Here is a 71,629-nt window from a genome sequence, read left to right as displayed (position 1 = left end):
CTGCTGATAGCTGCTTTAATTAGTTTACTAATTGTGCTTAGACATCCTTTTCCCCTATTCCTACAATAATGAAGTTGTTTCTGTGCCTAGGATGTGCTATTTGGACACATGTTCTGCTCCTCACTTACCCAAATCCTATTTGCTTTTCCTTCCCTGTCAAACAAGTCCATTCTCTAGGTGGTTGAATCCAAGCACAGCCTTTGCTCCTCTTGTGTCTGAAGCCAAAGCAGTGCTCAGGCAGTCCTGGTTTTCCTGTTGCAGTTACTCAGCTCACCTGCAAGCCTGATACAGTCTCCAGCACTGATCATTAACAATCTTCTCTCCTCACATCATCCACACTGTTTTCCTGGCTGTTCACCCAATCCATATTTATACTCAGTGGACATGAACTTTAGTTATAAAGTGATCTCAAAATCAGGCAGGTTATCATGAAAACTAAAGCTGTTTGTGTCTTTGTCTCTTTGCTTCCCAGCACTCACCTTAATCTGCAAGTAAAAAAATGTCCTGGAAAAAATAAAAAAGTATCCTGATCTTAAAGAAAAATATTTGTGAAAATTTGGAATTAGCCCAGGCAAAATGAGCTCGTTCTTCCTCCAGGGAGGTTCCCAGAAACAGCAGAAGTGTTGAGCTTGAAATGCTCACACCAAATATGTCCCTTTGAAATGCCATGACTGGGTGAGATTTGACAAGGTTTGCACTGCAGCTGATGCTCTGCAGTTCCAAGTGTGCCCATGGATGGCCTCTGCCCTGGCTGTGGCTGAAGGATTTTCCCCAAGATCTGTGTGTGCTCCCATCCCTCTCTGGCTCAGCAGGGCTGTGTTCATGTGTCAGCTCTGGCAGCTAGATGTGTTTCTGTTTCTGTGCCATCCTTCTGCAGTGTATTTAAATTCTGTGTACCAAGGAGCACAAAGGAAATCTGTTGATTTGTTAATAGTTGGTACATAATGGTATCTTTTGGAGAACAGCACCTGGCCAGGCTGGAATGTGCTGCCAGTTGGCACTTTGGGGATACCTTAAAGCCAGGACAAAAGCTCTCTGTGATGCAGCTGTGTCACACACTCTCACTGTGCAGGGCACAGAAGAGGCTCTCTGCAGCATCTGAAGGGCAAACAAAGGGGAAGGAGCCTTGATTGGTGAGCCTTGATTGTATTACACAGGGATCAGAGGAGATAAAACACAGGCTAGTGCACTGTTTGTGAAATAGAGATTCCAATTACACAAGGTGCTGCTGCATCTGTGCCTCCCTGACAGCTGTGAGGAGAATAAAAACCACAGCTCTTGTTACATTGTGATATTAATAATTAATTCTTCCTTGGAATTCTGCATGCTTAGGCACAGTACAGAAGACTGGTTTGGGTTGAGGCTCAAGATTTTAAAACTGCCACCTCCCCTCCTTCTAATTTTCAAAGGACACAAGTATTCAGAGCTCAAGGGTCTGTCTCTAGTGATGGGTGCAGAGAGATCAAACAGGCTCAGGGACAGAGAGTGACATGAGGTCCAGCTGGGGAATGGGTGTGGGACCCTCCTGAGCCAGTGTGGGCTGCTTTGCTCTTGGTGGGGACATCCAGGGGACAGGGAAAGCTGCTGATGTGGCAGCAGTTCCTGCCTGACAGCTGGGGCTGGAGGTCACCTGGACCCCCAGAAGCTCTGTAGCTTGGCTGTTCCCTTCTGCCATTCCCCCATGGAATTTCCTGAACAAAAAGGGAATCTGGAGCTGGGTTGTTGCTTTGTGGAAAAGCATCCGAGGCTGGGCGTTTCTGAGGATTGTTTTGGGAAATGAGCTGCACCTAAAAGAAAACATTTCTTCAGCTGAGATGGGGTTAACATGGGCCTCTGAGGTGCTCACTGGGATCAGTGGGATGCAGGGCCTGGCCCTGGGTGAGCTGAGTGTGGGCTGAGCCCCCTCCCAGCACTGCTCCTGCCCTCGGTGGGAGCTGGGACCTGAACTGGGACCTGCTGCTGGCCCTTCCCACACCAAGGTGGACACATCTAGCTGAGTGTTCTCATGGCTCTCATGGCTCCCCACCCCGGGCTCCTGTGTGCCCCAGCCTTGTGTTACCTGCAGTGCTGGAGGTGGAGCAGAGCCAGGGTGGCTGCAGGGAGAGCAGCTCTCATTCCCCTGCCAGCCCAGCCCAGCAGAGCATGCCTGGCTCTGAGGAATGCCTCCATTAGCTGGCTGTGATCTGTTGGCAAATTAGGCCACGCCAAATGTGCCTGCAGCCTCCTCTGTGAGAAGGATGCTCCTCAGATCCTCAGCACACCTTGGAGGTGTTTGCACATTACAGTGTTTGCAGTCTGTTTGTCCTGCCTTTGATCGTGTCCTTGCTGAGCGTATTCTGCTTGCATGTCCTCATCTCTCTCAGCACTTTTTATAGTCCTCTATAACAACTTGGGTTTCAATTCTCCCACAGCTCTCTAATTAGTGCTCTTCTCTTCCATTGCTAAGGAAAGCCTGAGTCTGTTGTGATATTGTGGCTCAACACACCCTACCTAATACATGGATGTGAGCATTATGTCATGTATTACATGTACTGCTTGTTAAATTTGGCATCTTATGCATGGTTATGGGGAGTGTAGTAATACAATAAAAGGGATATCTGGAAGGCATAGTTTTGATGCCTCAGTTTTCAATCACACAAACTGAATTTGCTTATTTGTCATATCAGGAGATAGAATTACACTTGATGCTGAACTTTAAATGAAGTTTAAATGAAGTTTAATCCTGAATTTTAGGATAGGTGTATCACCCCATCTGGCAAAAATCTACTGGCCTGTGAGAGGTTTGCCCTGCTGGCTGTGCCACAGTGAGGTGTGATCTGCCCATGGCTCTGCCACAAGCCATGGCTCTGCATTTTTGGGCACACCTCCTGTCTGGGCTGGCTCCTGTGCCTGCTGCCAGCAACAGAGTGGCCGTGTGCTGTGCTTGCCAGAGATTTACAATGAATACACAAAATAGCTCTCCTCAAGCTGTGCTAGGAGACTGTGTGTTCAGACACATGCTGGATAACAGCACACCATCCCATGCACGCTTCCAAGTTCTGCAAAATACCCCCTCAGCTTCCATTTCTTTTCCTGGAGAAGTTACCAGATGCTTCGTTATTGTTTTGCAAAACAGGCTGCATATTACCCATATGTTTTCCCCCTTGTTTTTCAGGAGACAAACTAAACGTTGGTGCCTGTTTCCAGTTCTCATTAAATATTTTAGATAGGTTGGGAGTGAAGAGCAAGAGCTTTCCAGAGCATGGAGCAGGCAGCAAATCTGTGCAATGGGGCATCCTGGCCATGGCAGGCTGGAATGGGGCTCCTGGGCAGCACAGGCTTAATGGGAAAGGATTAATAACCTTCATAGACTTGCAAGAAAGGAAATAATTCAGGGCAGCCAAGCCTCCTAGTGAGAGACCTCCTGGTGCTCAGAGGATTTTGATCCTTTAATCTCCTTTTTGAAGAAAAGATGCGTTTCTTCCGCTGGGTCTAGGAGGGTTGTCAGCAGCCAGAGGTGGTGCAGGAGCAAGGGGGAGGTTGGGGCAGGCTGGAGGTCTTAAAGCCAGGCAAAAAAGGGAGAGGGGCTGTTCTCTGGGGTTGCTGGAGCACAGGGGGATTGAGGTGAATGACACTTAATTACAGGTCTTTGTTTTGTGTTTTGCCACTTGACAGAGCCCCCTTTAAGGGCATGAAGCCGTAGCTGCAGATCCTGTAAGAATGGGAATTCTGGGATGAAGGCACTGTTCAGACAGTGCAGCCACTCAGGTGAGTTTAGGTCTACCCAGAAAATGAAGACATGTCTGAAAGTGAATGTTTATAAATTAAGTACATACCCCAGAGCAAATATTGGTCAGAACCAGGGGATAGATTCCTGTGAATAGTGCCTCACTTCCCAACTATTCCCTTAGGTGCTGATGCAGCTGTGCTGATATTTAGGGATCTGAAGGAATTTGGATGGAAACTGGCAGATACCCATGTTTTGCTTTGTTGAATTTTCAGGAAGAAATTACTGTTTCAAAGTTTCTGATAAATATTTTGTTGTATAAAACTCAGCCAAATGGTGCATAACTCAAAATATTTTCCCCTTATCAAGGTCCCCGGTAACTTCTACACTGTTTCATCTTGATTTTGTAAATGGCTTTTTTGTTAAACTGCTCTGGGAAAGGGGGACGACTTTGCCATTTTTTAATATGTCTTTTTGCACCTCTTCATCTCATGTAATGCTGGAATAAAAGTTTGCCTAGCAACCAGTGGATCCATGAAGGATTATGGAAAAACTTATTAACATCACTTATTGACACAACCTTGGCAATTCAGCTGTCAAAAGGTTGACACTTCAATGGGTGACGAGTGCGAGAGATTATTAATAGTGTAATTTCTGATGTGTTTCATGTCAGAGTGGAAGTATCAAATGCTTAGGAGCTAAATCTTGGCTGCTCTGAGATCAGCTGAAATGATCAGAAGGAAGCAGAGACAGGTTGGCCACAGGTTCTTAATGTCCCTGATTTGCTGTCACTGGAGAGAAGGGCTCATCCAGAGTGGGGTTTCTTTGGAGAAAATAAGAGAAAGCTGGAGGTGTTCCTGATACCTTACAGGGGTCTATAATTGGGAGGGAAAGGATTTGTGATCTGATGGCTTCTCTGCCTTCAGAAGCTTCTGTTTGCAGCATGATTTAGAAAGGAAAGATCCTTCTCCAGAATATTTCTTTAGCGATGCTCCATGACTTTGGCTCCAGCTGTCTGTGATATTTTACTCTAAAGTGCCATAGATTTTTATTTCACTTGAACTCTGCCCTGACCACTACCTACTGCTTTGCAGATGGCAGCACAACCCTGTGTATGAAGTCACCCTGCTTTGGTTCCAGGCGCACACAGTGGGAGCTGAGCTCTGGTGTCGCTCCATGGCCACAGCTGGTTTTCCACTGGCAGGAACTGCTGTGCTTGGCACTGTGCACCTGTGGCCTCCCTCCTGTACCTGCTGGAAACATGCTCCTGCTCCAGCTGGGCACAAAGGAGACAGGAACATGAAAATGGGGAGCTGTGCTCTGACACTGAATTTCTGGGGGCAGGAGCTGTGAGCAGAATGCATCTCAGAGGAGATGTGTCCCCATCGCTGAGGCTGTGCTCCTGCTCTGTGAGGGAATAAAGCTGATGGAAATTCTGGCTGCTGGCTGCTCAGACTGGAGGGCTCTGCTCTGCCTCTCGTGCCTGGGGGAGGTTTGCAGTTTGAGCTGTGATAAATGCTCTGGATGTTTTATTGGGGTGTTCTGCTCAGCCGTGCCCATTTCCCGCTCTGGTTACCTTTGGCAGCCCAGCCCTGGGAGCAGCTGTGGGCTCACCACGGGCACCAGGAGCCAAAGGCAGCAATGCTGGGCTCTGTGTGTGTGTGTGAGAGTCAGGGTGCTCAGAGCTGGATGGCCTCAGCACACCTGTGCCAGTCACCCCCTGCTCCTGGCTCTGCTCCTCTTTGGGAGCCCAGGGCTGATCGGCCGTGACTTGGAGAATTAAGGGTAAAAACAGAGGTTTGTGGTGGCTGTGCTGTGCAGGTCTGCAAGTGAAGTTGCACACATGCCAGGACAGTGCACACACCGTAAATCTCTGCCCTGCATTGCATATAAAATAAGAAATTTAATTACAAGCTACTAAGACTTTACAAGCAAGTGAATCTGATTCACCCACATCATAACTCGCATGAAAATAATGCCTGTACTTCAACAGATGAGCATATAAATGAAAATGTTAAAAATAAAATACTTTATTTCATCCTTAATTTGTGGTGGTTCAAGGCAATAACTGTCATAGACAAATTAATATGCTTTATTAGGAAATCAACATGTTGGAGATGTAGCCTAATCTGTTCTGCAAGGGAATCATGCCAGCATGTAATGACAATACATAATGTATACAATTCCTATTGACTTTTTTCTGCTTAGCAGCTTGAATGAGTAATAGCTTCTAAACTGGTGAGTGCAGAAGTCCTGCAGAACTCCTTCAGTCTTTGAATCTTAGAGACAGCAGCTTGGAAAACAAAGAATTGCTGAGGCATAGTTAGTAACAACTTTTAGCTGAACAGGAAAATGCCACAGGGATGTTAATTATTAAATATGCTGAAAGTGTTATTTACATACCTTCTCATGAAGTTTTTCAGTGTGTATACAAGACACCTCTCAGTGTCTTACAAGTCAGGAGATTTTGTTTCTTCCCAATTATCCACAGCTTGTTAGACCTTCAAACATTGCACAATAAACACAGGAAGCTCCATTTCACAAATAACTAAATGTGCAGTAGTCAATTAATGCTGTGGCCCTGCTCTGCAGTCCATGGATGCTCTTCTCTGTAATGTTGTGGCACGATGCTTTAAGGTCTTGTTTTGCATGTGCATTTAAAAAAAATGCTACTCCTGATTGCTGCTCTGCACAGTTGAAATAGCTTTCTTAACTAAAGGTGGAGAAAATTGATTAGAATGGCTAGACTGTGGTTACAGAAATAGTCATAAGTTCCCTGTTAATCAATGAAGAATTCTGTATAGCAGTAATGAATTCCGATATTTTTCCCTGTATTTAAAGTGTCTGGCAGCAGGCCAGAGGTACTGAGGCTGTGGGTTAGAGTCTGTTTTGGAGACAGCAAACAGGATTTTAACTGCATGATACCAATTGACTTCCAGCATTTACAAAAAAAAAATGGATTTATGGCCTCAGCTCTGAGGGAATTGGTAATACTTACCTCTACTCTTTCAATGCTCTAACAGCAGGTTTGAAGTGTTGGCTGGGTTTGATCACTGGCATTCTGCAGGAGGGACAGGTGGGTGATAAGAGGCAAAGCATGCAATGGTTGTCTCCCCCAGAGGTGTTTATTAGCTCCTTCTGAAAGGGGGGAGTGTAATTCCCTGTGCTGAGGCTGACTGTACCGTGTCACTCTTTGATAAAGATGTGTCTGAACGCTTTGTCTGGCAGGGCCTGGAGTGTCTTCTGTGAAAAACCTCCTGGAAAGAAACACAAGAATCAAATATTTCCCTGCAGTTTGTGCTGGTGTGTACATAAGTAAGGGTAAAAAGGCAGCACCCTGTGCTGTTTGCACAGTAAATGTCCCATTTCCCACCTGCTCTGTGCTGGCACTGCCTGACACCTCACAGGCAGAGTCGTGGCCCTTCCCCACAGGAGCGCCTGGCTCACCTTCTACAGCAAATTGCAACTTTTCTGTGCTTTTCTAGGGTCATTCTTCCATTTCCTTGGAGCTGCTTGGTGAACCCACCTGTGCTTGGCAAACCCACCTGTGCCTGGCTGGGGTTTTGTGGTAGTCACGATGCCTCCCCTGTTAGCCACGGGTGATGCCGCAGTGGCTGCGTGGGGCCGCTGTGGCTCCTGGGCTGCCCCTCCAGGGCACTGCTCTGCTTTCACTGCAAACTAAAGGTGACAGCACTGGGGGTGCAAACACCCCAAATGTCCTCGTCCACCCCTTGTCCCTGCCTGGGAGTACGGAACAAAAACTGACCCAGGGAGAAGGGCCTCAAAATCGGCTTCACAAAACCCCTCCTCCTTTGGTCTGGTTTCAGTGGAAGGAAATATCTGCATTTCAGAAGGAAATGGAGGAGACTTGTGTCTTTCCGTGTGGCCAAGTGGAGCTGCAGAGTTTTGCAGAGCTTTTTGATGAAGAAAGGGTGCAAGACAGCCATCTGGTCCCTGCCCATCAGCATTCACAGGCCTCCCAGCAATCTGCATTCTTCGTTTGCTGCTGAATGAGCGCTGTTTCCAAGACACTGGGGAGTCTAGAGAGACTTGTGAAGAGACCATTTTATTCCTTGTGATACCATTTATTAGGGAGATAATTAAAAATTCACCACAAATGTGCTTTAATTAATACATCAAGATGAGAATGTAAAGCCCTTAGGGTGGGAGAAGAAACTTCACCTTTAAATACAAAATGTACCTTCCTTGCTTTAAAGTAGACCTTTGAGAATGGCAGTTTTACTTATCTAAGCTTTTTAGAAAGTTGAAATCTCTTTGTAACAGGTAGATAATGGTTTCAGCTTCTTTTTTTGTAGGCAGGGAAATAACAGCACATATTGAAGCAGAATACTGGTATTTTCATAGCTGGGAAATTATCTGTTTTACACTTTTGGTAGATAAATTATCTGAGTAATTGTAGGAGAAATGCAGGCCTTGTGTGTAATATAAAACACCAAAGAGAGCTTTTAAGGAGAAGAATGCTTTTCAAACTTTATTTTCTGGAGGTTGGAGAAAAGGGAAAATACTTAACTAGGTGCTTTATATATAGCAGGCCATATTATTCAGAAAAACACAATGGTGTTATGAATTCATTCCACAAATTATTTCTCTCAAGATCTCACTCACTACCTCGGCATTTAACATGTGCCTCCTCAGATTGGCTGCTGTGCTCTTTGGGTTTAATTGAAACTGTGTTGACATTAAACCCACCTAAATATTCAACACAAGCTGGGAATCACAAACAGGGCAGGATGCCTTTGCCACCCCAGCACAGACAGCAAAATGTTCTGTTGGGTTTTGTGGGCACCTGAGAGAAATGTCTGGGGATTAAACTGGGGCTGAGCCTGCCCTGGCCATACCCCAGCATTTGGGTGAGGATGCTCTGCTCTGGGCTCTGAGCTGACCCTGCTTCCTCAGGGAACACAGACAAGAAAGAGCCTCCCAGAAATGGCAGTGGAACAGTAAATTTGTGGCCTTGGTTCTATTCAATGCTAACTAGACAGTGCCCTTAAAAAGTGACACTTTTGTGGAATTCAGGTCTTTACTTTTAATTAAGAGCCAAAGTAATTTGAACCTGAAGGGAAAACTGCCCATTGTGTTTGGGCTTTTTTTCCCTTTTTTTCTTTTCTTTTTTTTTTTTTTTTTTTTTTTTTTTTTAATATTCTGGTTGGAGCTGATAGAGCATGAAGGAAAAATAAAACAACTCAGAACGAAAGCCAGTGTCAGATGCTATGAGAAGTGAGCTCACCCAGCTGAATATCTGGCTGCTGTGCACCCCAAACTCCTGAGACTCTGAGCACTGCTGAGGTGATGGGACTTTGGAAGTTAAAGCAGCTTGAAGAGTTATCAACTTCCCCTCAACTTCTCCATCTTCAAAGAGAAAGGAACTAGAGGAAATGTTAGCTTCATGGAAGAGCTGTTCTATAGAACTTCTGGGGAGACACAGAGAAAGACTTCTTTGAATATTGTAGAATCATAAAATAGGTGTTAGAAGCAGCCTCAAGGATCATCTGGTCCAGCTTTTTATGGCAAAAACCAACCATGGGGATCACATTATATTAGACATGGTTGTTTTAGGCAAAGGAAGATTAAGGCATTGAATATATTTTGCTTTTCTGTACTTGTGAAGCTCGGACAGGAGCACTCTTTGCTGGGTTCGGAACTGGCTGGGTGGCTGGGCCCAGAGAGTGGTGGTGAACGGTGCTGCATCCAGCTGGGGACCAGTGACCAGTGATGTCCCTCAGGAGTTTGTGCTGGGGCCAATTCTGTTCAATATTTTTATTGATGACATGGATGAGGGTACTGAGTCTTTCATCAATAAATCTGCAGGTGACACTAAGCTGGGAGCATGTGTCCATCTCTTGGAAGGGAGGAGGGCTCTGCAGAGGGATCTGGAACAGTTGGATGGGTGGGCAGAGTCCAATGGGATGAAGTTTAACAGGTCCAAATGCCAGGTCATGCACATTGGCCACAACCACCCCTGCAGCAGCACAGGCTGGGGACGGTGTGGCTGGACAGTGCCCAGGCAGAAAGGGACCTGGGGGTGCTGGTGACAGCAGCTGAACATGAGCCAGCAGTGCCCTGGTGGCCAAGAAGGCCAATGGCCCCTGGCCTGGATCAGGAATGGTGTGGCCAGCAGGAGCAGGGAGTTCATTCTTCCCCTGTGCTCAGCACTGCTGAGGCCACACCTCAAGGGCTGTGTCCAGTTCTGGTCCCTCAGTTTGGGAAGGACATTGAGACACTTGAACACATCCAGAGGAGACAACGAGGCTGGTGAGGGGCTGGGAACACAAACCCTGTGAGGAACAGCTGGGGGAGCTGGGGTTGTTTATCCTGGAGAAAAGGAGATTCAGAGGTGACCTCATCTCTCTACAACTCCCTGAGAGGTGGCTGCAGCCAGGTGGGGTTGGTCCCTTTCTCCAGGCAGCACTGACAGAACAAGAGGACACAGCCTCAGGCTGTGCCAAGGGAAATACAGGTTGGATGTCTGGAAAAAGATTTTACTGAAAGACTGATAATGTACTGGAATGATCTTCCCAGGTGGTGGAGTCACCATCCCTGGATGTGTTTAAAAAAAGACTGGATGTGGCACTGGATGTGCCATGGCTTAGCTGAGGTGTTAGGGCTGGGTTGGATCATCTTGAAGGTCTCTTTCACCCTTGTGATTCTGATTCTATGTTTGACTAGTAGATAGCCAAATTTTAAAGAGACTGAGAAAGTTATGGTTATAGAAGCAAAAAGAGAAGAGAGCAGAAAAACTGAAGGTGCTTTTGGGTTTTATGTGTGGCTTTGTCATACATCTGTAAAAACCAAAGGGCATTAACACCTACTGCAGATATAAACCTGTATTTTAGCACTGACTGGGTGTAACAAGCACAGGTTGGTGTGTGAACTTTTCTTTGGGCTTTTTCTGTGTTTAGCTTGGCATCCAACAATTGGGAATTGAACTATCAGCAAATAGGGCATCCTTCTGTTCTTTATAGCATAACCAGTTCAGGACTATATGGAATTGTTTGATTGCAACAACTTAATTACCTCCTCCTGCCCTCAGTGTTTCCAATAATTTATCTCTATTCTCTGAAATTTCACTCTGGTTTCAATGATCTCAAGTCTTAAAGAGTGAACTCCAGCTGGATATTTCAGGGTCGATATTAGAAAGCCAACACAAAGAGCACTGTAAAGCTGTTGTGCACACAGCCTTAGCAGTGAGTAAAGGGCTGTTCAGCTGGAGCACTGAAAATGTCCTTTATTCCTGCAGACTGATGTGGACTTGGCTGTGAGTTTGAACACAGGATTCTTGGTAGCCGAGGGTGAGATTTCATCTCAGGGTGAGATTTTTTCTCAGTTTTGTTTGGCTAGAACTGGACTGCAAGCATAAACTGGTGCATCCTTTCTTTAGATCTGTATTTGGCAACTACTGGGGAGGGCTGCTTTTAACCTGCATCTGTTATCAACTGATGCTGCTACCTCCAGGCTTTAGGTGTCTTTTATCTAAAAGTGTGTCTAAATGTTTAGCTGTCAATACTTATTTTTTTGTTCTCTATTATAGATTGTTCTGGTAATAAAAAAAAAAATTATATATGTCAGGAAAGTTTGATTTCTACCTCAGTTCTGATACAAAGTTTGTTCTTTTGTGACACCAGTAATTGGTCTGCAAATCACTGTTGTGATGTAATTCCCAACAGAAGGGGTGGAGCTCAGGGTGCTTTTATGAGCACCTTTGTTCCAGGGAGAATTATATGTGTAATTAAAGCTAATGATGCTTAGAGGATGCTCAGACTCCATCATCCTGTAATCCTCAGGTGGCTTCAAATACCTGTTCCTGCTTGGCAAGGGAGGCCAAAACGATGGTCATTCACTCTCTCACAGGCCTGGGAGAGTTCTGTAAGCAGAGCCAGCCAGTGTGCTCCTGCTTTAGCAGTGGTGAAATGAAAATAACTGATTGATTGATTTTACCTATCAAATAGCTTGCACTCCATGTCCAGTCCTCTTGGGCCATGCTGCAGAGAATACAATTTCTTAGCACTGAAATCCAGAAATCTTTAGAGTTACCAAAAGCCCCCATTCTTTACTTTTGTAATTTAAACGAAGAAAGGCTGATATCTGCAGCAAATGATAGATAAGGAAAGAAACTTCATGGGGCTCTTATGAATGCTTTTGACTCTCCTTTTCAAAGCTGAGGCTTTACAGCATATTCTTATTAGCTACCATGATAGAGCTGATGAATTGCTTTTTAGATCAGAGAAGAATGCTGATAAGTTGGATTTGGTATTGTAGCTGTCATTGTGGTAGAAAACATTATCTCTAGTAGAAATACATTTTGAAGAGCCTTGTTTGCCTTTGCCTTTGTGAATGTCACCCATGTGATGAAAATGTGCATTCAGACAATCAGGATAGATGTGCTTCACCCTGAGGCCTCAGGCTCCACGCTGTCTCTGGGTGGGGGTCTCAGGAGGGCCCTGTGCTGTTGTTGGACAGCCAAAGCACATGATTGAATTACACCAGTCCTTTGTGCTCCTCCTGACCCAGCTGCCAGTGCAGAGCTGCTCTCCTCTTCTCTCTGGTGTAGCTGAGGCTGTTCCTTGCCCCAGGAGGACAAACAGGCAGTGTAGGACAGGCTGTGCTGGGAGCTCTGCTCTGCCTCACCCACCCCAGCTCTGAGCATGCCATCAGCTGCTCCTGCCAGCACCTTCCCCCTCTCCTCAGTGGCCTCCTGCCAGTCATCCCAAAAGGTGTTTGCCCCAAATTTCCCCCACTAGAGGAGACTTCAGGCTGGACAGGGTCAGAATACAGACTTGTTTCTAATTTTCCTGTTGTACCTAAGGACAGACGTGCTGCACACAGGGTATGACAGTTCTATGATCATCAGTCCTGACCCATCCCTGGGGCAATGTGTACAGAGCAAAGGGGGCTGATTAAAGTATGGGTCTGTGCCTGTCAAAACCTTGTGGTGTAACCATGGGGTGTCACCTGGGATTTTTAAAACATGACATATGACACACCCTGATAAACACAGAAAAAGAAGGATTGTATTTAATGCTTTTAACTCTCTGCAGAGACAGGATGAGCTGTGCAGCAGGAGAATCTTTTGCAGCACAGAGGGCAAATGTCAGTGATTCCTTCAGACTACTCAGCTCAGCCTCCCAGAGTGCCACTCCTTTCACCGAGGGAGAAGCATTCCCTGCAGGAATGTTTCTGAAGGAGAGAGTGATGGCCATGGCTAACACAGGTTGTGGCAGAAGGAGGCCGTGTGACAGTGGACAGGGTTTGGTGAGCCTGCCTTCAGGGTGGGTTTGATGACTCAGATGCCAAAAAGGCTCAGTCTATTATGATTAGTTTTGGGGTAAGTCTTGAAAGCATTGTTCAGGTTCAGAATTTGCAGGTCCTCCTGCTGCCCCCCTGGATGTAAGGATTTCTTTCTGACAGCTCATTAAACTTAGTTCAGTAAGTATGTTGTAATCCCTGGGAAAAAAAATAATAATCTTCTCTAATGGCTGGGAAGAGCTGTCGGAGTTAAAAAATATCAAATAATTAACCTTTAGTCCTTAGAAATAAGAAGTTTCAAAATTACTTTAGTGCCTCAAATTTCAACAGAGGGCAGTGTGACATTGCTGTTTGCATCTCCAAAGCCTTTTCTCTTGTAATGATTTCTGTGAAGACTCTTCCACTCAGTGTCCTCGTTAAGCTTATTACAGGAGTAATAGCGTTGCTGAAAGCACGGGGAAGATGTGAACCAGAAGAGATTTTTACAGTGGCTCGATGTGATAAAGGCAGGATAAACAGGAGAACACTTTAAGGTAATGGATGGAGTCAATTACAGCAGCATCCCAGGGCCCAGGATAGCAAACATGGCTCTGCAGTGAGCACGAGGAGAGGTTATGGATCAGCTCCTGGCTGGGGAATATTTCACAGGGTTGCTTTGGTGTGCAGAGCTCAGGCTGCAGGCCATAGACTGGGGTTCCATCGAGCTGTCCCTGCTCTCCCAGCTGGGTGTCCTGAGGGGCTCTGCCCTCCAGAGCAGCAGCCAGCTCTGCCAGCAGCAGCTGATTTGGGTGGTCCCCCAAAGGATGCTGCGTGGCTCCTGCCAGCATCACCTGCCTAACAGGTCGCTCCAGACTCTTCTCATGCAGCTGGTGCTGATAAGCAGTGCCTGGGAAGAAGCATTTTAGCAAGAGAAGAGCAGAAAGGGGCTTTCTGGGTCGGTGAGTTCAATCTCTTGCTATCACAGAAAGCTGTATCATATAATCCCCTTCAGGAATTTATCATGCTTGACTTTAGAGCAGGCATTGCCTTTCTCCAGAGGTGACCTAACTCAGAGAAAATACAGAAACCAAATCCCCTTTTCTGTTCATCTTCTCCAGTGTTCTGCTGGTGGAGACCCTCCTGTAAAACACCCAACAGGAAGTGTAACTGTTTCATCTGTTAACTGAAACAAACTCAAACAATAAATCTTCCATTGGGATTTTTTGCATAAGGAAAATAATAAGTATTTGTGTACACCCTGTAGGAACGTCATGTTTTGTACTCTGCCTGCAAGCTCTACAGCAGCAGTTAATTAACAAACACAATTCCCAGAGCCCTGTTGACATTAATCATTGTTGCTGGTGCACAAACACAGATGTTTTGGCATGAAAAGGTGCTCTGGTAGTTGAAGTTCTTGCTGTTGCTAAACTTTATAGCAGTGCTCATTTAAGCTCAGTTTAACAGGTAAGGGAAGAACTGATGTTTATAAATGCATGAGAGGAAAGCATCATGGGGAAGGGTGGCTGCTGTGAGCACCAAGGCTGAAATATTTGGATGTAACTTTGGCAACAGCAAGTATTAAATTAAGCAAGGAGTTGTGGTTTGCTAACATGAGACATAAAAGTGCAAAAATCCTTTTAATTCTACACTGGCAGGGGCTGCCCAGGGAGGTTTGGAGTCCCCATCCCTGGAAGTGTCCAAGGAACACCTGGGCAGGGCACTCAGTGCTCTGGGCTGGCTGACAAGGTGGGAATCAGTCACTGCATGGCCTTGGAGGTCTTTTCCAACCTTGAATGATTGTGTGATTTGAAAGCTCTTGAACTCCTTGGTGTGAGAGCTGCAGCAAAGGCTGCCCAAAAGTTGGTTTATTGTCATTGTGTTCTACATTGCTCAGTTCTGTCTAAATAAAGTTACAGTGTGCATCACTCAATTATGGTGCATCAGCAGAGGAAAAATGCAGTGCTAAGCATGAGAATGATGAAATGAAACTGGGTTTTTAGATGTCCCTTAAACTCACTGTCCTCTGAAACTGAACTGCACGGTGCACCTGTGTCCTCATGAACCCCTGGAAGAAAGATGGGAAAGAATTTGTCACAATTTCAGTAGGAATCAGCTTGTAAAGCAGGGCTGGAGCTGAAATCAGGAACCCAAATGAGAGGGCTGGGAAAAGAGAATGTGTAAACAGAGAAAAGGAGAAAAAAATAATTCCAAGAGACTATTTTATGAGAGAGAAAGTGAAGAGAAGCAGTTTTTAACTGGCTTTATTGAAAATGAAGCCTATATTTAGCCTCCTAGATGGCTTTTAAGGGAGATAACCTGTGGTCAGTTTGGATCCAGGTTCCTGCCCTGTGCCTGGCTGGGTGCTGGGATGCTGTGTGTCTGCACTGGTGCTGTGCCTGGCTGGGATGCTGTGTGTCTGCACTGGTGCTGTGCCTGGCTGGGATGCTGTGTGTCTGCACTGGTGCTGTGCCTGGCTGGGATGCTGTGTGTCTGCACTGGTGCTGTGCCTGGCTGGGATGCTGTGTGGCTGCACTGGTGCTGTGCCTGGCTGGGATGCTGTGTGTCTGCACTGGTGCTGTGCCTGGCTGGGATGCTGTGTGGCTGCACTGGTGCCATGCCCAGCTTGGGAGAGCTCCAGGGCAGCTCTTGAGGCTCCAGAACAGCTCCAGGACAGCTCCTGTGGCTCCAGGACAGCTCCAGAACAGTTCCTGCAGCTCCAGAACAGTTCCTGCAGCTCCAGAACAGCTCCTGTGGCTCCAGAACAGCTCCAGGACAGCTCCTGTGGCTCCAGAACAGCTCCAGGACAGCTCCAGGTTCCTCCAGGACAGTTCCTGTGGCTCCAGGACAGCTTCTGTGGCTCCAGGGCAGCTCCAGGACAGCTCCAGGACAGTTCCTGTGGCTCCAGGACAGCTCCTCTGGCTCCAGGGCAACTCTGGTGGCTCCAGGACAGCTCCAGGACAGCTCCTGTGGCTCCAGAACAGCTCCTGTGGCTCCAGAACAGCTCCAGGACAGCTCCAGGTTCCTCCAGGACAGTTCCTGTGGCTCCAGGACAGCTCCTCTGGCTCCAGGGCAACTCTGGTGGCTCCAGGACAGCTCCAGGCTCCTCCAGGGCAGCTCTGGTGGCTCCGGGCTCCTCCTGCGGCCCCCGGCAGCCCCTGACGCTGCCAGACCCGAGCGCTCACAGGCGATAACAAAATACAATTTAACAATCTGACTTCACCCCATCGCCAAACCGCTGGCAGACGGCTTTTTCTTGCCAAAACGCCTGTTGAAGCAAAATTCACTTTGTGGTTTGAGTTTGGCGGTGTTTTGGGCTGGACAGGCGCTCTGGAGAGCCGCTCAGTCCCAGAGGAGCTGTGCCCACCCCGCAGGGCCGCACACCCGGCAGGGACCGTGCCCTGCTCCGGGCTCACTGCCAACAAAGAACCTGCTGAAAGCATCACAAAAGCAGTGTCTGCTTGCATGTTGAGCAGAAGGAGGACAAGCTATTATTAAATGATTGCACTGAGGAAGAACATTTCTTTCCACCCTTAGGCTAATATTAAATATTCTCAAGGTCAACTGTAAGAGAATATAGAGAAAGACAAGAAGCATAGGTGCTGTCAGTTGTATTTTCTGTTTTCATTTAACTGTAGCCTTAAAATGAGAATTATTTATAGCTGTCTTGCAGTCCCTGTGACCCTGCTTCCTCCAGCTCAGGAGCTCCTCTTGTTTGTGCTCAAAAAGAAGCTGCAAGTTCTTTGAGTCACTCCCTTTTGTGTACACTGGACAATGGGAAATGCCTGGAGTTTTCTTGGCTTCAAGTTTAATTACGGTTTTTCTTTTGCATATGTACTAAGAAAACATCTAGGTACAAACATGAGGAATTTGGACTTTGAAGGCAGATTTACAATGTTGACTTGCTTGTGTTGAAGGTGGGAATAGTGGGGGTAGGGCTTTCCTGGGCTGGGCAAGGTGCTGATGTTCTTTAGGGCCTCCTCCCTGAAAGGTGATGCTGTGAGCCTGAGCACCAGGGGCTGTTGGGACACGTGGAGGTTACAGGATAAAGCTTAGTCTTGATTTTGTTCTAAATTTAGGTCAACATCACTGGGAGCAGAATAACTTTTAAAGGTTTTAATGCTAAATATTGCATTCATGTGTGTGAATTTTGCTGCTGGTGGAGAAAGAGAAAACAATCACGAAATGCTGAAAAATTCCAACGAGCTATTTTAAAAGCAAAGAGCCTATTTTAATCAATTTCAATAAACATACTTCAGGCTTTAAACAACTCATCACTCACAACAGCATGACTTCTAACCTTTCAGGTGTTCTTGAGTGAGTCACTCAACCATCCCTTGCCTCAGCTTCCCATTTATGAAGGGCATAGAGATAATAATTCTTGTCTACTTCACATGAGTTACAGGACACAGAGTGCAGGACTCAATTTAAGCATAAATGCCAGCCCTGCTGAAGTCATACAATCATAAACCGTATGATTTTATACAAACTTTATACTAACCTGATTATATAATTAAAAGGTTGCATGGATGTTAGTTGAACAGTGGGATGAATGTGAATTAGGAGTGGCTGCAGAACTGGAGAGGTGTGTGCATACCCCCAGGCTGTTGGGGCTTTGGCAGCTGCCTGAATGGGTGTCATTACTTTCTAAAACAAACCTGGTTTGCTAATGTGTGTGTGTGATGGGTACCAATGTAACTGTAGGAGTTCAGGGGATGGGTTTGTAAGAAAAGCTGTGTGGGAAATCCAGCCTGTGAGATGTGGCTCCTCTGTACCCTGCTCTGCAACTCAAGAGTTCATTTTTGGCTATCTAAACATCTTCAGACTTTTTAATGAATGGGGGTGAATCTCAATCACATCTGAACCAATCAGGCATGGCCTTATTTTGAGCTTCCTAGGGCAATTCAATCTTCTTTTTGTTTGTGTTTTTTTCTGCTTTAGATTTTAGGTGTTTTGTAATCATTTTTGGATAGAAGTTTCTGGTCCAGCTTGCTGCCTGCCTATGTGCTTACCCTGTTTGTGATAAGCAGTTTCTGGAGGCTGAAGGCACAGGGGCTCTCTGTGTTTATCCCTGTCTGGGGTGTGCTGAGCTTGGGCTCTGTGCTGGGATTGTGTCCACTTTGAAGCTGTGTGTGCTTCCTGGAAAATAAATGGATTTTAGCAAAGCCATGAAGGCATACTTAATTGGGATTTAATGATGAACTTCCTCTTTATTTGTGTAACAGGCAACACCACAAGTGTCACGGTGATGCATTTCCCTGTCTCAGTTTCCCAATCCAGAGTAACTAATAAGGAGATGATGTTCTGCCACAGGTGCTTTCCCCGCGTTCTGTCTCTCAGAGCTCCATCCCTCCCCACATTTCCACGCCAAACAGCTCAGTGAGAACCAATCAGGGAATGTGACAAGCGTTGAGAACGAACATTTGAACATTTCTGTCTGCCTTTGCTGCCGGTGGAGCGCTGCTTGTGTTTGCAGGATGTCAAATGATGTGTGCAGCAATCAGCTCGGCTCACTGGCACTCGGTGGGGGGAGAGGAAAACAGCCCTGCCTCTCACCTGCCTTTAGAGGTGAAACAAGAGTAGATGTCTCAAAAGGTATTTAAAAAAATTCATTAGTATTTTCTAAAAAAATCTATTTTATTTATTATTTGGAAGCTTTTCCCCCTTTCACTTCAGAGCCCAATTTGACATGTTTTAATGCAAGCACGGATTAGCTGGTTATCAGCTGTGTACTCATCTCACCCCTGACTCAAGGGCAGGCTAGTGCAGAAGGCAGGCAGTACAGCAATATTATGAAATGAGCACTATCATGAAGTGCATTATTTGCTATTCAAGGCTTGATTTCACAGCTCATTGTTTATGTAGGTTCAGCTATACCAAGTTCCCTTGGGCCACTCAGGTTTTATGTTGATGCAAGTGCGAGCAAAGCCAGGCCTCTGATTTGTACATTCTCAGCCTCCACCTCCAGGTTTTCAGTCACCCAGTTTGTGTGTTTGTCTGGGCTGCTCTCCCCTGCACCCCCTTGGCTGGGGCTGTCCTTGCCAATGGAAGTTCAATGCCAAAACCAGAATCCAGCTGTGGCATTTCAGCCCTGCTGCAGCTCCTCTCAGGGGTGTCAGTGCCCCAGGGGACAAATGGCCTGGCCAGCACAGGTCAGGCTCCTGTGCCCAGGGACACGTGTGTGGGGAGAGCCCTCAGTGTGCTGCAGGCTCTGCAGAGGCTGCTTTGCCTGCAGGTTTAATCAGGAGTACAGTGCTCATGCCTGTGCTCTGTCTGGAGCTCTGTGATTAGGGTCTGATCAGGAATTTGTGTTGACTATTCATCATATGCTTTAATAAGTTCATACCAAAGTGTAAATGGGACAAATTGTGCACACTCACAGGTGGCCTCTGTGTGAAAGTCCAAAACTGGACTTCTGACCTCTGGCAGAAACCTGCTATAGGATGGCTGTAAAGTCTTATAATGCCTGAATTAGACAAGGGGCACATCCCAAATCCTCCAGGGAGACCTAAACCAGACCTGCTGGTTGGGAGGCACTTGTTGGGCCTTTGTACACAGACTGCAGAGGGAGAACTGAGGCCTTGGGATTCTGGAAAGCAGAGCAGGGCTTGAAAAAGTAATGTTCCCAAAGTGAGGAGTGGTCTTGGAAAGAAGAGACCAGAAGGGAGGTCCTGGAGGGAAGATCCTGGGTGCTGGGTATGAGTAGGGGGGTGAAGGCCAGGGATGCCCAGGCACCTGGGCCAGGAAGAGCTGAAAGGAACAGCTGTGCACAGCTGGAGCAAAAGCACCTCCTGCTTCAGCTGCCACTCCACAATGAGGTTGAGACCTGATGAGCAAAGACAGCACTGAAGGGGGCAAGGGGAAAATCTCTGATCCCTTTTTAAAGAACCCCCAGAACCCAGATCTGCTGCTCTGACTGGCCATTGCCAGTAAAGGGGTAAAACCTCTTTTGTGCAGCTTCAGAAATGTCCCCTAGTGCATGGTGTGGCTTTGGGGACCTTTGTCACAGCTGTCCCTTGCAATGCACACAGGCAAAGCTCACTGGGACAACGCTCAGAGGCAAAACTCTCTCTTGGGAGCTTCTGGGAAACACTCAGCTCTGTTCCACTGCTCTCCTGTGTGCTGGGAAATATCAGCAGTGTCAAGAGGAAAGTCACCATATTGCACTGGGGGTGTCAAGGACACAATCACTCCAGCAAGGTGTTTGCAATAAGCCAGGAGTCAGAGATTCAAAGAAACGCTATGATGAGGAACAGCGAGGTTATTAGTCAAAAATATTGGTTTTGAAAGTGCACAACTTTGGAGGGACTACCAAAAGTAAATGTCAGTTGTTTGGCTGTTATACAAGTCTATACTATATTTCTTTTGCTTGGCAATAGAGAGTTGGGAGAGATGAAATTGTCATTCGTGAGGGAGCTGGGAAATACAAGTTTTCTCTCAGCAGCATGAGTGATGTTCAGGTCTCCTTCATGCAAGCACAACTCGTTTTACAGAGTAAAACTCTTCTGTGCTGTTTTATTATCAATGTTCTTCCAAGAAACAATCCTATCTATGTTATTAAATTAATATATTATTTTCCTGTTTCTTTTTCTCAATGCACAGGGAGCATTTCTATACGTTGTGAGGTTCCCTTGTGCTTCATTCCAATTTTTAAAGGTAAGGTTTCTGTTGTATAATTCTAGTTGGAGATATTTTATATGAAGAATAGTGAGGAGGATTAAGGTACCAAATTAGTTCTTCCCATTTCTGGGCTTGGATTATGGACTCAGAGGAAAGAAGAGAGATTCTGTCTCTGCATGGCAAAGGGGAGTGGGTTTGTGGGGACAACCAAGACTCTCCATCCTGCTTGGCAGCTGCTGTGTTTTCTCCCAAGAAACAATATCAATTTTATCTCCTCTAAGAGGTGAGACAGCTGAATCCTGTGTTTCTGGTTTGGTTTGGTTTGGTTTGGTTTGGTTTGGTTTGGTTTGGTTTGGTTTGGAAGGCACCTCCCTCTGAAGGACCCTTCCTGGGACACGGTACTGGCAGGTTGTTCCTGTAATTAGATTGAGTGAAGCACTTCTGCCTTACAAAATTAATGTCAGGATTATAAAACCTGAATTATAAAACAATCTAAAATTGCTTCTGAACAAAGAATTCATTCATATTCTCTCTCATGCAGTAATTCTGTTGTGGAGCTTTCCCATCCAGCTGTTTTGGCCAGCTACTGGAAGAAACCCGGGTGTAGTATTGATGGAGAAGTGATATAGTAAGTTGCATAAAGTTTCCCTATGGCATCTTAGGAAGAAAATAAATATTCCAAAGAGGAAAGGTTATGAGTCCCAGTGAAAAACAACACTTTAGCCTAACTGCACATACAGGCTGGTAAATATGCTGCCTTCTGTCAGGGCAGGAGAGCTGGAAATGCATATTAGCTGAATCCATGCCAAGCAGTATGACTGCACTTGGATCCTCTCAGCAGCAGGGAAAGTATTGCTTCATGTCAACATAGATTTGTACATTTCTTTCATGGTGGGGAGAAAAACCCATAACTCGTATCAGACCTACTGCTCTGTTTTATATCAAAAAATATATCAAGAAATACAAAATGCTGATTGTATAAATTTCAAACCCAGAATTACTGAGAGAGGGTAAATTGTCTAGACACTTTGTGGTATTTGTGGCAATTATTTCATCTCATTTTCAAAGAGGGGAAAGGAAAAGGAAAAGGAAAAGGAAAAGGAAAAGGAAAAGGAAAAGGAAAAGGAAAAGGAAAAGGAAAAGGAAAAGGAAAAGGAAAAGGAAAAGGAAAAGGAAAAGGAAAAGGAAAAGGAAAAGGAAAAGGAAAAGGAAAAAGGAAAAGGAAAAGTGTCATGCCAGAAGTGCAGCCTGCCAGAGGCTTTCAAATGACTTTAAGAACAATTCAACTTCATTATTTTCTACTGAGACAAATTCAGAGTAGAGAATTCAGAAGGCTGGTTTATTGTTTCATTTACAGAGAGGAGAAGGGATTGTGAATGCTGCTCTGTGAGGTTTACCTGTGTGACAGGGAAACAAACACCTTCCCACACCGGCCAAGCTTCGGGAGAGCCAAGCCTTGTGTCCTTTGGACCTGGCTTCAGCAGCAGCCCTGAGATCACCTCAGAGCTGTCCTTAATTTAATTTGGGGTGAAATGCTGGGGAGGGGCTTAGGCAAGGATTGTAATTGCTCAGACCATTAGGATTGAAAATAGCTGCTGACGGGAGCTTTCTCCTGTATGGCAGAATCTCGGAATTGCAGTCAGGGGTGCGATAGCCTTTCATTAACATCAGCACCCAGGATAATGCTACAAGTAAAATTGTTGTACTTTATTGCATTCTTGCTGTCATTTAATTGCTTGATAATAGGTTTTCATAACAATGGAGGCCAGTGGAAAGTTGGCTGGAATAATCCCTGCTGGTGAATTAACTGGAACAAAGTTGCTGTTAACAAAGCGAGTTGTTTGGGGAGGTCATTCCGAACAGATGGCCATTATTTAGGGAAAACAGCTCTAGAGCTGGGTCTCATGAGGGAAGCTGAAGTTCCCATATTTAATATGAACTGTATGAAAATGTGCAAAAGGGTTCCCAGGGCCAGGCAGACAAAAGAAGGGCTGTGCTGGAGAGCTTCACAGCGGTGCTGCTGTGATCAGTAAGGAGAGGGGAGCAGGAACGTGGTGCTTTGTTTTTAGGGTGGTCATGTGTATCCTCTTCTCTTGATGACCTTAACCATGAGCAATCTGCTTTTGTCTCATTGCATGAGCCCGTTTTGCATCGATTCAGGAATCACACAGACTGCCACCTTGGAATATTAATATTAATCACTATTAATAAAACATAATGCTCACATGCAAATGGGGGCTTACATATGCAAACATGGGGGTTCAAACATGGTGATGCAAATGTTGAAACACTGGTGTTTGTTACATTTGATGTTCAGGAACTCCAATGGGATTTTCTTCTCATGAAAGAGCTCATGTCTCATTTGATCACTCTGGGATGTGGTTTGAAGAAAATTAATTAGCTGGAGTGGAGTGGACTATGAATTTTATTTTCACAAGTATCAGACAATCTATTTTGTAATTCAGTTGTAATTTCCAGTGTGAGGATGGGTACACAGGAGAACAGTGAGTGTAACTGTCATGGTTTTGTTAGTGGAAGGTGAGGCTGAGATAAAATAAGTCTGTTTTCCAGGGAGATTTCTCATACAAATTGAAGTTGTAGCTGCCAGTCAAATCTTCTTTCCATTTGTGACTCTCAGCTTTCCCTTATAAATTTCAATGAATAACAAAAAAAGTTAAAGGCCTGCAAAAGACCATATTGAGCAACAAACTATTTTTGAAGAGCCCTTTTCCCTCCCTCACATGGATGGGAAATAAATACAATCCCAGCTTCCTAAAGCTTTGTAAGATTGCCAGATACCAAATTTTCCTCCCATAAGAGGCATCTTAACCTCTCAGAGAAGGGGAGTTTTGCTTTTTGGGAATCTCAGGCTGTTTTCATCTAGACAGGAGTTTTTGTGGAAGGCACAAAACACTTCATGTTTTAGATGGAGTATAACAGTGCAGGTTCAGTGCCTAATTGTGTCTGAGTAGCAACAACTGAAGTCAGAGAATCACAGAATGTTAATATTTTGGTTGGTTGGTGTTGTTTGGGGGCGGGGGGGGTTGGTGTTGGGGTTTTTTTGGGTTTGGTTTTTTTTTGTGTGTGTTTCTCATGGGCTACATCCCTATTTGGGGGGAAACTGTAGAGCTACCCCAAGAGCATCCTCTGTGCTCTGCTGCTAAGGAGCTGATGGAGTGATGATGGCTCTCCACAGAGAAGCTGCAGAGTTCCAGCCCTTTCCAGCACAGGGAAGGGCAGCTTGGGAAAAATCAGTGTAATCACCACACTCCACATGAGGGAAGTTTGTAACTTGCTGCGTGTCCTCTGGAACAAATGCCAAGCCTAACACTGGTGAGCTGCTGTGGTCACTGCTTTGGGGATTATGAAATGCCTGTCCTTTCTTCATCTCTTGGAAAAACATCTAAGTTGTTCACATGTAAAGCAAATGGAGTTTTTGTTTACTTTTTTTAAAATGTGTCCATAAAAGTTTATCTCTTGTAAATTAATTTGTTTTTAGTCTTGTACTACAGTATTCCTCTATTAAATGCAATCAAACAATGCAAAATATATTCAGAGAGCTAATCATCTGCAGAAATGGCTCAGTGAGTGTTGAGGCTGGACCAGAGCTATCAAATGGAAGTCATGGAAGATAGGGATGCAAAACCCTATTAAATCACTTAATCCTTAAAGCCTCAAATGCGAGGCATTTTCTTGGAGAGAGGGACACCTCAAACTGAGAGGAATTATTGCAGCAGTGGGCACTTCTTTGGTGTTTATCTTGTTGTGCTGGTGCATGAGCAGCACTGTGGGAGTGCAAGAGCAGAGTGTCACCTGCTTTTGTACAGCCAGGGCTGTGGAACCCCGACCATCAGGTGTAACCCCAACCATCAGGTGTAACCCCAACCATCAGGTGCAACCCCAATCATCAGGTGTAACCCCAACAATCAGGTGTAACCCAGACCATCAGGTGTAACCCCAACCATCAGGTGTAACCCAGACCATCAGGTGTAACCCCAACAATCAGGTGTAACCCCAACAATCAGGTGTAACCCCGACCATCAGGTGTAACCCTGATCATCAGGTGTAACCCAAACCATCAGGTGTAACCCCAACCATCAGGTGTAACCCCAACAATCTGGTGTAACCCCAACAATCAGGTGTAACCCTGACCATCAGGTGTAACCCAAACCATCAGGTGTAACCCCAACCATCAGGTGTAACCCTGACCATCAGGTGTAACCCCAACAATCAGGTGTAACCCCAACAATCAGGTGTAACCCCGACCATCAGGTGTAACCCTGATCATCAGGTGTAACCCAAACCATCAGGTGTAACCCCAACCATCAGGTGTAACCCCAAATCATCAGGTGTAACCCCAACCATCAGGTGTAACCCTGACCATCAGGTGTAACCCAAACCATCAGGTGTAACCCAGACCATCAGGTGTAACCCCAACAATCAGGTGTAACCCTGACCATCAGGTGTAACCCAAACCATCAGGTGTAACCCCAAACCATCAGGTGTAACCCCAACAATCAGGTGTAACCCTGACCATCAGGTGTAACCCCAACAATCAGGTGTAACCCAAACCATCAGGTGTAACCCCAACCATCAGGTGTAACCCTGACCATCAGGTGTAACCCCAACCATCAGGGCTCTGCTTCTGGGTGTGCTCCTGGGCAGGAAGTGTGAGAATGTGAGGTGGCAAAACGAGCCATGGGATATCTGGGGGATGCCAATCACCAGCTGGATGTGGGGACTCCTCCAGAATGCCCTGAAAGTGTTGGAGAGAGGCTTAGAGGGCACTGGATCAGACTTGAGATCACAGAGTTTCTTCACAGGATGATTTGGGCTGAAAGGGACCTCAAAACCCATCCAGTGGCACCCCTGCCATGGCAGAGACACACTCCCAGTGTCCAGCCTGGCCTTGGGCACTGCCAGGGATCCAGGGGCAGCCCCAGCTGCTCTGGGCACCCTGTGCCAGGGCCTGCCCACCCTGCCAGGGAACAATTCCTTCCAAATTGAATTTATTCCTCCTGTGAGAAGAGAGATCTGCTCTCAGATGAGAGAGATGAGGGGTTTGGTGGGCATGAAACTTTTTCTTTGTTTTCCTGGCAGGGCTTTCAGGCTGGATTCACAGCAGCTGCCTCTTGGGGCTGGGAACTTCTCAAAGGGAGCCGAGTCTTCAAACTGCCTGGATTTGGCTGGGTTTGAAATGAGAACATTTGTTTAGTTTTGGTCCATGTTTGCAATCCAAACACAGAATCACAGAATGTCCTGAGTTGGAAGGGAGCCACCAGGACCATTCAGTCCAACTCCTGGTGCACAGGAGACCCCCACAATCCCACCCTGTGCCTGAGAGTGTGGTCCAAACATATCTGTAAGTCATTCCCATGTCATGCAAACCTCCTGTGTTTGTACACAAAGCAGTGCCTTTAATCAAATTTTACTTTAATGGTGGAGAATGTTATTAATAATATAGAAAAGCTATTTCAAGTAATTAAAATGGAGGAAAAGTGTTATTTTACAATTATGCTGACAGCTTGTCTTTGATCTTGGAACCTTTGTCAAGGTGTGTTAGTAATGCAAATGAATGCCCTCTCATTTATACCTCCTTGTAAAGCTATCACTGTGTTTACTAAGGCAGAACTGCCCTGTGAAACTAGAGTACTGTGTTAATTGTACTCCAGAATGGGATTAGTTGGCTTTTCTAACCTTTCTTCCCACTTCTTGTCACTTCTGCATTACAAAGCTCAAGTGGAAAAGGAAGCATGTGGCAAAATGACAACAATTTTTGCAAATATGTAGATAATTTAATAGGTTTATAAAATATCAGTGCCCAGGGAGTTGGATTTGTCAGTTTGCAGTGGAATATTGTAGGAATGGAATGTTTGTAGGAGAGCACAGCCCTCTTTCTGCCTTCCTTGCCCCCAGCTTTGCTCAGAGCACTACAATGTGAACAACAGGATTTGGCCCCACAGGTGCTCAGTATTCAGCTGTAGCTTAGTACAGTCTGAAATTAAAATTCCTGTTTGTTGTACTGAAGGCAGTGTTTTCAGAGCTGGGCATCACACCAAGGGTTGTATAAACACCCCTGCAGCTTCTGTTTGCCTTCCCTGCTCCTGTCTCCTGAGCTGCCTCCCCCTTACTAACACAGCTGGTGGAGAGAATGGAAAAGCTTCTTCAGAAGCTGGGTGGAAATTCCAGCATGAGCTGTGCTAAAGCTCCTTCACCAGCAATACCTGACCTTTGTGATGTGGAGCTCCCTGATATATCCAGCACTGGCTGTAGATTGCATGAATCCTACATGACCCAGCTCTGGGAAGATGCTGATTTTGTTCAGGAATGGGTGCAAGTTTCTGAAAGTTCTGTTGGTTGTTTAGGGGTGGCATGAATATGTTACTCAGATGTGTTAACTGCAAATATTTAGTTGTGCTGCAGGGCTATTTTTGTAGCCTCTTTTTTTTTAAAAAAAAGTAAATTTATGTTGAAATAGTTGATAAGAAAGCAAATGATGCCCTGCCTGTTTTCCTTTTCCTCTTCTCAATTTCTTACAGTCAGTGGAAGGACTCAGAGGCAGCTTTGGAGTGTTTTAAGAGCCATCATTTACGTCATGGCAGGGTTTCCAGGATGTTACAAAATCTAAATTAAGCATGATGGCAACACCACCTGGAAATTACTTTGCTTACAAGTGAAAGGAAACAAAGGCTGTCCCACATGTGCTGTTCTCTCATTTGGGTGAGTGGCTGGGTTTGGGATTGCTGAAAGCATTCACTCACCCCTTGTGTGTGTGAGGGACCAGCTGGGTGCAAGTGGCATTCCCAGCCCTCTGTCCCTGCTGCACCATCTCACCTGGACAAAATCCCCTCAGATGGGTGCCTGCTGTGGGGCCAGCTGTGTAATAGAAATATCATAAATATTTATAAATATATATTTATAAACATACATAAATAGAAATATAAATACAGAATTATAATATATAATTATAGATAACATATAAAAATAATATATAATTATATGTAATATATAGAAGTAAATATAATATAATATAATATAATATAATATAATATAATATAATATAATATAATATAATATAATATAATATAATACAATATAATATAAATAGAATAAATATTTATTTATAAATATTTTAAAAGAAATATAATGTGTAATATGCTGGCTCTGCCTGGCCACTCATGTTGTGCCACTTGTACCCACATGTCACTGCCTCACTGGCAAACTCTGCTCCCTGCTTTGACTTCACAAACAAAATCCTCCTTCCCTCCTCAGCCTCCAGATAGCAGCAGAATACCTGCTGTCGATCAGCTTCTTTATGATTCCCACCCCCAATATTTATCATCTTATTAATTCCCCTTCACAATATTAAAAATGTTAATTCCATGTTTGCTAAGTTTCTCATTTCCCAGCGAGAATAGGACCAAGCTGTTTAATCTTTCCACACAACCCGCTGTAATTTTTTTAGAATTGTTATCATTTTGATTACTCTGTAAGGCACCTCCCAAAACAATTAGAAACTCTGTAAGCTGAAGCTGGGACAAGCTGTTTGTCAGGGATTTGGGCCCTGCTGAGGAAACCTTTGGATCCTGGCTTTGGAATCTGTGCTTCCTGTGGTTTGTCTGGGGACATGGGGTGAGGATCTCCCAGGGAAAAGCAGCTTGGGCAGCTCAGAGCAGACTGTGAGGAGCCTCCTTTGAAGGAGAGCAGCTCTGATCCTGTAAAACAATAGAGTCCAGCAAAGGGCCCTGGGCAAAACCTTTGAAAATTAAAGTTAGACAGAAAAGGAGGGAAATGAGAATGGTCAGGGGCTGTTCCTGCAGGATGCAGCCATGTGGGTTCTGTGCAGGGCTGATGATCCTACAGGGGTGCACATGGACCTGGTGCTCTGTGGGAGCTGGGCTGCTCACAAAACCTTGACTTGGTTTTGTAGGAATGGGGTTTTTTTGCATCACCAGTGGCCACATTTTATGTGATCAAATAGGAATTTTGAGGAAATAGCCATCTTTCAAGTGCAGCTAGGGACTTTTCCCTTTAATTTGTGAGCTTGCAACATCTGAAAGAATTTCCTCAGTCTCTCCCTTATTCATGTGTTGCCTAAGGTTTTCCCCACTTTAAAAAAATGCATTTTTTCAATTGTTCTTTTAAAGTAAAATCTGCAGGCTGCTGGTACCAGAATTAGGAAGTTTTATTGCTGAAAGGGTGGCTTGTTTTCCTGTGAAGACTCTGAGAGTGTGGTGGAATATCACCCTTCTTCTGGGAGTAGAAAGCTGCTGAGTGAAGGATCAGATCCTCTCCCCTCCCTGGGACACTTCCCTTTCACAGCTCTGGGGAGCTGTGTCCCAGGGACACACAGGAATTCCCCAGGTTTGGGTTCTCAGCCTGAATTGCTCTGGTAAAGTAAAAGTGCAGAGAAAGGAACTTGTGAGTGCTGAACAAAGGAGTAACCAGAGGATAAAACCAGGATCTGTTTGTGCCGTAGCAGAGAGGGTGCCTGGCTCTGGTGGGCTGGACTGGAATTGGTGTTTTGGTGCCTCCAAAACCCACATCAGACACCTCATGTGCCGTGAGCTAAAGCTGATACATTGCTACCCACAGGGACTTACTTCAAGTGCCTTATATTTGGCACAGTGTGACTTTAGATTACATGAGGAAATTCTAAGTGTGGAGCTCTTATTGCTCTGCTCAGGCTTGGCAATTATGAAGAATAAAAAATTTACCAGAGCCTAAGCTCTTTGATAGTTATAAACATGGGGAGAATTAAGGGACAGGAAAATTATAGCAACTCAGCTAAACCACTATAATTAAGGCTGAATTGCTTTTTATATTACTGCATTCATAAGTAGAATGTTGAAATAAATAAAAAGTAAAAGCTCAAATACGGTTTCAGACTTAAATTTAAGTAGGACAAAGCTGTTTTTTCTATCCATATGTGTGTAACTTCCAGTTTCTGTCATCCTCCTCCTGTTCCTACTGCTGATGTCTTGCCCTCCAGATCCAAATATCTCCTGAGCTTCCTCCACTGGGAACACTGGGCTTGTCCTTGCCTGCAGGCACAGTCCTGTCACACACAAAGCCTTTTACAAAAGGCTCCTAAATCCCTTGTGTGGGTTTCAAATCCCCTGTGTAATGGGATTAGAGACACCCTCACATCCTCTGCATTCAGACAGACCCAGCAGGCTGTTGGTTTTTGAAGCTGAGTTTGTTTTTTTTCTTTAGGGGTGTGTGGTTTGCTTGGTTTTAATTTTATAACATCACAGAACCACAGAATAAGCTGAGTTGGAAAGGACCCCCAAGGATCATGGACACAGCTCCAGTCCCTGCCCAGACCCCCCAACAATCCCCCTGGGCATCCCTGGCAGTGCTGGCCAAGCGCTCCTGGAGCTCTGGCAGCCTCTGGGCCGTGCCCATTCCCTGGGGAGCCTGGGCAGTGCCAGCACCTCTGGGGGAAGCAGAACCTTTCCCTGCTCTGAGCCTGCCCAGCTCCAGCCTCTCCCTGGGTGCTGTCCCTGGCCCAGAGCAGAGCTCAGAGCTGCCTCTGCAGCCCCGGGGAGCTCTGCCCTCAGCTCCTCTGCTGCAGATGAACCAGCCCAGTGCCCTCAGCCCCTCCTCCAGGCCCTTCACCATCTTCATGGCCTCTTGGAAACTCTCCAATGGCTCAATGTCTTCTATTGCAGTGACCAAACTTGCAATGAGTAGTCGAGGTGTTGTTTCACACTCGGCACAGACACACCTGTAGCCAGCAGACCTGTGTGGCTGCTTGTGCATCTTCATCAGCCCCCTGCTAATTACTTTCCAAGCCAGGGCCAGTTTCCACTGAAGCTGAAAGTAATGTAGAACCTTCAGGAATACAGAGTTCCCCCAAGCCTGGGGAAAATCCTCAGCTCGAGGTAAAAGACCACATTAAAGCTCCTTTGGGGAGAAAATCTGGCAGAAGTCAATCCCTGCTTGCTTTGGGAGGCAGCAGGTGGATGAGTTATCAGCCAGGCAAATGAGGGACTTGGGAAGCAGATGAAAGGATATTGAGAGGAGGTTGGGACATACAGGACATGGGGCTTGCTGTTGGTAAACTTGTTTGGTTTACCAAATAAACTGAAACAGGAATAAATTCCCTTGTGTGCATTTCAAAGCCAGCTTAGGGAAAGTGGCTTTTTTCTAGGTGAAAACCAGTCTGAAACCTCTGAAAGTGATAAAATATACAAGAAAACAAAATGGCCTTTGTGGAGAGAATTCTCTGGTGCTATCATGCTTGTGTAGGCAGCAGCAATCTAATCACAGCTAAATTCTGCATTATTCTGACACAATAAACTCCATCAGTGGCACTTGTTGTGTGTCCCCTGCCTCGCCCCTCCATTTCACAGACCAGTTCTTTTGGAAACCAAAAAGCTGACTTTAAAGGTCTCACTCACATTAATTTGGGACTCCCCTTAAATTGTACCTTGAGTTATGCAATGACAAAGCTTTGGAAGCAGCTCTGAGTGATATTCACGGTAAATTGGTTCCACGACAGAGGGAGCGAGGCCACCTTTGAGCGCTTCTGTAAGTCCCAACAAACTGAACATTGATCTCAGCATGTTCAAGAGAGGAGGGAACCCTGATTTCCTCTTGAATGGAAGCAGCAGTGAACCTTTTTTCTCTGCTTCCAAATTCCTTTTCATGTAAGCTTTGCTGTCTCTTTGTAACCATCTGCTGTGGTGCTCTGCACTCTGAGCTTGTCTCATATTTCAGATTTTTTCTGTTTGTTTCTGTGGCAGTGCAGAAGAGCTAGAGGATGTGAGCTCTCAAAGTTCACAGAGCAAAAGAGCAACTGAGGCAAAGGACATCCCAATTGAAGGGAATTTAAAATTTATTGTTAAAAAAACATACCTGGTTAAAAAATCCTGAGTATTTCAAATGTAGTTATCAGAATGTTGTCTCCACCATCTTCAAGATCTTCACTTAACCCTAAATGTACCTTCATGGTGTCTATGGCCTGTTGGCAGCTGGAAAGTGGATGTACATCTCTAAACTTAATACTTTAGGAATGATGAGCTGTGTTTGATTTATAATATGGGATTGTTCTCTGAAATAAGTTTTGGCAATGAAAAGACTTTCCCACAGGAAGATAAACTTTAGCTCAAAGCTTGTTAAGTGGGAGATAATCTGTATTTTCAAGGGGCAAGAACATGTATAACCTAATTTCTCTGTAATGGTTTGGTCAGAAGCTGGGTTGGAGTGTGTCTTTCTTTCCTTTGGATTTAGGGACAGCAGGAATAGGCTCAAACAGATTTTATTTGGTAAGAGGAATAAAGTAAGGTGTCTTGTAGAACTCTGAACAGGATGTTTTAATTCACTTTTTATATGCTGTAAGTTTTTGGCATCAAATCCTTTTTATAATTTTTATTTTAAGCATAGTTAACATTTCTGTGTCATGTTTTCAGACTGGTCAGTCTATTCCACAGCTGGAGTCACTGGGCTTTGATCCAGCAGGGCTTTTGGACTTGTCCAGAGCCCACTGAAATGTGATGAAGTAGACAGAGCCTTTTTAGGTGCCTCTGAGCTGCTGAAGTGTTCCCTAATTCTGCCTCTGTGCAATTACACATCTTCCAGAGATTCATATAGCTAAAAACACGTTTGAAAATCAGAAATCATTTGGGAACCCCCAGGCAGTGCCAGACTTGGGGCAGCTGCTGCTCCCCAAGCCCTGGTTGGAGTTTGGGGTGTGGGAAGGGGCTGCTGGGGCAGCTTTGGTCAGGTCACCGAGGTCTGTGGGAGGAGGAACAGGAGCAGAAGTGCCCAGGGGAGCATCCCCAGGTGGTGCTGCTGCAGAGCCTTGGGCTGGGACAGTCTGAGCTCAGCCTGGGTGAGTGGCTTGGTTTGTTTTGTTGAGAAATAAAATTATGATGGTTGCTAAATGACCAGCAGAAAGGAGGAATCTTTACAGGATTGTAAGTGAGGATTGGAAGCAATAGCAAATTTAAAACAAAACTCTGCAAGCTCTAGGTTATTACCAGAAGGTTCTACAAATATGATCTCTCTGCAGAGAAATTTCAGAAATCAAGAATCTTGTTCAACTTCTGGGATTTTTCTCTAAGAGAACCAAAGGCAGCACATGAATGCCAGGGGTGCAAGTTTTAAAATGGGTGTGCCTACCCCATACTGTTCACTGCTCCAGGTTTGAGACCTCCTAGCTGATGAAAAGCCACTTGGGATGAGTTCCTCTATGGTGCTCAGAATTTGGCCCAAACTCCTTGAGCAGTGCAAGGGATGACACTTTAAGGACTTTGAAAGCAAATCAATTTAGGTTCTAATTTAGATAATGAATTCTTTTGAAGATATTTTTCTATTTGCCTAAATGAATCTGTTCCTTCCACAACTGGAGTGAGTTCCACAGGGTGTTTCTAAGAGCAGCCCAAAAGGCTCAGCTGGACAAGGAGCCTGCAGTGCAGCACCCCGAGATCAGTGATGGGTGTAATTCTGGGAAAGCCCTCATTTTCTATGGGATTGGAAAGAAATGCCATGTTAGGGAAGACTCCCAAGGACTGCTCTCAAGAAGTGCTAATTGCTGTATCCTGGATTGGCTCAAGGTATGCATTTTGGGGCTTTGGGTTCCAGTCTCTGACAGGAAAAGTTAAAGGGACTGGAAAGCTGGAGGATGCCTGGGGAGGTGTTGAGTTCATGTTCTGTTCTGGCAGGGCTGGTACTGCCAGCTCAGCAGGTAATGCTCAATAAAAAGAATTGAATGTTTCTCTTGGCTTGATGCAGGAGATTTTTATGTGACAACCTCAATAATGTGATCAAAATTTGGAAGAAGCAAACCTGGTTGTGGTAGCTGGAGAGGTGACAGGGCTGAGATAAAGCCTGCACAGACCCCAGGGAACACAGATCCATGAAGAAGCTTCCCCTAGCATTGACCAATAATTCATATTGAAAACTGACAGTTTTGCTGGACATTTAATTTCTTTCAGGAAATATTTCAGCGTTAAATTTCATTAAGCTTGGAGTAATTTGAAGTAGTCTAGGAACAGAGAAATGGAATGAGCATTTACCCAAAGGAGCAGCAGTTCTGCCTTCACTTAATTTAGTGAAAAACGTAGTATAAAATTCCAAAAAGAGTTAGCTGTAGATGTGATTTGATACCTAAGCAGGATAATTTTGAATTATGACTTATGTTAAAAAAATAAAAAGTCCTCTTCAGATGTAAGACAAGTGAGAAAGAGGAGAGATGTGCTTATTATAGTCAAGAACTGTGATACATAGACATCAGTGATTCCACTTGTTTTATATACTTGCTTGTCATTTTAATGGTTTATTATCAGGAATCCAGTCAAAATTGGCAATAAAAAGAATATAGCTTTACTTTGATTCAAACTCTGCAGCAGATATGCCAGCAGAAAGGATAAATAAGGCATGGAAAATATGCTGTTAATAAGGAAAATACAGGCAGTTCAAAGCATATTTCATATGCTTTTTCTTTATTTTGGTTTCAAAGAGAGTGTTGAATGCACTAAAATTATTAAGTTATAGTGAATTGTACCTTGAACATGGCTTGAAATATTCCATTCTAGAGCAAACTTGGGTTTGTTCTTGTAAATTTATTCTTATAAATAATTTTCAGAGAAAAAGTAAAAAAAATACGGTCCTTTCTGATTTTGTGTACTTTACAGGAAGGGAGGATTTTTTTTCTCTAAGAACCTCGTTGCTATTCATTGCAATTCTCCACCTGAAGAGAGGGAATACCCTGGGGAATTTTGTGGCATCAGGTCTGTGTGTTGTTCTGTCCTTCAATGGCCAAACACAGTGTTCAGGCAGGAAAATAAAAAGTGACTAAACACAGTTCAGTCTTTTTTGATGCCAAAAAACATTGGCTGGCCAAGCAATGGGCTGAGGAAAGGTCAGCTGGCCCTGGGTCAGGCAATTAAACTGTGTCCTGCTTTTGGGTCATTCTCTCTGTCTAACTGAGGAGTCTTACAGGAGAAAGTCTGGATTAGAGCACCTCCAAGCAGAGCAGCTTTATATACAGTGCCTCAGGTTGTCTTGGCTGACATCTGAATTTTTCTCATTTCAGGAAGAGAAAGCAAAATATTGAATTCAGCAGATTTAAGCGGTGTGTTTTCAATTTTAATCAGCTGTAAAAGTGATAGGGCTGAAATGACTCTTTGGACTTGCTGGGTGTGAGGTCACGTTGACTCCTGCTGGTTCTTTCTAAACTGTTTGGCTCTTTTACCTCTTCCTTTTCTTTTATATTCACTAAGGGTATAGGAAAATATCACTATTTCTTTTAAGACAGATCTAAAAACTCCAACACTTAAAACCTTGAAGTGACAGGAAGGTTTGCAGCCTCCACGGCACCACCTGATACCTTTTACCTTGGGGCAGATCAATCTGCACACCATGGCAAGGAGGAGAAACCAGCTTGCTGTGTTTCACTCAGCAGCCCAGCACAAACCTGATGGGAAAATCCATTGCAAGAAAGAATCCATACTGCTTTTACACAAAAACCTGCTCTCAGGCATTGATCTGCTCTCCAGAGGCCACTGGGTTTGTGTGGGATGTGCAGGGTCCTGAGCCTGGAGGGCAGTGCTGCTGCACTTCCATCATTTCCCCAAAATCCTCTGGGGAGAATCAGCTCAGCAGTGGGGAAAACAACAGCAAAAGTCAGGGCAAACCAGGGAGGGAGTGGATGAAGTGGTTATTAGCAGGCCAGGCAGGTATGGTGTGTGTTTAGTACTGCTGGCATGGAAATCTGCCAGGGAGACCTTGCTGCTACCCCATCGATTTCAGGTGCATCTGGGAATATTTTGGACTTGTATGCCTGCCTGGAAGTCCCCAGAGTGGAAAAATCTGTTCAGTGCAAGAAAATAGAAAGGCAAGTTTCTCTTTCCAGATGAGTTTGTGGATGGATCTCCTGATCTTCCCAGAAAAAAATGGGTAACAGCTGGAAAGAATCTGTGACAGACATTTGTGGAGGGAAAGAAGGAGACTAAAAGGGGAGACAGGGGAGGATTTTTCTGGCTTCAAAAGGGAGGAAGAGCTGAACAAGACAGGAACAGTCCACAGTAAAGCATGTTAGAGAGGTCAGGTCTTGCCACTGCCCTCTGGAATGTGCTCTCATCCAGATGCTCAGCCTTGCAGGTGGCAGGTGTGTTACACAGCACCAACAGAGTTTTGCAGATAAATTGTCCTTCCTGTGCTGGGTCCAGGTCCCCAAATCCTGATCCTCATTTGCAGTCACCCCTTGGCCTGGGTTGGCTACAGCTTTCTTTGTGGTGGTTCTGCTGGGCTTGGTCCCTGGAGCTGCCCTCTGCCTGAATTTCTTCATCTGTTTCTTTTTCTCTGCTTGGACTCCTGGTCTGGAGAGATCTGAAATCCATCATACAGGATCTGGGTCTTTTGGACACCAAATTGTGTCTGGCTGGATCAAATCTAGGTCTCTCAAGGCCTGGGCTTATTTAGACCACATGGGAAGATGAATTAGCAGTGACATATCCAGGACATTTTGGACTGACTGCGTATGCTCAATAAATATGACACCTTCTGGCCACGGCAGCAGCCCATGGATGTGAGAGCTGAAGTGCCCAGACATAACTCAAACCACAATTCAGTGCTTAAGTACCTGTTCAAACACCCCAAACAGCTTATGGGCAATCATTCATACCTCCCATCCCCAGGACCCTGAGATTTACCACTCCCCTGGAAGGGAAGGTGTTTGAAGGTGACCAAGGGCCCCAGGCTCCCACAGACTCTAATTTAAGAGTGCTGCCTTATGTGAGCATCTCTTTGAACAGGAGCCATCAATAGATCCTGACCTTGCCTTGTCCCTGCTCTGGATGAAGGGATCTGTTCAGCTCTTCCATGGTTTTTGGAGTGGGGCCATCAGGCTTTGTGTAGGCAGATTTCCCAGATTGTTACGCTGGAGCAGAGAAGATGAAAGTTGGATTTCAAAGCTGCCTTGGGATTATGTTCTCTGTTCTTTGTGTTGTTCAAGGCTGCCTGTGCTGACTGGAGCTGTAAAAAGGTGTGAAATGGAGAGCACTGGTGTGAGTACAGACAAAAACACCTCCTTGGACTGAGAGCTCCAAACTGCCTGGATGGGATGGCGTTTCCCAAAGAGAGGGAGTGGTGGTGGTGAATTCCAAGGCAGAGGGCTGTGCATCAGGGAGGAAAATGAAATAGTGTTTAAATGCAGCTCCTCACTTCACTCTGCCCAGTGAAGGGGATATGCAAAACTTATCAAAAGCGAAATATCAAAAGCATATCAAGCTCAGGAGAAAGTAGCTGCTCTTGCTTTGCTGTTCCTGGATGTCCTGACCCCTTCCCTCTCCCCTCAGCCCCAAGGGCTGTTCCTATTTTCTGCTCACTGTTGAGATCTCAAAGTCACCCTGTGTGAGGGAAAAGGGTATTCCCAGAAGGGAAATACCAGAAAGTTCTGCCTGGTGGTGTCTGGAGCCCATAGCAGGGCCTTGGCCTGGAGCCCTTTCTTTGTTTTATGGCTCTGCTCGCTGTCCTTGGGGTTTTTCTGCTGGATGCTGAATGCACTGGATGGTCCCACTCAGCTGTTTGTGGCCATTAGCAGAGGGCTGAGCAGTGCTCACGTGTGCAGGAGGGTCCAGGACAGCATCCCCTGCAGCCAGGGAGAAACAGGAGCACCCTGTGGAACGGGTGTGCTCCTCACAGCCAGCAAGGAAGGGCAGCCTCAGCCTTGTGCAGGTGAGGAAGCTGCTGGAGGGGCTGAAAGCACCTCATGCCAGAATGGGGAGAGCTATCCTGCCCCAGGGCAGCGATGCTGAGACCTCTACTCGGCAATAAGCCAAAGGAAAATTCCTTGCAAAGCCTATGGATTGCCTTCCCAGCACCCAGAGGCTGTTCATTTGGCATGTCTGTTTTCCCAGTTATTTTTGATTACCTGGCTGCAGCTGTTAAAACAGTGAGCTCGTGCATTCTTGCCCTCTCTAAGAGTTTGGGCCATACTACAAACATTGGAATTCTAAAAGCCTTGGTACATTGCAGACAGAAAAATATCCATGTTAGAGATCCCTGGGTACAACTGGGACTTTCAGCAGCAGGATATTTCATGGTCCTTTTACCTGGGCATACAAGTCCTCCTGGGTACTGGTGTGGTCAGCCAAAGGCAGGGTGCTAAAGTCAGAGCATGAGATATTAATGACTGTGAGTTTACACTGGAAATTTCCTTGTACAGCCAAGGAGATGGCCAGGGAGCTGGTGTCAGGGCAAGGAGGACCTTTTGTCAGTCTGTGCAGAGGGACATGCAGCAATGAATCAGGGTTTTCTGTCCCTTGGAGAACTCCACTCGCAGCCTGGTGCTCCAAGGCAGGTGACAGCTGGGGACAGCTGAGCCAGGGCTGGGCTGGCTGGCCTGGGGATGCTCTGCATGCTCAAGGCAGCTCTCTTCTCATGGCTTCATTTCCTCACCCCAGGGGAGCAAGGGAAACAGGGTGGGGGGTTTTGGTGGAGGTTGTTTGAATTGATGCAATGTTTTAAGGACTGCAGTTGTTCTGGGATTGATGTGTTCAGGCAGTGTCTCATTCCTCTCACTGTTCAGATGGATTTTAGAGAATGCTGTCTCTTCTCAAGATGACCGTGCTTTGTGAAAGTAGGAAGTGACTGCTGCCTGTCTCTGCCTGCTGTCCCTGGCTGTCCCTGCCTGTCCTGGCTGTCCTGACTGTCCTGATTGTCCTGCCTGTCCTGGCTGTCCTGACTGTCCTGATTGTCCTGCCTGTCCTGCCTGTCCTGCCTGTCCTGGCTGTCCTGGCTGTCCTGCCTGTCCTGGCTGTCCTGCCTGTCCTGGCTGTCCTGACTGTCCTGGCTGTCCTGACTGTCCTGGCTGTCCCTGGCTGTCCCTGGCTGTCCTGGCTGTCCCTGGCTGTCCCTGGCTGTCCTGCCTGTCCTGGCTGTCCCTGGCTGTCCCTGGCTGTCCTGGCTGTCCTGGCTGTCCTGGCTGTCCCTGGCTGTCCCTGGCTGTCCCTGGCTGTCCTGCCTGTCCTGGCTGTCCCTGGCTGTCCTGGCTGTCCTGGCTGTCCTGGCTGTCCCTGGCTGTCCCTGGCTGTCCCTGGCTGTCCTGCCTGTCCTGGCTGTCCTGGCTGTCCTGCCTGTCCTGGCTGTCCTGGCTGTCCTGGCTGTCCTGGCTGTTCTGGCTGTCCCTGGCTGTCCCTGGCTGTCCTGGCTCAGAGGGCTGGATGTGGGAATTCTGCCTTTCACCACTGAGCCACTCTGAGCCAGCACAGTTTGATTTGCAGGCATGGGAGTGAGCTGGGGTTTCCCTCCAGTGCAGACCTCTGAAAGATGTGCAGGTTAGGTCCTTGTTAGTCAGACAGAGGAAACACATCTTAATTAGCTAGTAATTCATGACTGTGTATGCACTGTATGGAAAACAATAATGTTAAAGAAGCAACTGTGGTGGTGAAAATATTTTAGTTTAGTTTTTATCAATTTAACCCATCAATTTTATTGCTTGTTTTGATCACAAGCTGAAATTGTTGTGATTTTGTTGGTTTTTTAAATTTCTTTCCTCTCCACTGCCCGGCTGAGATCTGTTTGATGACCTGGGTCTGTCAGGGAGCTGCAGCTCTGCCCTTGGCTCTCTGGCTGTGTGTTTGCCCACAAGGGTCAGGCATTTCCAGCAGCTGATGGGAGTCTGGGCCACATGAGGAATTCAGGATGAGGCAGATACTCCACAGAGTTTTACCTTGTTTATCTAAGAGGGAAGACAGGAACTAAGAGGAAAGAAGAAGATTTTATAGGCTCTGAGTGAAAATGCCAGTACTCCATCTTCCCATGAATTTCTGTCTTTCTGCCTGTCTCCTCAGCTGTAGGATTTGGACATTTCTAATTTTCAATGTTGTAAGAAGCAGCATTGTATGATAGAATCACCTAATTACCTCATCACTCTTTGCAACATAATGATTTCCACGTATTTTATTCAATTTTGGGACAGTGAGTGCATGGAGACAGCTGGTACCTCCTTGGCAGGAATCCTTTGGAGATGCATTTCTTTCTTCTGTGCTCCTCTTGCAACCTCTGCTCATTGCCTTTGATACCAATGTTGTGATTTAATGGGGCTCATCCTTTCACTGCCAGAACATCAGAGTGCTGTGAATAAGAGTTTGTTCTGCTTTAGTTTCTTCTTGCTGTCAACTATGGATGCCTTTTAGATGGTTTATTTTTTACTCTGGGTTTTTATTTTTTCTTGTTCCCTATCAGACCCAGGGAATAGGATCTCTTAAAAGTTGTATTTCAGAATTTAAAGTAAACACTGCTCTTGCTGGTTTTTTCCATGGCTCTGGGAAGTTGTGGTAGTTCAACACTGAGGTACACACTAGCTTACAGACGTGAGATTCTCTCATCTTTTGAGAACATTACTCATTACTTCATCCTATTAATAACAGCAGCAGAGCTGTTAGTTCATTTTACTCAGAGTTATTAATTTAATAGCATTTATTTTTAGCTTAATTTGTTTTCTTCTTGATATCTCTTTTTTTTTGCTCTTTCAATAGACAAAATCTTTTAACTCTATTGGAGGTAAAATGGTGACCTGTAGGTTTTGACTGCTGGGTCAGCATTTTTCCCTCCTATTTTTGGGAAGGAAGGGATGAGCAGCAGCAGTGTCTTGGCTGTCCTCTGGTAGCTCTCCCAAGGTGTCTGGAGCAAGGCCAGCCCGTGGGAGAGGGGAGCCAGGACGTGGTGCAGGGCAGGGCAGCTGAGCTGGCCCTGGCACTGGGAACGTGCATTTCTCACCCCTGTGGCCTCAGGCCTGAGTTCCTGATGTTCTCAACATTCCTGCAGCTCTTGGAGTGGTCCCTGCTCCTCAAGGAGGGCTCTGGTGCCATCAGGGAGGCTTGGTGGAGTCCTTAATGTAGTGCTGGAGATCAATCCCTAAGTGCCCCACAAAGCTGAGGTGAATTGGGTGTGAACCCCAGGAATTTTCCTTTACTTGATCCACATTCACTTTCAGTGTTTGCTGTGTCATAGTTGCAACCTCCCACAGCCAGTGGAAACACCTCATTTGTTTTTGTGCTTTGAATCCTAAAACATATTGATTTTTATCATTCAGATATCAATTAAACTCTGTCTCTGCACCTACCAACAATTAAAGCAAATCACTTGACAGATACAGTTAATATCTGCTGGAGGAATTTAATAAATCCTTTCTAAAAAAAATAGTCATGTACTTTTACTTTATATATACTTATCTATCTTGCTTTTAAATTTGTTCTAACAAAAGAGAGAAGAAAATGTTTTAGAGTTTTGTTGGGAGAAAAAATAAAGGGTAAAGAATGGTGGGCATAATTACTGAGACCAGCCTGCACCAGTGTCCCTGAAAAATAAAAGATGAAAACAAAAACCATAAAGCAAATAAAACCTTAGAGCACAAACCAGGTATTTAATAAAACCATGTTGACATTAAACATCAGCAGTTATGGTGCAGTCTAAACAGAGAAAATGAATAGAATGTTCAGGGCAGGGTTGTTTTATTTCCTGGTGGGATCAGGGATTCTGTGAGAGAGGGAATTGCCAGTTTTACTCTGGGCTGTTTCCACTGGAGTTTCCTCTGAGCTGCCTCCAGAGCCTGGTGCTCCAGATTTACACCCACAATTAAGGGCAGGTGGAATTTATAGCTGTTTGATTAGGCTGTTGCAAATGTTTAGCTTTGGGCTGGTTTAATGAGCTGGCTCAGGTTATGAATCAACTGTGCCATTCATCACAGGGGCAAAACTTTGGGATGTGTCTGGCAAGTGCAAAATGTGTGTTTGCAAGGTCACACCGTGACTATATAACCCAGGAATTCAAATTTAATGAAGAGTGATGCTTTCCTGGCTTAAATCCTTGCAATGGAAGGAGCCTTTTGCTCAGTTAAATAGAAGAAGACAGTATGATGTATCTCTAGGTAATGCTGAATTTCTCCATTTTAAATGTTTGTTAGAAGATGCATTGAAAGAAAATCAGGAGTGTTTGTATTCCCAGTCTCACACAGAGGGGCAGGGAGGTCTGGGGTCCCACAGGCAGCTCATGGTGATAAAGTCATGTCCAGGGTATTACAGCCGGGAATATTACAGACAAGAGTAGCCCAGAAACTCTACAGGAAATTAATCCAGCAAATATATCCTTTCAGGGTTATCAACATCTGAAATAACATCAAGACTCAGTCCATAATATAATCTATTCAACATTTGTTTCTTTCAGGCTTACAAGGAGCATCGTGTCCCAGAGGAATGCTCTGCATAATGAAAGACCTGCCTGGTGAGAGATATTGGATGGGCAGGTGAGAGACAAACTACATTTGGCATAAAAAATGGGAGCAGCAAACTTCCTCTAAATATATCTATAAATTGCCAGGCATGATCCATCAGCTGAGGGGACTGGAATTTTTGGTGGTAATGAAATCTTGCAGAGTCATACATTTCCCAAACTCTACTGGCTGATGACTGAAAGCTTTTACAAAAGAGTCAAAGTGAGCCCTTGCTGTAGCTCCAAGATATTCTGCCTTTCAAAGAGATGTTCCAGGCTTCTTCATAAGGTTCCTAATCTCCCTCCCACCCTAAAAAAGGACAAAACATATTCCTTGTGTCAGGAGAGAGCTCTGGGAAGGCTGCATCAGACACTGAATGACTGAGAGCACTCTGGGCCACAGTGGCCACCAAAGCAGGGAAATAACTCTTTGGTATTTAAGCCTGCTGAAATGCAATTCTTCCTGCCTGGGTATCACTGTGATGTATTCCCTGCAGAATTCTGAACAGAGCAACTGGATCCTGGCAGGAAATCTGTAATGTCTGTAATACAAAACAGTATTTTTACCAGGTTTTGAGACTTATTCTTCTGTATGCAAATGATAAAACCAGCAGCAGTATCTTCCTTTTTTTTTTTTTCTCCAGACTGTAATTAAGACTTTTGGTTCCCTATCACAAGGATAAATTGGGGGAAATTAGAAATCACTGTTTAAGACAATATAATGGGGGCAAAAGAAAAAGATAATTCTTTGATGCACTTTAGAGTCTTCAGTTACTCTGATTAGGAAACTCTTCCTTAAAAAGCCCAGAATCAGTTTGCTTCAGACAAGAGAAGTTCCCTGGAGGTTCATTGCTCCACTGCCACCAATCTGCAGTAACAGGAAACTTCTGTGATGAACTCATAAAATTGTCTGAACAAACCATTTTGAGTGGTGACATTTTTGTTTTTTGAGGGAGCACAAGCTCAGCATGGGGAGTGCAATTGGATTTTGGAGGGGCCGATGGAAAATGACCTGACAGTAAAATCTGGAAGGTTTAATCATGACAAAACCCACTGATTTCTACCTTATACATTCTTTCCAAAAATAATTGCAATTTGTGTTTGGGAAGTCCCCCAGTGGTGGTGGTAGTGCTGCAAAGCACCTGAGTTAATCCATGACAGCACTGAAGTTCAGGGGGCTCCCACCTGTCCAGGCACAGTCAGAATATTTATGGGACAGACATTAAGAAATGTTTACAGCCCACTGGCTACTTCACATGCACATCTTTTTGTGGTCAAAGTCATGAAAATATGGAAACTACTCTGATTCTTTGTGACTTTGATTTTATAGAAGTCCATCTAATGAGTTTTAGCCACCTCATGATGTGTTCTCCTGACATAATAAGTAAATATTTTTAATTAGCTACTAGGACTAAATATTTTTTATCGTGGACAATTGAGATTGAGGCTTATTTAGTTCACCATTAAGTTGGAAAATCATTTTTCCTTAGAGCAATTAATTCTCTGCATCTGTGAAATTGGATTAATGCAATGGTTTTATTGACTCTAGAAGTAAATCCTTGTTTGAGATGCTCCTTTAAATACAAGTCAGGCTGTGCCCAGATTGGAGTTCTCATGTTTGGGGCAACTGAATTTGCCAGAATTGATGATAAAAGTTGGTTAGTTAGTGAAATTGAGCTAGATGAATTTTTAGGTGAGGTGCTAAAAGCTGCAGGTTAAATTCTGCTTTGTGCTGAAGCTTTGTGCTGAATCATTAAGGGTTTATGCTATAAATATGGTGTCTTAATAGCCACTTTTCTCCCTTAACTCACCTGAAAGTTATCGTACATTAAGATGCTGACTTCTGCGAGTACCTTGATACTTCCTGCAGGGGAGATAATGGTAAGTTATTGATGCATTTTGACAGCTTTTCAAACAGGTTGTCTGTGTGAAACAGAACTGTACAAAATGTAGCCTTCCAGACGTGAACATGTAATTTGTCATTGTAGGAACAGTAAAACGAGCATGGAATGTGTCTCAATTTTCTGAGCAGCAAATGAAAAAAAAAATAAAAGAAGAAAAAAATCTGTCTGTGAGACACTTCTTGCTTCTGGCACAAAGGAGTCCTGGGGAGAGCTCTGAGCTCCAGGGCTGAGGGAGTGTGGGGGCAGTGGGAGCAGCTGAGTGTGAGGATGGGGATGGTGACAGCGACAGGCTCCTCTGACCTGCTCCTGGAACAGCTCCTGACCCAGCTGACCTAAGAAGTTATTTCATTTCTTCCTTTCTCATTCTCTCTTTTCCCTTGGCTCCTGCCTTGTGCTGGCTGCCCAGGAGGGGATCCCAGCAGTGGCTGTGTCACACTGCTCCAGTGTCTGCATCCTCCTGCCTTTGTGTCCTTGGCTGAGAATCACCTGTAACAGGAATCCTGTGTGTAAGCAAAAATACTGTCAATATTGAATATTTTAAAACTGAGCCTGGGATATTTTTACCCTTTTTTCAATGCAGGCTATTAGGCCCTTTTTCATACAGGGCAATTTTTTGATACAAGGTCAACACAAAAACTTCTCTAATTGAAACCCCTGGATCTCTTCTTTCAGTGTGACAACCATTGTAAGAACTGCTGAAAGTAGGTCTGAATCTGGCATTTAATATTCTAAGAGGATCACAAGGCTGTGATTATAGGGTTTGGAAGTTGCCACTGACTTTATCAGAACTGATGCTACAGTCCCTAATGAGAAGGGCAAATTACAGGCAGTTAATTTCAGTGTCCACTAGAGCCTTCCAAATATTCTGAGCCCAAGAAGAGACTCTTTTATTCTTCCCATCCTGTATGGCCAGTAGCATCCATTTTATCTCCCACATTAGAAGAACAAGAATTCAATTAATGCCTGTCTTTAACCAACTGGACAGTTCCCAGCCAGTATTTCAGTGTCTGCCTTAATTGTACACTTGACAGTAAATGGGAAAATACCTGTTTTCTTTAATGGCATCAGCAGGGCTCAGTGGCTGCCAAAGGACTCAGCTGTATATTTTACTTTTATGTCCCAAGAAGTGGGTTTAGACTGAACCACCTTCCTGGAAAGAGAGCAAATTCTGAAACAGAAACAGGCTTCCCAAATTTTATTTGATGTCTCTGTGTGTGAGACTGGGTGAAGGCCTGATAGAATCCAGACAGTGAGTGGAACAGAATCCAACCTTGCCCTTCAAAATCCACCTTCCCTGTCCCCACATCTGAATAGTTTAAGAGCTTTGGGCTGGTAGAAGTAAATTGATCTGAATGGATAAAAGTATTTATAGTAATAGGGAAGAGAGTGACTTCCTAGCTGAGGAAGAGAAAGAAGAAAACAGAGGTTTGGAGAGAAAATGGGAAATGTGATGCTTGCATGAATGGTTTGAGAATGTCTGGTGAACTTATTACATGTCTGGTGTTTTTGATTTGTGGCCATGAAGAACAAGGAGGAACAATTGAGTATCTATGGCAGGAGGGAGGAGAGACAATCAGTTAAGGAGAATGTGAGGAAAAAATTAGGGAAAGAACCTTATGGAGTAAAGAAAAGAGAAACCAGAGAAATTATATAGAGATAGGAAGAAAAAGGTGGAAAACGGGAAAGAACTAAAGTGAAGAGCTGGAAATACCCAAGAAGAAGTAAATGATCAATTATCCTGAGGAATAGCAAAGGTAAGGAAGAAATACCAACTTATTTTTGTGGAGTTTTTAAGCCCACATGCACTTGTATCTCTAGTTTATCTTTTAGCTGTTACAGGCAGAAATACTGAGCTCTGAGATTAGTGAAAGTGTAGTTTTAACCTTTTTAAATCTGGATTTGTAGCAGTGGAAACTCTGGCCTCTTGGGTCAGAGCTGATTGTCCTGCCTGTGCCTGGAGTGGGAGCAGCCCTTTGCAGGGTGAGCACCAGGGGAGGATGGGCAATGATCCCATGGGATATTTGTTCAGGCTGGTGGATGCCAGTGGTGATTTGCAGATTGATATGGGATGTAATTCTGTCACCAGGCAGCCCATGACTGTCACAGAAACCTTTTCCCAGATTTTTACTGTATTTAGGACTGTAATTTAGTTCTGCTCCAAGTATACCTGCAGCAGCTTTTCTCAAAGCAGCAGGAAATAGATAAAAAATGCAAATGAAGGCAAATGATGCCGTACCAATCTCCTTAAGGAGTTTGATTCATTGAAACAATGTGTAGCCCCTTTTTTGTCTGGGTACAAGCCCAGTAATTCTGGCTGTTCCAGATGCACTGGGGACAGCAGTGTGTGCTCCTGAGAGCTAACAGCAGTGGTGCCAGGGACATTTTCTGGAGTGGGGAACTCTGGAGTGACAATGGCTGCAAGGCTTCCTTCCACAGTGAACCTTCTGCAATCCTGTGCAGGAGACAGAAGGAGAAGAACTTAAACAGTTCAAATGCTGACAGTTGGCATTGCTGAGAGAATGGATGTAAATGGCATAAAATTAACAGATCAGGTCCTGCCAAGTTTCTCCTTAATTGATGTCATTGTGAGTCCTCAGCAGGCATTGAAACAGCAGGAACAGCCTCCCCGAGGTTCCTGTTTAAACAAGGCAATGCAATTCCTCAATAAATCTGAGAGATGCAATTGGGTTTTTTTCCTGAAATCCTGGCTTGGGAATGTTTTTGGGCTCGATTTTGTTTTGGGTGTCTCAGCTCCCAGTGACCTCAGAGGCAGGTGAGACCCTCAGCCCCTTTGCATTACCAGCTTTGTGTCCTGCACTTCCTCTCCCCCAGGAAGGTGTGCTCACCTCAGGGGATGGAAAAGTGTGTGGGAAAAATGGGAGAGCTGCCTTTGTTATCCCTGCTCAGGTGCTGTGGCACCAGTTCTGTTCAAATGAAGTCAGTGGTGACTTCCAAACCAAATAATACAAACCTGTGCTTCTCTGAGATTATTGAATGCCTGCTCAGGACCTACTTTCAGCAGCTACATCTGAAATAAACATTAATTTATTAGAACATAATCACAGGTTTGGTGAAAAGCTAAATCCTGATCTGCTCTCACACTGGCCTGATGGATACTGAGGCAGCCAGTGGAGTTTATGATGTGACTGAGCTGCAAATTAAAGAGGCTTTAAGAATGAACTGACACAGAGGATGTGTTGTGGCTCATTCTCTGTGGGTGCCTGAATTGTCTTTGGCAGGACTAAATGTAATACCTTTAAATGTCCCACAATGTATTTGGGACTGTGTGGCTCATACAACGGCTTTGAGACTTGAATTTTACTTTCCTCCGGACTTGTTTGACCTCCCTGTCTCAATTTTTCCCTTCTCCAGAATTAGTTAAATAGACATGCTGTAAAACTTAATATTTTTGATTTTTTAAAATCCCTGAGTGAAACATAGAGATCTGTGAAGGTATTGTTTGAGAGCTAAGTGCCTGAGTCTGTTCCTAGTCACTGTTACAGCTATTAACTGCAATAATCAGAACCCCTGGACATGGATTGCTTAGGCAGGGAACTGTAAAATGTGAAGCACCAGTGTACAGTAAACTTTAAAAGAATAATAGAATAAAAAATAGTACCTGTTCATCAAAAGCTACAAAGCATTTTGCTGTATTTTATTTTCTGAAGAAACAATATAGGTGAGAATATGGATTTTGGTTAAATGAAAATATTTAATCTCATGTTGACTCAGTGGGATTTTATTTACTTTTAGGATTTGTATATATAGATTTGAAAAAGAGAAACCAGTGACACAAACCAGCCCTCTCTGTATGAATGTTGAGCATTATTCAAGCAGCAGGGAGGGACAGAAACTGCACTGGATGTTTTCCACCTCCATCACAGCTGCTCATCCCTACCAAGGCAAGCAACAGCAGTGAAGTTGTGGGGCCTTTGCCTGTCAGTTCAAAAGTAAAAAGGTTGTTTCCAGGGCTGGATTACCCTGCAGTGAGATCCTAATGAAAGTTCCAGCCTCACTTGCATGTTTTGAAGATAATCCCATAAACATTTCCTCCAATACAGCCAAGTGCAGTGAATTGCTTTGATTTATCTCCCCTAAAATAGGTGTGTAATCATTTCTTATAAACACGAATGACACAAGGCAAAGTCCCCATTGAAACAGAGCATTTTAGTGCTTTTATCTCTATTTATATATATTTATCTATAATATAGATTATTTATCTCTATTTATCTATTATTTATCTATATATTTATATTATTATTTATCTATTTATCTCTTATTTCTGCCTAGAAAGGATTGGAAATCAAATCTGTCAGGAAAGGTGTTAACTGTTTAACTCCTGAAGCCCTCCCACTGAAGGATGCTGTGGTACCACTTGAATTTACATTGCAATGGGAGCTATAAAGAACAGAGCAGTTCCTTTTCTCTTGTAGCACAAAGGTTGTGTTGTGTGTTCCCCATTCACACACTAAAGGAGGATATTTATCATTTCTCATCCTATTCCAGGAATTAGGATCAAAGGGCACATGAAGATCTGGAGTCAGTACTGTAATTCTTTCTTTTGATCCAAATAAACTTCAGATGAAGTCCATGGAGAAATTCCTTACTCTCCTCCAGCTGTGCCATGTGAGAGGGAGAAGGAGGCCACTTCAAACCCCCAGCAATGGGCACAATGTTCTCCAGAGAAGCAGGGGCCAGCACAGGCTCTGCCAGCCTGTGAATCCCCCTGAAGCATCACACAGGACACGACAAGGCACTGGCCTCATTTGCTTCAGGGTTCTCTGAAATCTGTGTTCATCTTGTGCTTGTGAATTGGGATTTGTACTTATGGTACTTCGTATTTTTGCATGGAAAATGAATAATCTCAGGAAAGGCTTTTCACAGCCCAGGAAAGGTGACAGCTACAAACAGCAGGAATTGAAGGTGATCACCTCACCTTCCCTCTGAGAGACACAATTAGATACACTTTTTAAAAATGCAGATGCCTATCACTTTGCATACCGAGTTTTGTTCTATTATAGCTGAGTGTGAAAGATCTGGGAATGGTGAGGGACTCACACTTAAGAATTTTGCAATTTAAGTCGAGGTCTCTCAAACTTTTTGATGATATCCAGTACCTTTCTTTTATGGTGAAAATGTTAATGCTGCAATTATTGAGAAAGACAAAGCTGGGACCTGTAAAACAAAACAATAACAGTCTTGTAAACAAGTGTCTGTATGATTGCTCTTGACATTTTAATTTACCTCTTGTTAAAAGTCCATTTCCTTGACCTGAAGAGCCTAAATTTGAATGAATTTGAGCATCTCACAGCAGCAAGGTTGCTAAAACTACTTCTAAAATGGCATAAATAATACTGACCAAGAGGAGGTATTTAATATATAATCATCTTCAAATAACAATCTGTTGTTTTTCAGTTAAAATCCTTCCAGAACATGTTTCTAAGCACACCTCTGTCTGTGGGTTCTCTTCATTGTTGATTTGCTGTGGTCACTTAGCACAAAGTTGCTCTCAGCCTGTTTTTGCTGGCTGTGTGAAGCCCTGCAGAAGGCTTTGTTAGCCAGCCCAGCAGCTGGGAAATGCTCCTGGTACTGCTTTCAATTTGTCCTGATTTCCAGAGAGGGCTGGGAGAGCTGTGCACTGGGGGAGAGCTCTCAGATACAGTCGGGGGAGTGAATATGCATGAAGTGAAAAGCAGCACAGTAATGGCCCTGCAGCCTCCAAGTCTCTATCAGATGGTCACAGAAGAGAAGCAGAAATAATTCACACCTCCAATGCCAGGGTTTCACATGGAAGCATCAGACAGGCTCTCTGCTGCTCCTAGGATGCCTCTGCACTTGGGTAATACTTCAATTATCATGTAAATTTTAGAGTAAGCAAATACAAAGTCCCAACATGTGTTTGACTTGCAGAAGATAAGCTTAATTTAACAGTGCTTTGCTCCTGTAGGTGGGAAGATGCATTGTGATGGTAATTATGCTGCATCTTCTCTCACCAGCTCAACTTCCTTGAGACTTCTGCCAGCTCCCTCTTCCATCTTGCAGAGCTCACCCAGAAGCTGTGTGATCACTTTTAATTGCTGTGTGGCAGTGGAGGAGCTTGGTTAATTGTGTGCTGTAAAAGCTGAAGGACAGGGAAGTGTCTGTGTTGCAGTTGTTCTCTCAGCACATGAACCTGTACCAGTTGTCTGTGATTCATTTTGAATCGATAGTTCTTTAAATGTACAGCAGAAAGTGTGATTTAAAGTCAAATTCATCTAGATACATTTAACAGTGTTTTAAAAAATTTATTACCAGCTGAACTGGTAGCAAAATGGCCATGCTGCTTATGATTTGGCTGGTATCCTGACTTTCTTGCTTTCCAGATTATTTTTGGATAGTTTGGCAAATCTGTACTTTCAGGCAGTTCAGCACATCTCCTCGTAATACAACATAAATTGAGCAGTAAAAACTAATGGACTGGAATACATCAGGGCTTTAAAGACTTATGGCCAATTCTATATATTTTGTGCAGTGAAAGAGGCTCTCGACTTCAGGTCTGTCATAGGAAAACTCGACCTGAAGTTGAAAAACTATCCAAGCTTTCCTGTAATGGCAGTCTGTCTGCTCTGGGGAATGGCCTGGCTCCTCTTGAAATGCAGTACTTACACAGAAATTGTGATTTAATCCCCTCTTTTTGGGGCTGACGTTGCTGCTCTTGCTGAACACTGAGGAAGAGAGAAAGGAAAAGGTGTGAGCTGAGTGAGCAATTCAGCAGAGGAGGACAAGTGGCAGGGAGACTTTGCCAAGTTGCTCAAGTGGTCAGCAAGTGCTTCTGAGGCTGACTTTGAGGCACCTTTGTGGGCAGGAGCCAGACTTTCTGGAGGCAGCAGATGTCCCCTTCTTTCCTACACTCCAGTGCTTGTTAAAAGTGGGAATGTGTCAGTTTTAAAGAATGTCATCTCGCTGAGCCATAGCCTGCCCAAATGCCAGGCTGGCTCTGCTCTGCGAGCTGCTCAGCCCTGCTTTGGTGGCAGCATTTCCTCAGGGTGGGACCCTCTGGAGCTGGTGCCACTGTCACTGTCAGCACACCCACCTGCCCCAGCCCTGCACCCTGTAAACCCTCTGGGCACAGCAAACCTTTCATATCCCAACCCAGCACCATCCCATCACACATCACTCCATTCCCTTGTCTCAGAACCTGGGGTGGATCAGCGTGTGGGACTGAACAGCTTCGTCTGGGGATGATCTCACCTCCCTTCCTTGGACCTTTTCCTAATGCCTTTGCTACAAGACCCATCTCGACTGTTTTCTTCCCAGCCTTTTGCTCCACATTTTATTGTCAGCAGTCCCAGCCATCTGCACCCCAAGGGAAGGGAGTCAGCTTGATGTCAGTTATGTGGAAAATTGAGGAAAAAAGAGATGGCCCCTGACTTGAATAAAATGCCATCAGTTCTACAAGATCTAAGTCTGCTGTCACAGTTACAAAGGAATTTTTATTTTGTTGGAGACAAGAATGGCTTTTTGGGGGGGAGGAGGAGGTTTTTGGTTGTTTGTTTTTGGGTTTATGCTGTTTTGCTGGGTTTTTTGATTTTTTGGCGCTTTTTTGTTTTAACCTAAGTAGTTTCCAGCAGTGCCAAAGACATTAAATATATAGCGATAATACTAAATTTTTAATATTAATTAATTAAACATACATTATGTTCCTACAAGCATAATAGAAATTTATCTGTGACTTACTACTGATCATTTGTTTGTACATTGACTTGATACAGCCATCTGAATATTTCACAAGTGTAAATGAATTCAGGCTTGCTGCTTACTTTTTAGACAAATAATAATATAATTCTTTTTAAAGAATAAAGTATCTTGCCACTACTGTTTAATACATATTTTTTAAGTACTAGGGCTGCTGGAGGCAGATTTCTGTTACATTTGTGTCTGAGCTTAGTGACATTTTTGGTCAGATTATCATAGTATCGTGGCATGTTTTGGGTTGGAAGGGGCCATAAATCTCATCCCATTCCACCCCTGCCATGGCAGGGACACCTCCCACTGTCCCAGGCTGCTCCAGCCCCAATGTCCAAGCTGGCCTTGGGCACTGCCAGGGATCCAGGGGCAGCCCCAGCTGCTCTGGGCACCCTGTGCCAGGGCCTGCCCACCCTGCCAGGGAACAATTCCTGCCCAATATCCCATCCAGCCCTGCCCTCTGGCACTGGGAGCCATTCCCTGTGTCCTGTCCCTCCATCCCTTGGCAATTGTCTCTCTCCATCTTTCCTGCAGCTCCTTCAGGCCCTGCAAGGCCACCCTGAGCTCAGCCCAAAGCTTCTCCTCTCCAGGCTGAACCATCCCAGCTGTGGCAGCCTTTCCTCCCAGCAGAGCTGCTCCATCCCTCTGCTCATCCTGGAGCCTCCTCTGGGCTCTCTGCAGCAGCTCCAGCTCCTTGCTGTGCTGGGCCCAGGCTGGGGCAGCTCTGCAGGTGGGGTCTCACCTGAGGGCCAGAGGGGCACAATCCCCTCCCCTGCTGCCCTCGCTGGGGTTTCAGGGCTGGGGCAGGAGCAGCTTTCACCTCCAGCCCTCACCCTTCAGATCCCTTCCCGAGGCCAGCCGGGAGTCAGGGATGTCACAGCGAGGACTGGCAGGTGGTGGCACCGTGTTTGTCACCCTAGAGCCAGCCCATGGCTGCCTTGGGCTCTGTCTGACCTCTCCCTGCCAGCAGCTCACATACAGAGAGGGAAAAACGCAGAAATTCTTGCTCAAAATGCATTTATGTTCTTTAGTCACACTTGGTCAGATGGGCTCCTCAGCTCTGTAAAATTACTGACTGCAGACAACATCCACACTGCAAAGCACAAATGGAACAGTTACAGGTTCAATGTGATCTAAAAACACACAGAAGACACCTGCAAAGGGCAATTGGCAATTTCCAATTTGCACAAGATCTTTGTGTCCCTTGGGCTGGGAACCGAATTGTCTGGAGCTTGTCATGGCCTTTGTTCAGTGCCACCATGGCACAGCAAGGCCACAGGCCTTGCCACAACTCACAGAGAAGGGAAAAAATCCAAATGTTGCCCTCAGTTTCCCTGGCCAACAAACAGATTAAACTGGGGGTACAGAAGGAATATTTTAATTTCTAGTTTAATATCCCAATATGTTTTGTATATCTAATCTTTTGTATTCGGTGTACCTGCCTTCTACTTAGTGTTATGGCTTGTATAAAACACTAAATATAAATTGTGTAGTGTGTTATAATACTAATATATTCTGAATTTATTAGTTCTCAGTCTATCCTCTGAGAACCTGGCGATGAATATTAAATAAAGCTGCTGTCACAAAAGCATTTCACATTATAGCCTTGGATAATTTGTAATATACTGAATATTTTGCATTTAATGAAAAACCATTGGCTTGTATCTATTGGATTAGAATTAGTTTTGAACCAAGATAGCCAAGGCATTAAAACGACTTTATGTCAGTAAGTACATATGTGTTTTGATCTTTTTTGGTGGAAGTTCTTTATTTGGTGCAATTCAGACATCACTACTATTTATGAAAATTACTTGTGCAATGAGCTGTTACTGTCTCAGGAATTCTTTTCTTTGTCTTTATGGTCCATAGATTTGTCTCACTTTGAGGGCTTTTTTTTGTGTAAATAATTCAAATTATTCTTTTCCTTTTAATATGATCTAATCAGTATGTATCATGCATTTTAATGTAATAAGAGTTTCTAATTATTTAGAACCATTATTAGTTTTCTGAAATTCAAGGGAATTAAACCCCAATGATTGTAGTTCCCTCTAGCATTGCCAAGGAAGCTCTTAGCACTTAAACCAAATTTCTCAACTAGATTTTCTTAAGACGTTTGGCAGACTTATATTAAATTGTGTTAAATTTCAAGGTTTTGTCTTTATTTTTTGAGAATGACATTAAACTGCTGTTGCTTCATGCCAGTCTGATTGCAAAGAATGGGGTTTGACTTTGTTTAAATGTGGGGACCATGATTTAAAGATTGTTTTCTTGTGCCTGTGCACCCCCATCTCCCCCCACCTGCTTTCCCTTTTTGTGATTTTAAATTCCATGGTTGGTGAGGTAGAATGTGGGATATTTAGACCAGAATTTTGGGTGAAGTTCAGTTAATGCATCAACACAACAGGAGCTGTAAAGTCTTGTTTATCTGCAAGGACAGGTTTTTTCTCACAAGTGATGTAACCATTTACCCAGTCCTGTGCCTTTGCTCTGGCCAGAAACACTGTCCTCAGTACATGTCTTTGGTCAAAAGAATCTTCCTTTGAGAAGAAAAATATTTTAAAACTTCAGTTTTCCAAAAATACAAACAAAATGAAATTTTCACTGCTGTATTGTTCTTAGTGGGACCTGCATATCTAATTCTTAAAATTTCCATGCTCACTGTAGAGGACTGGAATATTGTAAATGTGACAAAGAATGGCACAAGAAAGGAACATCTGTGGAAGGAAACTGCTCTGCAAAGCACAGGGAGGATTGTGACTCTGGGGGGGAACAAGCTGAAAATTAGCACAGGTGGGGAAGGATTTTGTTGTTCTGTACCTGGCACTGCCTGAAAACTGTAATTATTCATTTCTGGGGTGGAGCTGCAGAATTGACAGGTGGGAACAAGTGGGTGGAGGGATCTGTGCTGGTGCTTTCACAGGCAGGCTGAGTTTAGGAGGTTGATTTTGCAGGAGAAAAGTCTAAAGCTGAAGACAAGGTTGTCATGGATTGACCTTTCCAGTGAATCCCAAGAGGCAGATTTTGTCGTCTGCATCCAGCAGAAGTGGAGAGTTTGAATGGTTGAGAACATTAAAGGAATGAGGGCTCCACAAGATCTGACACAAGAAGAAAAGAAATATTTTATTAGGGATTTATTCGTACTTCATCTGAAGTATTAGAGACTTCACTGGATTTTATCTGGATTACTGTACAGTTGAAAAAAAATTGAGTATCACCTACAGAGGCCTTGGGAGCCTCTGGTTTGACTTGGAAAGCTGGGAATGGAGCAGAGGGGTGAATGTCATGGGTCTGAGCAAGTGAAACACCCAGGATTCATCTCCCAGCAGGGCTGTAATGGGATCACTCAAATCACTGGAGTGAGATAAGATATCCTTTGATAAGGATAAAGCTACAAGAATTTAGGACCACAAAATACAATCTGCATGAAATGACCTCACATAATTGAAAACCAACACTGGATGAACAAAATAATTTGGTTTGCCCTCACTTGAGTCATTCTGTAGAAGGCCCTTTGGAGGTTCTGTGCTCAGACCTGCATCCCAGAATGATGCTCCTGACTTTCCATGGATGTGGCAGAATTCACACTGTCCCAGGACAATCTCTTAATGCCACTTTGTTTCATGCACTCTGGATATGGTTAGAATTGAATCATACTCTGAATTCATCAGCACTGTTTTTCATTTGTAACAGCCTAGAGCTTTGGGGGTTTCAGAAGAATTTGCTTCAGCTTTCTTTTTCATTAAAATTTATTTCCAGCTGAGGGAAATTCCAACAGCCAGAAGCATCATCATATAAATTAATGGGTTGATCCCACTCCCTGGCCTGGCTCAGCTTTGGGGCAAACTTGTTAAACCCTGGCAATACAGGTGTGCCTCTTCCTTCTGATTTTCTAGTTTAATAATGAGAAATTTTGAGGTCATAATTTACAAATGTAAAACACCGATTAGCTGTTTTAATTAAATTAATAACACCTTAATATGCTTTGTATGTTTTTCCTAGGAAGACTTGGATTATTTCATTGCTTTAGGAAGCGTGAGGGGTTTCTTTTTTCCTTGAGACAGGGCTGTGTCCTGTGCTGGCAATGGGAGTCTTTGGGGTGAGGTTGGCAGGTTTTGGGAAGGGTCTGGTGGCTGCTTCAGGTCTGAGTTCTGTCAGCTCCTCCTCCCCCTCTGGATTTTGGTGCTGTGGCTCTCTAGAACTGCACCCATGGAAATGTGTTGTGGTGATTTCTGTGTGGGAACTTTTTTCAGGTGGGCCAGAGAATTTCCACATTTTTCTGGGGTTCCTGGTGACCCAATTGAAGCTATTGAGCAGCATGATCTGAACAGAGCTGAGAAATCCCAGGCATTTCCACACTGTGCATGTCTGAAGGCTTCTGGTTTCCCTCTGGAGGCTTCACCTCTGAACCCTTCCCTCCTACAGACCCCAGTTTATGGGGCTTGGAAAGCCAGGAAAGGGCAGGTGCCCACAGTGAGGGCTTTTTTGGGTTTAGAGAATGTGCAGGAGACAGTGTGAAACTGAACTGGGTTTTCAGAAATCATCTTCAGAAAGTCTGTGCAGTAAGAGCCTCTGTGCTACAAGAATGTAAATTTTTATTTCTTCCTGCAGTTTGTTATTACGTCAGGCCCTGAAATGCCTAAGTAGGGAGGTGTGGCTTTAAATCTTCACTAAAATTTTAGGAATTATTTAGCTTACAGTGCTTATAGGCCTTCTACATATCTATATCTATATCTAATCTATATCTATATATCTATATCATCTATATATCTGTATCTATATCTATATCTGTATGTGAAGACAAAGGTGGTGCAGCTGCAGTTCTCTCAGAACTCTGCTGCATCTCCAGGGATGTTCTTTCCAAAAGCACAAAGCACCAGCTCAGCCCCTCTCACACGCAGCCCATCAGACTTTCAATAGCACAGAGCATTTCTCACCCCCATTCACTCTCAGAAAAAGCCACTTTGCTGATAGCAACCTGCTTTTGAGTATAGACAAGGCTGAAGTCATTTCATTGCATAACCTGTCACTTAATGGCTACAATTAGCTGAATGAAATTTCCCACAATGGCTGGAGTTAAAGTTCTAATGATTTTGCTCTTGGCAAAATGCAGACTTTCCCCCTACGACTCCATAGTTGATTATTAAAAACCTAAGGCATCATTTAGACTTCTCTGCTCATATCTATCATAAAGAAAAATAACATTACATGTTTACTGCTGTCACCTGCTTCCTTCCCACAATACATGTGTTCTGCAGGATATTAAAAAATCTATGATGCACAAGTGAGTCGTAACAAGAAAAGCAATTACATCTCTATCTTTATTCAGAGCACATAAGGTTTTGGGCTGTTCAGACAAAGATATGACATTTTCAGGCAGACAGTGTTATTGTTCCACACTCTGTGCAGTTTAGGATCTTTAATAAGAGCTTTCTCTTGAAAGCCTTTCTAGAATATTTTTGCATGTGTTCAGCTGAGCATTTATGTGTGAAGGTCCAGTGCAGGGAGAGAAGAGGCTTACCCAGAGCAGGAACTGCTCCTGTTGGTGTGAAGAACAAGCTCTGGGGCTGCTGATGGCCGTGTCCTGCTCAGAGGTGGAGCCAGTGGTGGGGCTGTGAATGCAGCCACAGTTCGTGTTTCACTGGGCTGTGTTCTCACTTTGTGGTCACCCAGACTTTGCCACTTGAACGTGTCAGGAGCAGAGGAACACCTGTACAATCTGTACAATCTAAACATGAGGCACAGAGCTGAGGGCATCTGGGCTCAGCCCCTTCTGCTTTGAAGACAGTGGAATCAAGGAAGACCAAGAGCTCGTGGCAGGAGCAGAGCTGGATCTCAGCTGTTGAGTGCCCTGTGGGTTTGAGCAGCTCAAATGCAGCTCCCCCAAAGGGCAGGGGGGGTGGAGGGGCTGCTGAGCCCTTCAGCTCTCTGGTCTGGGAACAGGAGCCTGAGAATGACTGAAGTGGTCTCTGGTTTGTGCTGCACAGCTGCACTCTGGCCCTGCAGGAGCAGAGGGGGCTTGAGTGCCTTGAGTGTCATTTTCCCATTACACAAAGCCTTTCTGGAGCTGTGTCTGCTGTCACCTTTCTGATGTTGTGTGGGTGTTTTGTAGCTCTCTGAGGTTTTGTGGGTTTTGGCTCTCTGCCATGTGGTTTTCCACAGCAGGAAACTCGACTGTCCCTGTCTGGTACCGTGAGGAAGATGCTAAGGATTGATTTTTAGTGCTCCTGTGCATCACATGCAGGGACCTTTCCAGTGCCTTTCTGGTGAGAGCTCCTGGGGCCCGAGAAAGCGAGCAGAAGGACTGCCTTTCAAATCTGGATTTTCTAACTGATAATTTGGTAATTGTCTTTACTGGGCAGTTTCTGGTTTGTCCTATCTGCAGAAAAGCTCTGTTGCAAGACAAACCTGGAGGTTCCTCAGGACAGCACAAATGTAGGTTTGTAAATTTGTGTGAGGTTTATTTTCAGTGGGCAGAGGAGACTGAATAAAAGGGCCTGTGTAAAACACACCTATAAAGAGAATATTTTCAAATTGTTGCTGTGAAAACTGTTCAGATTATGATGATATTCATTTACATGGCTATGAGGAACCAGTGGGAACAATTCTCAAGTGTTCTTTCAGTCTCCTGGGGACTGACAGAGACATTTTGAAGTATTTTGCTTTGGAGCTGTGCTGCACCAGCCAAGCAGTGCAATGCAGCAGCCAGAGTTTTTAAGTATGTGTGGGTCAGTGCAGGTTAAGCTGTCAGAGTCTGCTTTTGAACTGCATCATTACTTAGAGCACCAAGTGGTACTGAGTGGGGGCTGAAATTGCTGGTAGATGTGGGATTAATGGCAGCAGCTGAAGTTGCTAGTTTGTCATGCAGACATTAATGGCTTGGTGGGATCATATTTAAAACTATATGTGTGGATGAAAAGAATGCTGCTCTGCTTGTTATGCAATTTTCAAGCAGGCTATAGAGACTGGACTGTGTTGCTCCCCAAACGGGGGGGAATGACAGAGACAAAACTCAAAACTTAAAAGAACCCGCTTAAATTGTAGCGTTATACATTGTCATTACTTAAGTAGTGTGGAAAAAAAAGAGCCTGTATGTATATTTTGCCCTTTACAGATAAGTAAATTAAATGCCTTCTTGAAAGTAGTTTGTGGTTGCTCTTCAAATAGAAAAAAGAAGGGGTAAAATCAAGTCCAACATCTGCTTGGTTTGCTCAGCCAAGAAGTTGCCTTTAAGGCACAATTGCAGGAAGAAGCCCAAGTGCTAAGGTCAGCAAGCAGAAGAGGCATCACTTCCCGGTAGATGTGTAGGTGTACTGGTATTTTCAGAATATCTCTACATATGTGAGGTCTCTTTGTTTCTGCAACATACCAAGATTTTTGAAATGATGAAACTGTTCTGCTTTTCCGCTGCAGAAATCATTGGAATCTGTACTTTCCCTTGCCTGGGGGACCCTGTCATTGCAGGATCCTCCCTGAGCTCCTGGGGCACCACAGCTCTGTGCGGCCACTGCTCAGAACGAGGGAGAGGAAACCAGGCTTGGCCACAGGTATGAGGTGCTGTGGAATTCCCCTTTCAATTGACCCTTGGCTGCAGTTCTTCATCAAGGCCAGTGTGTTCTGGTGCAGTGGGGAGGGTGGCAGAGGGGTGGGACATGCTGGGTACTGCCTGGTGGATTTTTGGGGAGCCCGGTGAGAACCCACCACTGTGGTTCCTAAAGATTATTTATGCACAGGGCTGATGGTGGTGTGAAACGTCCTCACACAGGGGTGTTTCACCCTTGAAGCCATCCCCTCTGTGGTGCTGACACCCCTCTGGGGGCAGTTCAGCTTGTGTCCACCTTGGTGTTTGAAACTCCTCACGCAGAAGTGAACACAAACTGCTTCTGGCTTAACTTCCCTTTTCTGCCCATACAGTCCCAGCAGCTGAGGAGAGTGCTGGGGTTTTCATGCCCTTGGCAGCTGGTGTTGCTCATAAAGCAGCCAGCTGTGCCTGACCCTCAGCAGTGTTTGGCCAGGCCCTTGTGGTGCTGCAGAGGATCCGATGCCGCTGCCCCGATGGGCACTCGCTGCTGGGGGAGGATGTTCACCAAGGGCTGACCTGGAGGAATCTGCTCCCCACAGCTCCAGACCTCTTAATGTTTGTGGGGGGAAAAAGCTCCTGCCAGGAGGTGCTGATGTTGCTGCTCTTTGGCTCTGTGTTCAGCCTCCTTCTTCCAGGCTGATGTCCGTGAGTTCAGCACCAGGGGTATTTTCTGGGCAGTAATAACAAGAAAAGGCCCCAGTCTGGGGTGATATGGCCATTGTGACCTTTCCTTTCTGCTGTGAACCACCCTTGGGGAGCCTCAACCTCCTCTGGGCTCCGAAATGCAGTGCAAGGACAATTTTACATTTACTCCACCCTGGGAGTGCTGAGCTCCCAATTCAGTGAGGTACTGGTGATACAGAAGGAACACTGAGAGTAAGTGATGGCAGCCCCAGAGTGACCAGGAGACCATTTATATCAACAAAATAACTATTAATATCCAATTGCCCGATCAGAATAATTTATGAATTTAATTTAGCTTTTCTTAAATTTTAATTTCCTAACAAGAATCTAGTTTATACATGTTTAATAAAGGTCTAATGTCTATAAATCATGTAGCTGTATTTATTTTAGGAAGTTGTGAAGACTTGATTTTAAAACAAAACTGTCTCTTCATAAAATACTATTGATAATCCATGCAAATATAAGGATGTTTTCTTTGGGGATGGATACAGACAGGTGGATCTTAGGATTGAAAAAATGCTTTATGAAAATGGCCTGAAATCTGCTGTATCTATATCATATTTCAAGTGAATTACAAACTTTGCTTGCAAAAAAAAAATGGATTGTTTTTTAAATCTGCACCAAAATAATTCAAACTGAACACATACACGTGTGCACACACAGGCACGCACACAAAAGCTGTTCTGGGCATTCAACCCTAAAGCTTGCATTTTTCTCCAAATTTTAATTGTGATCAAGTTCAAACAGTTTATTTTGTCTAAGACTTCTAGCTCAAGTCTTCTTAGAAGGCTAAAAAAATTAAACAAAATCTCATAATCCATTCTCTGGGAGACCTTTCTTCACACAGCCTTCCCAGGAACTTAAAATAGAAAGAAGAGGCCATTAAACATGTTAGCTGATATAAAAAATAGAGGCTGGAAGGGTAGAGGATGGAGATATTGAGCAAAACCTCTAGAAGCTACAAGCAGATTGGACATTTTTGTACTTTTGATGACACATTTTGCCTGAACAGGGACACCGTGGATATGAGCCATGCCCTCGGGAGCTGCTGCACAGACCACTGAAGCATGGCCACGGATCTGAGCTTCCACAGCTCAGGGGATGCTCTGTGTGCCACCCTTGGGCCAAATAATTGCTGCTTTTTCCACTCCCCCTGCTCTCTGTTAGTGACAGAGACAGGTAGTGAGGTTTGATTGAGGTGCTGATGCTGAGGGATTTTAGCTGGGAGGAATTAAGGGCTCCCAGATGAGCTGGGATTTGGAATCACAGAGCTCTCAGCAGAGGACACCAGAGAATGAAGGTGCAGGTTGATAGAACAGCTCAGGGGAGGTGGTGGAGGTGGGATCAGGAGGGAAACTCCTGCAGGAGGGGTCCCAAAATCTGTGGGTGCTCTCAGTGTGTGTGTGGGTGTGCTCTGTGTGTGTATGTGCTCTGTGTGTGTGCTCTGTGTGTGTGTCTGGGTGCTCTGTGTTTGTGTATGTGTGTGCTCTCAGTATGTCTGGGTGCTCTCAGAGTGTGTGTGTGCTCTCAGTGTGGGTGTTGGTGCTCAGTGTGTTTGTGGGTGCTCTCAGTGTGTCTGGGTGCTCTCAGAGTGTGTGTGTGTGTGCTCTCAGTGTGTTTGTGGGTGCTCTCAGTGTGTTTGTGGGTGCTCTCAGTGTGTTTGTGTGTGCTCTCAGTGTGTCTGGGTGCTCTCAGAGTGTTTGTGTGTGCTCTCAGTGTGTCTGGGTGCTCTCAGTGTGTGTGTGCTCTCAGTGTGTTTGTGGGTGCTCTGTGTGTGTGCTGTGTGTGTGCTCTCAGTGTGGGTGTTGGTGCTCTCAGTGTGTTTGTGGGTGCTCTCAGTGTGTGTGTGGGTGCTCTCAGTGTGTCTGGGTGCTGTCACAGTGTGGGCTCACCCTGGGTTCTGCCAGGAGCCATTTGTGGGTTCGTTCCCCAAAGCCCCCCTGCCCTCAGCGCCCCATCCCCAGCAAGGCTGACCATGGCCAGAGCAGGGTCCTGCTGCAAGGCACAGACACCTGGGCTGCATCCCAGGGAGAAATCCCCTGGAAATCCCAGGAATGGGCTGAGCAGTCAGCAAAGAACATAGTTTATCATGTAAGAAGTGGGAAATTCCATCCCTGGCTTCCTGCTGCCACTCCATTTACTGCAGCCTGTTGGTGCCTAAGTGGTGCCTACTTGAGGCAGTACATTAAGACTTGAAAGGAACAATAAATTTTACAATTAGCTTAGCAAACACCAGCGATGGTATTTCTCCCTGTTGATAATTACAAATCAATTATCTTATATGTTTTAAAAAATGATAACTCCCATGGTGGTGCTGCGCAGCAAATGTTCTCAGAAAGATGTAAGAACTTCAGGGCCAAGTGCTAGAACGTGTGCAGTGGTTAGCAACAGAAATGTTTGAACCCTGAAGCAATCCTTCTGTGAAAAATGTATTAAATTAAGGTCAGCTGGAGCAAGCTGCTGCTAAACATGGTTAGTGGAAAAGAGAGAGCATCTTCAAGGAGAGAGCTAATGGGACTGAATTTTTAAGTCTAATGAACTGAAGATCCAAGCTCTGATGCAATGTTTTACAATCTGTTTATTGTACTGTAGGGGTTTTTGTTCAATTCCAGGAGCAACATTGCAAAAATGAAATAAACTCTTTCATAATAAACTGATGACTACCTGAGTCTGATTTCAACAAACCAGTATTTCTGTTACAAGCAATGGTTGAGTTGCTTATTTGTACTAAGAAGGCTAAAATTATTTACTTTAGCACTATACTAAAGGCTCTTAGAATTAACTGACAAATAATCAGAGTAAATCCATGCTCTAATATTGCATATCTAACTGTAATAACGGAGAGATGAGCAAAGATGAATAGTTTCTGAAAAAGCAATATATTTGTTATGAAAAGTTGTATGAGGGAGGTCTGAAAGGAGTGGAAGGGGCTCCCTGCAGTAGGGCAGGGCTGGCTGGGTGTGTGGGGAGTGCTGTTTGTCACTACCCCAGGCCCTCTGCCAAGGAGCTGCCTCTCAGTGAGGATCAGAGATCTCACTTGTGCTCCTGGGGATTCCCATCTCTGCCCCATTTCTCCTCTCAGTGAGGATCAGAGGGACACTCACTGTGCTCCTGGGGATTCCCACCTCTGCTCCATTTCACCCATGTCTGAGATGTTTGTACCTCCAGGCCTTGCTGGGGCTGCTCTCACTCAGCATCTCCAGCTCCTCCCGTTTGCTCTGGAGGTTCCTGGGGAGGGGAGGACAGGCAGGCAACAGCCGGCACTGCTGCACTGATAACTGGGGTTAGTGACGAGTGGGGCTGTGCTGGGAATCACAGAGACACTGACAGTGTGTCAACACCCAGACAACACCTGCACAGACAGTGTGTCACACCCAAACAACACCCGCACAGTGTGTCACACCCAAACAACACCCGCACAGTGTGTCACACCCAAACAACACCCGCACAGTGTGTCAACACCCAAACAACACCTGCACAATGTGTCAACACCCAGACAACACCTGCACAATGTGTCAACACCCAGACAACACCCGCACAGACAGTGTGTCACACCCAAACAACACCCGCACAGACAGTGTCACACCCAAACAACACCCGCACAGTGTGTCAACACCCAAACAACACCTGCACAGTGTCAACACCCAAACAACACCCGCACAGACAGTGTGTAACCACACAAACAACACCTGCACAGTGTGTCACAACCCAAACAACACCTGCACAATGTGTCACAACCCAAACAACACCTGCACAATGTGTCACAGCCCAAACAACACCTGCACAATGTGTCACAACCCAAACAACACCTGCACAATGTGTCACAACCCAAACAACACCTGCACAATGTGTCACAGCCCAAACAACACCTGCACAGTGTGTCACAACCCAAACAACACCTGCACAATGTGTCACAACCCAAAGAACACCCGCACAACGTGTCACAGCCCAAACAACACCCGCACAACGTGTCAACACCCAAGCCGACAACACCCGCACAGACAGCGTGTCACACCCAAACAACACCCACACAGACAGTGTGTCACAACCCAAACCAGCAACACCCGCACAATGTGTCAGAACCCAAAGAACACCTGCACCAACAGTGTGTCACAACCCAAACCAACAATACCCACACCAACTTAATTCCTGTATGCAAATATTGTTCTCGCAGGTGCAGACGGGCTAATTGTGCATGGAAATAATCCCAGCCCATTTGCATGGGTAATTTGTGTGTACAGTGATGGCACAGGCGTATCTACTGATGCAAAAGCTTCTCTGGAAGCCCCAGAATTACTGTGGCACTGCTTAATACCCGGGAGCAGTTTTGCTTCCAGGGCCTTTTTGCACTCCCAAATACTGCAGTGAATAGAAGGGAGGCACAAGTGGATGTGTGATGTGCTTCCATGAACAGAACAGGGAAAAGTTATGTCTGAAAATCTCTTAATTTTCAGAAAAAGGAATATATGTGTACATACACATAAATGTCTTTAAGAAAGCACCGTTCCCAAATTCTGCCCTGCTTTGCTTGGGAAATGAAAACAAAGACGAAAGAGAAAGAAGCTCTGAAATGAAAGAGAAAAAGAATCCAGGTTGGCAGGAATAGGGGCTCTCAGTGAAACTGCATCTCATTTCATGATGTAAGCTGCTGATATTGCAGCTTCATGGCATTTCCCATCAGACCTGACAGGCTTTATAGCAGTTCTAAATTAGAGTATGGAGGAAAGTACAAGTGGTTAGAAAGTGAGTGCAGCAGGCAATTGCTGTAGAGTTTTGTCACTTCCAGTCCTAGTGAAGCCTAAATACTATATTATTGTCTGTTTTGTTGACAGCACCTGCAAAAGTAAACTGAAAAACAGAAGTCTTTGACACTGAAGTATTATCTGTGTTAATTTTCCATGTTTTGCTCTGAAGGAGTGACATAAAGCTGGACTTGTGTACTGCAGCTTTCCACTGTGCTGCTATTGCAGATAGTATAGAGTTTGGGTTTAAAATGAGTTTAAAAATGCACCAAAATGCTGCTTTGGCTCCTGCTATATGTGTGCAAGAGGAATGGGAGTAATTTAATCATTTCTGCTGATTAATAAGTTTAGATCTATTTTGTGCATGTGTCTGAGAGAGTTGACAGCACAGATCTTTAGTACCTAATAACATTATGTCTTATACATGAGATATAATAGGATGTGTTAAGTGGGGCTTATACTAAAGACATTTATTCTCATAAATTCTGCTGCATAGCAACCTTAGGGTTTGTAACTCTTTTCTGGTTAGGAATGAACTTCTGGTGTAATTCAGCAGATTTACAATGAACTGTGGTGACACACAACATTTGGATTGAAGTGATCAGCACAGCACCTGCCCTCACCAGAGCTGAGCTGGAACCGTGGGCAGCATCATAAAACCAGCTGGGAATTGACATTGGGAGCAGCAGAGGAATTGGTATCCATAATTCTGGAATAAAGAGAGCCTGGGTATAGCTTCTCAGAATGTTGTTTAAAACGAGTTCCCTGCTAAAGCAAACCCATTGCTTTAGTTGTTAATTTAAATCAAAACTTTTACACCCATTTTTAGTGCAGAAAGAGCTTACTTTGGGTCCTGTAGTTCTGAAAGATTATTTATGATGTCTAGTATCAGTAGTCAACCCCTTTAAACTGTTCCTTTCTTTGAAATGCACATCTGCCAGTCCAATGGCATCTTCCATGTCTTGTGGAAAGCAGGGAGAATCTATCAGAGATTTGAATCTTGGTGGGGAAACCCTTTCCCTGTACAGCTAGACTTGACTTTTTCAAGAGCCTAAAAATATCTTCTAGGTCTATGTGTGGTGTGTGCTGCTGCCTTTTAAGGAGTTTTAAAATTTCAGTTGTGTTGGGAGGATCTGGGTGTTCCTGGGCATGTTAACACTTTTCTGTTGCTTGGCTTTGAATGTAGGTGGGCTCATGGATTAGATCACACTGAGAAAGGTCTCTTTACATAATTCCCTTTATTTATTTCTCTCTATATTATTAGGTTTCTGTGCCTACTACTGTTTATTGACCACATAAACTACAAAATCTGGTGAACTTTATGGTCCAGCACAGTCAGTTGTGTCAGATCCATGAAACGAGTGCGGCTGATTTGTGTAGGGACTCAGAGCACACAGTAGGGCTGATAACCACCCTGAAAGAACATCATTCACTTTAAAACATCTCTCCATTAGAGTATTGAAAAACCTAGAGAGCTTGGCATTAGGGGGAATTTCATTATAATTCTCTGTTTCTGTGACAGGTCACTCACAGCCTCCCATCATGACCCTGCTGTTGCAGCTGAAGTTTCGGTGTTGAGGAGCTCAGGCACCTGCAGGGATGTGTGGTGTGAGGAGCCAGGGTTCTTGCAGGTGCTGTGGGGAGGGTTTGTGTGCAGCCTGTGCTCTGAGCACTTGGAATTCTCCATGGCTGGAATCAATTTATTAATAGGTTACTCATCACTTATGATCAAGTGTTTGCAGGTCCCCTGGAGTTTCCACTCAGGAAGCACAGCAAACATCCCAAATAATCCAGCTGGGCAGCTTTGGTATTCATCTTTTACTGCATGCCTTCAGCTGAACACAAATGATGAGTTGTCCACAAAATAAAATGTCAGTTTTTATTTATGTCGGTCTTGGTGGTAAAAAGGCATTTCTAGTGCTAGAACTGACCCCTAATTTTTCAAGCAGGAGTCCCTGGGGATTGCAGGCATGAGGAGGAGGAGGAGGGTGGGCTGTGATGCAGAGCTCTGGATCAGGCAGCCCTGCCTGGCACCCTGGCACAGCAAAGCACAATGAGATCACACGTGGACAGCTTAAAGTGATGCCAGGCACAAAGCTGATTATGGGCTCTGTTAATTCACTGGATTCAGATCAAAATGTCTTAGAAGCCAGAACTCCTGCTGGGTTTAACAGCATGGATTACACTGCAGATTATTTCCAGCAGTTATATATATATATATATATATACATGTATATATATAGTTGTGAACCTCCCCAGCCTGACAGGAACAGCAGTAAAAGTGTGTGTGCTTTGGTTGCTTGGCTTTTTCCTTCCAGCTGAACGAGTGAGGCACAGAAATCTCCTCCAGGTGAGCAGTGAGAGGCAGCAGCAGAAGCACAGGCACCTGGTGAGGGCTGAACGTTGTGCTGAAAGAAGTTATCCAAAAGACATGAACAAAATTGTTCTCAACCAAGAGCTGTGTAATCAGGCTGTGTCATCAGTAGAGTTTGCTGATTCAGTTTGCCAAGGTAGGTTTAAAACTGGAATAGTTTTTGTTGTGGGGGGCAAAGTGTTCCTAAGACCTGCTCCTGCCATTTCTCATGAACTCTCTCAAGGCCACTCATTGCTGTGTTTCTGTGCTCTTCACTGACACCCATTCCTTTGCACTCAGAAAAATCCTTGAAAATACAAGTTAGATGACCTCAGCTGACTCCCAGTCATATTAAATTTCATGCTTTTATCAGAGGAATTCATTACCATTATTGTTAAGATATAATGAATAACTGGTAGCTTTTTGGAATTATCAGTCTGATGCTCTGTCTTAGATGGCACTTTGAACATGCTTTATATGCGTTGACATTTTATTTCATTTAATATTGTAGGATGCCCCGAGGTGCTTTAACCTGGAGGTTGCTATAAAAATAAAGCTGAAATGCATCCCAGGAGCATTTTGGGAAAGCTTGGCTGTCAGGTCATTGGTACATAGAGGCAACAGTTAAAATACAAAGTAAAAGAGTTTCAATAACCCACTAAAAATGCATCATTTATTCCAGATTTCCATCCCAGTGTGAAAAGAGACCTTTGGAAACCATTGCAGCTCCTCTTCCTCAACCTGCACATGGAGCCATTCTCCCTTCAGAGTGAGAGCCTGACACAGAGTGAGAACTGAGTGAGAGAAGGTTAAAGGAAGGGAACCATGACAAAATTTTTCCTGTTTAACTTAAATTTTTCATGCATAAACTGGGTCATAGGATGAGCTGAACCAGCAGCAGCGCAGGGATCTTTAGGAAAGCCTAAATGATGCTGTAAATCCTGAGTATCTTTTTCAAGCTGCTTTGCTCAGTTTGTGTCTCCCAGCTGCAGCCAGTGCAGTTATCCAGGTGATTTGGGAAGGGCCCATCTTGTCTCTTGTGCTGCTGAAGGATTTGGAGTCTGAGGCTGTAGAGTCCTGCAGGCCATGGGTGTCCTTGGCCACTCACTGGGAATGGTACTGGAGTTTAACTTTCACCTTCAAGGGAATGTTTCCAGGTAGGGTGAAGGGCAGATGGTCTGGTGAGACAGGTCTTTTAAATAATTTCTATAACTCTATAAACTATAGAATAATTTCTATAACTCTGAAATAAAACAGATTATTCTGAGTTCTACAGTCATCTGTAAGGAAGAAAACAGTGCAGCCCCACAGCTCTCTAAAGAGAGATTGTGCTATTGTATTTTTACAATTCAGGTAATAGCCTATGATTTCTTCCTTGTTATCTTAAGGAGAATTAAGCATTCATGCAAACCCTGGTTATTAAGAATCCTGACTGCTGTGGTTGTTTTAGTTGTTGTATAGCTTTTTATGGCCTCAAAATAAAGCTGGGAGATGGAGCATTTGTAAGTGCTTTAATAACTGGTTGTAACTTGCCAAAGAATGGACACCAAGGATATCAGCTATTCACACAGAGCCACTCAGAAGCTGAAGAATGTGGAGTTATTCATTTCAAAGTAAAGAACTGAGTTTAGTGACTGCTAAAGAAAGCAGCTTTGTGGTTTGCAGGAAACAGGATTTTTCTGTGGGATACAGGTTCTCAGCTCTGGGCAAACCCCCTGAGGCAGAAACACAGCCTGGCCTCTTACAGTAATTTTCTCCTCCATTCCATGTTGGGTCACATGGTGGTGTAGGTGGAGATAAAGCATGTTTTTCAAAATTAAAGGTTACTTTATTCAAAGAAACTCACTGAGTCACAATACCAACTGACTTCTGGGGAATTAGTTTTCAAATCAGTTTGGATCATCTCAAATCACGTATTGCTATACTTTCATTTTTTGCTTATATGTGATTACATATACCTAGACATTTAGAAATAACTATTAGTGTTATGCTCTCATCTAATAAAAACCTCCTGAAGGCTTAAACATTTGATCTGGCTATTCATATCTCATGGCAAAGCGTTTGTCTCTTGCATATCTAAATGCTGAAAGTTTCATTACCAGTGTGTGAATTTGCTGCTTTAGATCCTTCTTTAAAAGAAAAAAAAAATAAAAAAAAAAATCAACAATGTTGAAGTCTTTGGAACAAGCTTCATTTTGTTTTACAGTGTTGCTAGTGTATTGTGAAATATCACATCATATTAACTTGTTTTTTTCTGGCTCACTCACTTAAATGTAACAGGACAAAATATATCCTGGGCTGAACTTTAAGTGCATGAAGTAGTTTAAAATCTTTTTTCCCCAATGAACAGCAGCTGTCCCCAATGGCCAGCGCTGCAGTGGTTAATTTGGGATTCTCCAGGGATGGCTGGCAGTGCCTGCCTTCCTGCATTCCTACCCAAACATCACAACCTGACTCACAACTCACTTCACCACAGCTGTGCCATGGGCAGATCAGTCTGATTTTGGGACTGGGGTAAGGCAGGGTGCCAAGGATCTGATTTTGGGACTGGGGTAAGGCAGGGTGCCAAGGATCTGATTTTGGGACTGGGGTAAGGCAGGGTGCCAAGGATCTGTTTGCAGCCACCTGGCTGATCCAGAGAAAGAGCAAGGCCTAGAAAACAACAACTGGCAGAGCCTAAATGGCCCTTGCTGGTTGTTACAACACAGGATGAGATACAAGGATGTTGGGAACTGCTGGAAAGTGCACACAAACCCTATCAGGCAGAAACACATGCAATTAATTTCTGCTAATTTCGGCTCTCACAGTGCGGAGGGACTATGAGGTTTAATATCTCTACACAAGGCATTCCCTGATGAGATTTTTGAGCCTCTGGAATCTGCAGCCCTGGTTGTACTGATTAGCTGCAATATTTGTTGAAACTCACCTGCACTGAACAAAATGCAAACTGTAAAGTTTGGGGTACAAGAGATGTCAATCCCTTGGGAAAGCTGGGAAGGATGGAGAATTAGCAGATGCAGAATTGCTTATGATTAAGCTCCCACACTCAAATTCTCCATAACTTGCTCAGTGATGGTGAAGTACCAGGGATGATTCTTGTAGGGGAGACTATCACTGCCAGGTGCTGGGAAGGATGGGAAAAGGAGATGGAGATTTGCACATTGCCCTTGTAATTCCAAGTTATCCAGGTCTCCTCTCAGTTGCTTTCTTACATTTGACCAAGAAGGATAAGAGACTCCAAAAGCACCTGCAAGACAAAGGAGCCTGGGTGTGAGGATGCTGCACTAGGGAATGTTTTACAGAAACACTTTTTTGCTTCCATTTTCTCTGGTCTAGTCAAAGGCTCTGCAATCTCTCCGTATTTATTGCTTGTTTTAATATACATTATTTAGAATTTTTCCTGACCTTCCTCCCTGGCTCTGAACCACAATGCTTAATTTTGTGCAGATGGACACAAACGCTTCCCCTGCAAATGTAAAATGTGGCTCTGAGATTTGGGTGTGACTGCTCAGGCACTGGGGTGGGAGTGGTCCACTGACCTTTCATGTTTCAAAGGCTTTGAAGGATCTCCCAAAGCTGACCTGGACATCTCCACTCTGCCACTGGAATTCCATGGATTAAACACAGGTCTGAACAGAGATGTGCCATTAATCATCAAAGTTGATCAGGAATATTTCCCTATTTTAATGTCTGCCCCACCCCAGCTTGGGAAGAAACATTCCCAGCCTCCTCTTTCCTGGTTATTCTTCAGCTTTTTGTGTCTGGAGATCATTAAGTCTGTTCCCTGCACCCTCTGTGAATCCAGCTACAGCAGTGTGAGGTAGATGGAGCTCTCGAATCTCAGTAAAATCCCTCTATCCACTCACCCTGGGGCAATGCAGCTTTTTATTTTTAATGCAGGGAAAACTGAAGCTGAATATTACCCCTCCTTGAAGAAAGCATTTGGATTCCTAAATGGGTGCTGTGTTTGAGGCATTATAACCAGCAGCTATTCTGATTATTTTGTATTTCCCTTTCAAACTGAAGGCAGGAGTTGGGGGTGCTGCAGTCTTTGAGTGGAAGAGAGTTGAATTTTGGCTTTCTGCATGGTGAAACAGAGGATTTCTGTGACAGCCACTTGTACAAATGGGCCAAGACACATCAGAGGCTGATGTAAGCACTGCCAGTGCCTGAGCCTTGTCGGGTTTGTGCCTCCTGATCTTCACTACAAAGAAACCATGCAAACATGTCACTTTATCACTTTGAGGAGTTAATTTGTCATCCAGGATGGTTTTAATCTCTGAGAGCACAACCGTTTCTGAATTGTTTGTTCTGTAACTCTGCTCTGAGAGAGAGATGTTGCCTGCTTTGATGTGCCTGTTGCTCTCACCACAGGCAATGAAAAAACATCAGGGAGCAAAATATTCACAGTGCACGAGGGTCCTGCTGACCACACGGCTGGGGAAAGGCTTGGTGTGGCCAGGACAGTGGTCACCCTGTGGCCAGGACAGTGGTCACTCTGTGGCCAGGCCAGTGGTCACTCTGTCCAGGACAGTGGTTACTCAATGTCCAGACCAGTGGCTACTCCATGGCCAGGCCAGTGGTCACTCTGTGGCCAGGCCAGTGGTCACTTTGTCCGGGACAGTGGTCACTCCATGGCCAGGCCAGTGGTCACTCCATGACCAGAACAGTGGCCACTCAGTGTCCAGGCCAGTGGTCACTCCATGGCCAGGCCAGTGGTCACTCCATGACCAGAACAGTGGTCACTCCATGACCAGCACAGTGGTTACTCCATGGCCAGGCCAGTGGTCACTCCATGACCAGCACAGTGGTCACTCCATGGCCAGGCCAGTGGTCACTCAGTGTCCAGGCCAG

The 71,629-nt window shown here is 44.7% G+C and overlaps 2 long non-coding RNA genes across 2 annotated transcripts; both read left to right on the top strand.

Moving 5' to 3' along the window:
* The first annotated feature begins 1,055 nt into the window (after window positions 1-1,055).
* On the top strand, window positions 1,056-5,114 carry LOC147650782 (uncharacterized). The gene is made up of 3 exons (XR_015275358.1): window positions 1,056-1,133; window positions 3,655-3,747; window positions 4,801-5,114. It is a non-coding gene; the product is annotated as an uncharacterized LOC147650782 (long non-coding RNA).
* A 36,067-nt stretch (window positions 5,115-41,181) lies between these two features.
* On the top strand, window positions 41,182-51,554 carry LOC147650781 (uncharacterized). Its single transcript, XR_015275336.1, has 3 exons — window positions 41,182-41,447; window positions 41,744-41,822; window positions 48,199-51,554. It is a non-coding gene; the product is annotated as an uncharacterized LOC147650781 (long non-coding RNA).
* Window positions 51,555-71,629: the final 20,075 nt, after the last annotated feature.

This window comes from Cyanistes caeruleus, chromosome 12, assembly GCF_971803275.1.
Source record: "Cyanistes caeruleus chromosome 12, bCyaCae1.hap1.1, whole genome shotgun sequence".
Classification (NCBI taxonomy): domain Eukaryota; kingdom Metazoa; phylum Chordata; class Aves; order Passeriformes; family Paridae; genus Cyanistes; species Cyanistes caeruleus.
The sequence above is the reverse complement of the archived record's forward strand: the minus strand, read 5'-3'. Positions and strand labels throughout refer to the sequence as shown.